Source organism: Nicotiana tabacum, chromosome 1 (genome assembly GCF_000715075.1).
Source record: "Nicotiana tabacum cultivar K326 chromosome 1, ASM71507v2, whole genome shotgun sequence".
Lineage (NCBI taxonomy): Eukaryota > Viridiplantae > Streptophyta > Magnoliopsida > Solanales > Solanaceae > Nicotiana > Nicotiana tabacum.
The window spans coordinates 171,997,928-172,070,016 of record NC_134080.1 but is presented as its reverse complement, the minus strand read 5'-3'; the positions used below and the strand labels follow the sequence as shown (position 1 = coordinate 172,070,016).

The following is a 72,089-nucleotide window of genomic DNA, read 5'->3' as shown; positions in this document are numbered from 1 at the left end:
CAAGACTGTCAAGTAAAGAATCAAAGGTCTTCCTGGTTCTGGCGGAACCAGCACAGGTGGGTTTGACAAGTATCCTTTTATCTTATCAAATGCTTCTTGACACTCATCAGTCCACTTGACCGCAGCATCCTTCTTTAGCAATTTGAAAATAGGCTCACAAGTTGTCGTGAGCTGAGCAATAAACCTGCTGATGTAGTTCAACCTCCCTAACAGACTCATCACTTCAGTCTTGTTCCTCGGAGGTGGCAATTCTTGGATTGCTTTGATCTTTGATGGGTCCAATTCGATGCCTCGCCGGCTGACTATGAATCCCAACAACTTTCCGGATGGAACACCAAATGCACACTTGGCAGGGTTTAGCTTGAGGTTGTACCTGCGAAGTCTCAAGAAGAATTTCCTTAAATCTCTAACGTGGTCAGCCTGATGCTTTGATTTTATGATTACATCATCCACGTACACCTCAATATCCTTATGTATCATATCATGAAACACTGTAGTCATTGCTCTCATGTAAGTTGCCCCGGCATTCTTCAAACCAAATGTCATTATCCGGTAGCAATAAGTTCCCCACGACATGATGAATGCCGTCTTTTCTGCATCTTCTTCATCCATTAGAATCTGATGATACTCGGCATAGCAATCCACAAAAGATCTTATCTCATTCTTGGAACAATTATCGATCAAAATATGGATATTGGGTAATGGGAAGTTATCCTTCGGACTTGCTTTGTTGAGATTGCGGTAATCGATGCATACTCTGATCTTGTCGTCTTTCTTTGGCACAGACACGACATTAGCCAACCAAACAGGATATCGAGTTACCCGAATGACCTTTGCATCCAACTGTTTGGTGATTTCTTCTTTAATTTTCACACTCATATCAGTTTTGAATTTCCTCAACTTTTGCTTGACGGGAGGAACCACTAGATTAGTGGGCAATTTGTGGACCACTAAATCAGTGCTCAAACCCGGCATGTCGTCATATGACCATGCAAAAACATCTTTGAATTCGATGAGTGCTTTAATTAACTCTTCCCGGATCTTTGGCTCGGGGTGGACACTTATTTTAGTCTCTTGGATATTATCTATGTCTCCTAAATTGACGGCTTCTGTATCATTCAGGTTGTGTTTGGGTTTTTCTTCGAAGTGAATTAACTCCTTACTAATCTCTTCGAAGGCCTCATCCTCATCGTATTCCGATTTGTAATCACAATCTACTTCTTGAACTATTATTTCGGAATCAGATTGATTTTTAAGACTGGGCTGAGGATTCCTTATGCATGCCATATCACTAGAGCCAACGTAAAAAGAAATGTACAGAAAAGAAAAGAAAAACTATCAGGAATGATAAAGAAAGGGAAACTGCATTTCATTGAATGATGAAAGATAACAAGGTTTGCACATTTCAAATAAACTGAAAGATAAAAATCTGGATTATAACCCTGGAATAACCCAAACAAACTGAAGGAAAATCAAAATAAACTACCAAGACTCTTTTCGAATGGGGAGAGGAGTGGCTTTCCAATTATTTAGTTTGTTTCTGGCCCAACGAATTGAATTTCTGCGTTGCTAGGACCATTACCCCTTTACACCATGTTCACACCGTCAAACAACTTTTCAAATCTTTCAATTAACTCCTCGTCAGGATTAATCATAGAATTAGGAATTGTTGTTACTGGGCGACTTCTGGTACCGGACTTGACAAAAGATTTGGAAAGACGTGGGACTGGCTTTGGAAGGACCCATGCCTTCTGTTTTAGCTTTCTGGCCTTTCTTATGTCTGCGGCAGTGGGCTTGAATCCCAAACTAAATGTTCCCAAGTTTTCGAGAAGAGACACCGGCTGTATGATGCCTTGCAAAGATGAGCCCAAACCTTTACCGAGTATAAAACCATTCTTCAACATCTCATAGGCTACCATGACTGATACGGCAGTTATCTTTGGATTTGGAATGTATTTCCCTTCCGGAACTTTCTCTACCAACATTGCGTCAGAAACCTGGTAGACCTATGGTCCCTGGTCATCTTCCACCTCAAGGACTGGTACAATGGCATTGCTGCGAGCACATAAACTGTCTTCCCCATGCAAAACTATTTCTTGTCTATCCCATTCAAATTTTAATACCTGGTGTAGTGTTGATGGGACTGCTTTAGCGGCGTGGATCCAGGGTCGACCCAATAGTAAGTTATAGGAAACAACTATATCCAGCACCTGAAACTCCATTGTGAACTCGACTGGCCCTATCGTCAGCGCCAGCACTATGTCCCCAACTGAATCTATACCTCCCCCGTCAAATCCCTGCACGCAAATACTGTTCTTATGGATCCTCTCATCTTCTATTTTCAACTTGCTTAGAGTGGAGAGAGGACATATGTTTGCGCTTGATCCGTTGTCAACCAATACCCGGGTCACCACAGAGTTCTCACATTTTAATGTGAGGTAAAGAGCTTTGTTGCGCTCAGTACCTTCTACAGGCAATTCATCATCGGAAAATGTGACTTTGTTTACTTCGAAGATTTTGTTGGCTATTTTTTCCAAGTGGTTCACGGAGATCTTATCGGGAACGTGCGCCTCATTCAAGTTCTTCATTAAGGCTTGATGATGCTCGTCCGAATGGATCAATAATGACAATAGGGAAATTTGAGTAGGCGTCTTTCTTAATTGTTCCACGATAGAGTAGTCTTGTAGCTTCATCTTCCTCAAGAATTCTTCTGCTTCTTCTTCAGTTACGGCTTTCTTTACTAGCGCTGGATTATTTTTAGCTCTTCCTAACTCCTCGGGAGTAAAACACCTTCCCGAGCGAGTCAAACCCTGGACTTCACAGATTTCTTCTTTGACTTCCTTCCCTTTGTACATCACCGTTACCCGTTCGTAATTCCATGGAATAGCCTTGCTGTTGATTATTGGTAACTGGGTTACTGGCTTGATAATAACCTGATCTGCGCAGGCTCCTTCCACGATTATGATGGGTTTGTTGGCCGCTCCCGGTATAATCACCTTCACCCCTTCCTGTTTCGTTGCAACTTTGCTTAAAGACCCCTTCTCAACTGCCACAGATGGCTCAACACTCTTTTGCTCTGCTTGAGTACCAACTTCTCATCTGCTGATTGTTCAATTGTCTTGACTCCACTAGACCAAATCATCATGAAGGTCTGTGATGGCTTCTTGGATTCTCCCTCCGCATGCACTATTTCTATCATATTTGCCTCCTGGTAGGTTGGCATTGGATTCTTGTTAATATTGGGTGCCTCGGGAGCTTGAACTTCAATTCTATTGGTATCAATAAGCTCCTGTATCGCATTTTGCAAGTGCTAGCACCTTTCCGTATCATGACCCGGAGTACCAAAACAATACTCACAGCTGACAGTATAGTCAAGATTCTTTGGAGGAGGATTTGGCAGTTTGGACTGTATCGGCCTTAGCATATCTAGCTGTTTTAGCCTGTGGAACAGACTAGTGTATGATTCTCCCAATGGAGTAAAGGTTTTTTTTTCTGCAACCTTTCACCCTTGAGTGCTTGACTCGGCCTGAAACTTGGTCCGGGAGTGTTTTGGTAGGCTCGTGGATGTGGATAAGTATTTGGTAGGACAGGAGCCCGCCATTGAGTGTGGGCAGGAGGTTGGTTGTATGCTTGTGCATGGTGGACGGAAAAATGAGGTTCTGGTGGGGGATAGTAGTGTTGGGGTGGATTGTGGTGATAAGTTTGTTGGTGGGGTCGAGGTTGATTGTAGTGGTAAGGTGAACCTCTGGATCCGGACCAAGTTCCTGAATCAACCATTGCTGCTTCCTCTCTCTTCTTTTTCCCAATCCCTCCTATGCCGCCCTGAATAGCCTGAGTAGTCACTTTGATAGCCGAATAGCTCATGATTTTATTCGACTTGAGGCCTTCTTCTACCATTGCCCCCATCTTTACTACTTCGTTGAATGACTTTCCCACAGCTGAGACCAAATGGCCATAGTAAGTAGGTTCCAAAGCCTGTAGGAAGTAATCTACCATCTCACTTTCCTTCATTGGGGGATCTACTCTTGCTGCTTGCTCCCTCCATCTGAAACCATATTCTCTGAAGATTTCACTGTGCTTCTTCTCAAGTTTAGTCAAGGACAGTCGATCTTGAATGATCTCAAGATTGTATTGGAAGTGGAAAGCAAATGCTTGCGCCAGATCATCCCATGTGTACCATCTCCCATGCTTGGCGGGTATACCATTCCAATGTTGATCCACTCAAACTCTAACTGAAGTAAGCCATTAACAATTCATATTTTCCTCCAACTCCCCTCATCTTGCTGCAAAAACCCCTCAAGTGGGCTACTAGATCGTCGGGCCCGTTGTATAGATCGAACTTGGGCATCTTGAAACCTTCCGGTAATTGCACATTCGGGAACAAACATAGGTCCTTGTAGGCCACGCTGACTTGCCCTCCCAACCCCCGCATGTCTCTAAATGATTGTTCTAAGCTTTTAACTTTCCTGAACATCTCCTCATGTTCGGTATTTTTGACTGGTTTATCAGCTTCTATCTGGAGGTCAAAGCGAGGAGTATATGAATGGGTTTCTGGAGCTATGAAAGTGGGCTCCGAGGGGTAGTATTGGTTGTCCTGGGCCTGGAACATAGGCTCGCTAGGAGATTTGTGGAGTGTAGCTGGTTGAGGTACTACGAGGACAGGAGTTAATGGTGGAGGAGGGTATAGAATTGGTTTAGGGGGTGGAGATTGTGGTGTGTGAGAAGTTGTGCCCCGGTAGTGCTGGTAAATGGGAAAACTCGGGGATAGATCGGTGGCAGGATGATCCTGAGTTTGAGCCGGTGGTGGAGTGAAAACAGGGTTAGCAGGGTAAGTTGGGGGGTGATTGTCCTCTAGACCAGGCCTGATACATCTCGGCCATCTGTTGCTTAAGTTTGAGTATCTCCTCTTTCATTTTACCGACGTCCAACTCCTCTACCTCAACACTTGTGTCGGCATCCGGGATAGACATGATTTCTGGTATTGGTCCTTTTGATCTGGTTTGGTAATGATAATGTGCCAGTATACTCTAGATAAACTAACTGCTTGAATTCTCTGGAAAACAACAAACTTGTTAGTTTTTAGAGTTTAACACATATGCAATTACATGTTGGGATGCAATGCACCTAGGCAATTAACCATTTTCTATCATGTATTTGCTTGGTTGCTTGTGTCATCCCAACTTTTCCTGACCTTTCCCTTTTATTGTCACTCACGCCTATCTTTTCTTTCCCTCCCCCTTTATTCATTTTATTCTTTTCTTTTGGTTGTGGTCGAATCCTATGGAGATTGCCTATGTATCATGACCCCGCATGAATCAGACCGAGCGTAGTTCTGGCGGAAACAATTATTATTATTTTTAACAAATGAAACAGTACAAAGACAGAAATGACATTACATTTGGACAACACTTTAAGAAAATGATTTAAAATACTCAACATGGACTTAAACTAAAACATGACTATTATATGAAAAGTTCCAACAGCTATGACTACGCTTCACTCCACAATCTTTTGCTTTTAATCACTGGAATATCTGCTCACGGTGAGGCTTGACCCGGTTGACCTCCTAGTGTACGGTACATCCTCTCTAACTCCATTGCAAGATGACGGGCAAAAGTAGGTGCATGCTCTAGAAACCTCTCATAATCCATCCCTTGGCAGTTCACATAACTTTGAGAGGTGTAAACAGCCAAATCATGGATTTGTGCTCTGAAGTCCTGGAGATTCTGGTCTTGGTTTTGTAACTGCTATTGGCGAGTGGTGGCTATATCTATTATGTGGCCTTCGCGATCTAAAGCCGACTCCAATTGAGCCCGAAGTCTGGCCTGATCGAGTCTTGCCTGTGCTCTCTCCCTATCAATATCTGCGTGCTAATGTTCTCTATTGTACCTTCTCATTTCTTCCAACTATGCATGGAGTTGAGCTTCTGAATCTATCCAATGGTCCTTCTCTCTCTTGAATTGAGCCATTTCTTCTTCACATATCATTACTTGGCGTTCCTTACTAGATTTGGCCTCCTCATTTAACTGTATGATTTTTTCTTTAGCTTTGTCTAACGCCTTTTCAGTCTTTGTCAAGATGGAGTCATAATCTCTCATTTTTTCCATCAGATTGGCAATGATTTTCTGATCTTTCCAACTTCTCACTGGCGCTTCAGAGGCTTTCTTCATCTGTTGAAACTGAGCGCAGAGAGTTTTATTCCCGCTAATCAGACTCTTCTTTTCACCTTCTGCTTCTTGTGCTTGTAAGTCTTTCTCCAAATTGAGGTTCCTCAGGCTTTCTTCTAAGGCATGAATAGTTGCTTTGTACCCCTTTTCCTTTTCACCCCAAGCCAACCGTTCTTGGATTTTGTCATCAAAGGCTTGAACATGCGGTCTTTTTATGGGCCTTCTAGGATCAGGTTCTGGTGCATCATCCACACGGGATCTTTTCTCAAACCACCTAGCATAACCCGGATTTATCTCACCTTTCGCAGGATTTGGAACTTGGGTATCATCTTTCAAGTATCGACAACCATTCCAAATCCGCTGGATTAAAGCCTCAGGGAGAGTGGCTTCGGGGTGTAGCTCAATCACTTGCACACTCAAATCTTCATCATCAGGCACCACTTGGTATCTCCCTAGCTGTCTTAGAAGTTTCTGTGGCGCATACGGCTGGATGCTTCTTAAACCCAAGAGCAGCAAATAACTCTTTAAGGCTGACATGTGTATCACCTCTCTTACCGGGATCCATCCCAAAGTCCACTCAATTTGACTTGCCATTAAAGATCTTAAATGGGATATCCAGGCTTCCACCCCTTCTGGAGATTTATAATCTTTTATTCTTTCTTCATAACTCTCGATGAAATTGTCCTTGCTTGGACCATACTGCATGAACTTGGGGTGATGTCGGAGATGCTCAATCAACCACATTTGCAACAAAATATTGCAACCTTCGAAGAACTTTGCCCCGGATTTACACAAAGTCAACGCCCGATAAATGTCTAAGAGAATGATCGAGGCAAGAGTGTGATGTTCTTTGGTAGTGAGGACTTGTACGACTCTGGCTATGCGAATATCAATCGTCCGCTCTTTGTTTGGGAAGACCATGATTCCTAGAAAAGCTACCATGAAAGCGAAGCGTTGGTAAATCTACCAGGTGTCCTTGTTTTGTTTGTTAGTAAGGCCTTTTTCATGAATTTCAAATCCATCCGGCTTTCCGAACCTTGAATATAGGAAGTTGAAAGAACAATACCCTTCGACAACGTTGCTTTTTCTGATTTGATTACTGATATTCAGAAGATCAAAGAATCGGTGTACTGAGGGAGCCTTTAGGAATATAAGATTCTGGTTTCTCTCAAATCTTCGTCAAAACCGGAATATCCAGCTATTTCTTCTAATGTGGGAGTAAGCTCGAAATCAGAAAAGCGAAAGACATTGTGAACAGGGTCCCAAAAAGTCACTAGTGTCGTAATCAAATCATTGCGCGGTTTAACTTCCATAATATCTGTGAGAGCTACCAAAAATACTTAATGACCCATTTTTGACCATCTCCTCCTAACTCACGCCACCACATCTGAAGCCGAAATAGAAACTCATCTGCATTTGTGAACGGTGGGTTTTGGACGATGCTCATTTTGTACCTGGGAGTGATTTTAATTTTTTTTTTTTAAAAACAAAATCAAGACTCATTTTGAAAAAAATCATTAATATAAAAAAAACACTTCGATGAAGAAGCTTTAAAGGCTGTGTTTGCTAACCGGCAAATTTTTTTTTTTTTAAACGACCAAAGGTGGTTGTTCTTGCAAAAACAGCCTTCCGGCGCCCTTTTGGGGACATTCGACATATTTTGGACAAGAATGACATCACCTCACTTAAGACAACACAATGACATTTATGTACCCACATTTTTATTATTTATTATCTATTTATTTTTTATTTATTTTGTTTTAAATAGTTGGGCCCGATATGGGTTGCCTACGTATCTCACATCCGGCGAGAATCAAACTTACGTAGTTCGTAATAATAAAACACAACATTTCCTTTTCTTTTCAAAATTTCGACAGAATTTCAACATATTTTGGAAATTATTTTTCGAAAACAGCCAATTTTCTTTCTCGGCTCTCACATTGATTTTCCTTTTCTAACTTTTCCCTATAAGATAGTCAACATGCAAATCCGAAACAAATGAATGCACAAGTAGCAAGTAGGATGCATCAGGATGGTCTTTTCATTTAGGGTACACCTGTCCTAGACAGACCCAACCCCTGTGTTGAGTCTCCAAAGTCAAATGCACATGATGCAAACAAACGTTCCTACTAGGGATCCGGCATGAAGCTGAGTTATTCTAAGTGTAAAACCTGGGGTATACTATTCTAGACCTGGCTTACCCAAGCGGACAGCTTGATCCGAAGTGGGGGCAACGTACCGGGAGCACGAAAGTCTACCCGGCCTAGTTACTTGGCCCAACCTCATTCTACTTGGTATGACTTCTAACAGAAAAGTGGACCACGCGCACGTGTGCACCATAAATTCAGAAGACTCAGAAAGAAGAAGGGTTTCGTAACAGTTTATATATACAGTTCAGATAATATTAAAGCGGTAAAAAGCAACATTTAGCACATTAAGTCCAAACATGTGAATAAACCAGATAATAAAAAAAGCCAAATATAACAATTATTCTAAGCTCAAATTCTTGAACCCTGAACCAGAAATTCTGGGTTCGTTCCCCAGCAGAGTCGCCAGAGCTGTCACACCTCCTTTTTTTACTACACCCCCGAGAAGGAGTATAAGTGAAGTTTTTCCAATTAAAGGACAATCGAAGCAGGATTATTTACATTAAATTCAGAGTCGCCACTTGAGATAATTTATGGTGTCTCAAGTCACCGGTTAGAATCCCGAATCGAGGAAAATATTGACTCTGTATTACAGTTCGCTAGCCAGAAATCCAGGTAAGGAATTCTGTTAACCCGGGAGAAGGTGTTAGGCACTCCCGAATTCCGTGGTTCTAGCACGGCCGCTTAACAAATTATACTTGGCTTAAATTTTTTTTTTTTACGTGTTTAGAAACTACATGCATTTTACCTTTACCGCTTTTAATTACGTGATTTACTCATACTTAAAGAATTATCGAGTTACGCATACGTATTCTTGCATGGTTTGGCGTGTCAAGAGTCATGTCACGCGCATGTGTACACAATTCACAACGATTGTTTTATTAAGATCATACCTAAAAGCATACTATCAATTTGATTTTGATGTAACTATGTGAAAGCAAGATTTTCATGGATCAACAGTGAGCTTTCCTCATTCTCGCATTTTAGGATTAAAATTTCAAAAAATTAACTACTTGCATTCTTAATAACTATGTTAACAGAAAACAAAAATATTACCACGCAAAGCAACAAATTTTGCTAATATAGAAAACTGAGCAAAACAAAAAAAAATGAAACTTTATAGTCTTTTGATATTAAGACAAAACTCCAAACAAGCTGCCTAAAATACTTTATGAATTATAAATCTTAAGCACATAATCTTTCTCTAGTACATAATTTTTCTTCTCCCTTTTTTTTTAAAAAACATAAAATATTCCTACCAAATTAACACTTAAAAAATTCCAACTTTCATGGCTAGGTAGTTAAAAATTATAAACGTTTATTCAGAGAATAAAAAAAACTTTTCTTTATGTAAAAAAAACTTTTCTACTATAATCTTATAAAAAAAATTTATTATAGTTTATGGTCTATTCACAAGAATGATTAAAAAAAAATTTAACCGATTTATGACTTAGGGATACTATATAATTATTTCGTCCACGATTAATGATGCTCTATTATTATGAAAGTTTAGCCAAAGTTACGCGAACGTATACTCTGATTTTTTTTTAGAATTGTGATCATGTCACGCGAACGTGTCCACAACTATGATAATCTATTAAACGCGCCTAAAGCAAATTACGATAATTGGTTATTTGTTGTATTTAAATCATAAGAAATTAGTAGAGGGCTATGCATTTGTAATTTTGTTTGGAACAATATGTCTCGATTTGTTCTAACTTCTATACTTAATTAGGAGAGCCATAACTTTTTAGGTTAAGTGTGGAACACCTCAATTTATTAATGAGCATGACTAATTGATTAAAAGACGTAAAAGGATTTTTACCTATGTAGTTTCATGATCCAGCGCCAACGTTTGAGGCACATTACATCATTCAAGAAAATTTGAGTTTGAACCAATTCTGGTAATCCTTGACACAAATGCAAAGCATACTTTAATGTTAACGTATCTTCTAAAGTGAATATGCAGTTCCTAGTAAAAATTATTTCAACAAAACGCAACAAACGATCTCCCTATCTTGCCAAAATAGAACATTCCATGCCCAAATAACAATAGACCTATCATCAATCGTTACTGAAATTGAAATACTGAATGAATCTGCCCTACAATGTTATTATCTTTCACACAAATAACCTAGCTATCAAACACATCCAATTCTTACTTCAATTTCCATTAGAATACCTAGAAGAACCTCGAAACACATGTATATGTTTGGCAATATGGTTTTAACAAGAAATTTTCACTCTATACTCAGTTGAAAGCCCTTTTGAAATGCAAGAAACTCATACACAAACAGAAGCAGAACTAAATGACAGTTTGTCATCATTAGATCAACACATATTACACTAAGTCCAAATAAATACTCCTGAATCAACTACATTCAGACAAGGTCCAAATCCCTCACTTAAAACAAATGTAATATCAAGGAAAGGAGTATGCAAAATAAGCTAGACTAGGCAAACATGAAATAAATAAAGAAAGATGGCAGAATCAAGCAGTAAACAACACTAATGTTTAATCATTTTAACTTCAACTCAGTTTACAGATCTTTACACAGAGACTCAGTCAGGCATCATTTTCAGTCACAGTTCAAAAGAGTGCCTGGAATTTGAAAGAAACAACACAGGAAATAAGGAGGCAGCAGCAGAACAGTAGCAAGAAGCAGTATTTTAGCAGCAGAGACAACCAAGAAAATCAGCTTTAACCCAAAAATGAAATGCAATACTCAACACAGCACGGCCAGAACTTCAAACCAAGATTTTACAAACTACAATTCCCTCTATTCTAAACCCAGATGAATCAGAAAGTGTTTCATAAATCGAAAACTTCAAAAATCCAAGAAAAACTCAATGGAATAGTAGCAGTTTTTTTTAGTAGTTTCAGTTTTTCCTCACTTCTGACTCTATCTCTTCATCTCTCTTTTTTGTATCTATTCTCAGAATGTTTTCCTTTTTTCTATCTCCTCTCCTCTCCGAATCTTTCTATCAATGTCCTCCCTTTCTTTTGTATCCCCCTCTTTTATATGCATTCAATTAATGCAATCCTCCTTCTAGTGTCCCCTCTCTTACCTTAGTTTATCTAAATTAATCAGTTAGTGCAGCTTCCATTACCAATCTCCTTTTCTATTTTTTAATCCCCACTTAACTTAGTGCTTTTAATTTAATTCAGTAGTGCAATTTCTACCCACCACTATTAGAAGTTTCTTAATTAGTGACCCCTTGTATAAATCAGTCAATTATTATACACACAACCAAATTATTGAACTAATCCCAGTTATTCTGCTAAGTGATTAAACGAGATACCATTTCAAAGTTTTCTGATATCCTAATTATACAAAACACATACACAAAACCAATCTAAATAAATAAACAGTGAACAGAAATAGTTTATACCAGAGTACTGATCGAATTTTTATTGAACAGGAAAAGAAAAAGAGATGAGGAAGACGAATATCAGAATAAAACTAATGTAAATAAACAAAGACTAAGAGAGAACTCACCGGACAGGCTCAAACTTGGGTTTGGCTTTGATACTGTGACTCACCCCAAACTGATGCTAATCATTTGTTCTTTATCAAGAACAAATGAACAACATCGGTTTTGTAGTGAGTCGACCTTCTAATCACAAAAACTAGAGGCTTGGATCGATGCATGTTATCAGGCTCAACGGAAACTGATTTTGAACTTTTAGGTTTGAACTTAGATTTAAAATTCGACGAGTTCTAGTCAGATTCGAAGGAAACCATTGATTGATTTGGTATGAGGGAGTTATGGGGGTTGTGTGGTGTTAATTTGGGAGTGATTGGGGTAACCTAGGGTTTGGGGTTCATACTTCGATCGAAGATTCGACGAGTTTGGTTGTGATTCGAAGGAAACAGTTTGGGGATTTGGGATGGGAGATGAAGGAGAATCGATGGTGTTAATTTGGGGCTATTTGGGCCACCGGAACAGCCGTGAGGCGATTTCCGGTGGGCGGACGAGGGCGGTGTGCGGTGGTGCATGTTCTTGGTCTCTGAAGAGACGAGTGGGGGGGTGTTTGGTATATTAAATTAGTCAGTTAATTTGGGTCGTTGGATGACGGGAATCCAACGGCTCCGATTAACTTTCTGATGAAATGGGGTCGTTTTGTGTAGTAACTGGGTGGTCCGGGTATGGGAATGGGTTGGGTTGTGTGGAAGGTTTGGGACCGTCCGATCAAATGAAATTGACGACCCTGATCAAAACGTGTCCAAACGACGTCGTTTGGTTCTGGTAGGGGTGGACCAGGTAGGGAATGGGTTGGGCTGGCCTGGGGATCAGGTCTGGCTGGGTAATTGTTTGGGCTTGGGGATCTTTTGGCCCAGATTTGATCTCCTCTATTTTATTAACTCTTTTTTCTTTTCTTTTTTTCTTTTTCTTTCAAAAATTTTAAACTAAAATCCTAATTAAATTATAAAACACCAAATTAACTAAAAATGCTAATTAAATCTAACTAATAATTATCACAAATAATTAAATGCCAAATTAAAAGAAAATCACACAATTTGACTAAAATTACAAAAAATATGTTATTATTTTTTGAATTTTCATTTTTGTAAAACACCTAATTATTAATTAATTCCAAAAAATGTAAAAATCAAATATTAAATGCAAATGCTATATTTTTGTATTTTTAATGCATTAATAAAATTAAACATGCACACAAATATATGCAAACAATCAGGAAAATCACACAATAATTCCTAAAATAATACATAATTAAAGACAAGACCTAATTTTGGGATTTATTTTGGAGTAATTCGTATGAGGTAAAAATTACGTGCTCACACTAGGAAGGATCCTCATGGCGGCTCCACCAAATTTTGAAGAAGGTCAATCCATATACCGAACCCCCAAGTTTAATGGACAATGCTATTGGTGGTGGAAAGCTAGAATGCACGATATTATCATGGCTGAGGATTGTGAGCTATGGGATATCATTTGCGATGGTCCTTATGTTCCAACCAAGGTACTAGAGGAATTTTCATTTTCAATGGCAAAAACAAGCAAAGAGTACACTAAAGCAGACAAGAAAGTTGTGAAGAAGAATTTCCATTTCCTTCGTGCATTATCACTCATATCATGGCACGACATCACCCTCCATGCTTTTACATTCATAATATCGGCACGGCATCACCCTTCGTGCATTAACACTCACTCACAAATATCACGCACGGCATCACCCTTCGTGCTTTCCACTCATCCTTACCCAAGCAACAATCACAAGTAATTCAGGCAAGGGAATCAATAAAAATCACAATAGAATCTCGGCAAGGGAACAATGGTATAACTATAATATTTCGGCAAGGGAAACAATATCATAAGCAATAACATTCCGACAAGAAAAACAATATCATAAGAAATAACATCCCGGCAAGGGAAATAATATCGTAAACCTCTCCTCCTTTCCACAATCACTTTACATCATAAATCTCAACTTGAGCCAATGCTCTACAATGTTCAGTTACCAAGAATACTTCCATAAGCCTTGTTCCACACTGATAATCATCATATTAAACATGGACAATACATAACGGAGTCATGACAATCATAGTATAAGACTCACGGGAATGCTTGACACCAACGTATAGATACTCGTCACCACACCTATACGTCGTACTCAACAATTAACACATAGCAAATAAGACTACAACTCATATTCCCTCAAGCTAAGGTTAGGTCAAACATTTACCTCAATGCCACGAGCACAATCAAGTCTCAACTACCACTTTACCTCTTGATTCCACCACCAACCCCCTTGAATCTAGTCACAATTTACTTAACGATATCAATAAATGCTAAATAAACCAATTCTAATGCATGAAAATAGGTTTTCTAATGGTTTCCCAAAAAAGTCAAAAATCGACCCAGGGCCCGCTTGGTCAAAATCTGAGGTTCGAACCAAAACCCGATCACCCATTCACCCACGAACTCAAATATATAATTTGTTTTGAAATCGGACCTCAAATCGAGGTCCAAATCCCCAAAATTTAAAAATCCTAAGTTCTACTTAAAAACACTCAATTTTCCCATGAAAACCCTTGATTTTGGATTGAAATCATGTAAAAAGATGTTATAGATTGAAAAAAAATGAGTTAGAAATGATTTACTAATGATTTGGAGAAGAACTTTTCTTTGGAAAATCGCCCAAGAGAGCTTAGGGTTTGAGAGAGTTTGAAAAATGAAGAAATTTCGTCTAAGTTATAATTTGCACAGGTGCAGATATCGCATTTGCAATGTCAGGTTCACAAATGCGAACTCGCAAATGCGGCCCAGGCTTCGCAAATGCGAAGGTAGGCCTCCCTGCTTTCTTCGCAAATGTGAACTACCGTTCGCAATTGCGATTCTTTCTGAAGTCGCATTTGCGACATTGAGCTTCGCAAATGCGAAGGTCTCCCTACCCAGCCCATCGTCGTAATTGTGATAATTCTTCGCAAATGTGAGCTCGCATTTGCGAAGCCTGCAGACCTGCAACACACCAGCAGTTTTCCTAAGTCCAATTTCACTCCGTGGCATATCCAAAACTCACCCGAGCCCTCGGGACCCCAGACCAAACATGCACGCAAGTTCAAAACATTATACGGACTTGCTCGTGCGATCAAATCATCAAAATAACATCAACAACTATGAATTCAACCTCAATTTCATAAAATTACTTAAGAACATCAAAATTTTCATTTTATCAAATAAAGGTCCGATTTATACCAAACGAACTCTGATTCTTACCAAACTTCACAGATTCAACTTAATTATTATATAAGACCTGTAGCGGGCTCCGGAACCAAAATACGGGCCTGCTACCATCAAATTCAAACATCTTTAAATTTCCAAAAACTTTTATAATTTCAGTTAAACAATTTCTTTCAAAAATTCATTTCTCGGGCTTGGGACCTCAGAACTCGATTCCGGGCATACGCCCAAGTCCGATATTTTCCAACGGACCCTAGAGACCATCGGATTACGGGTCCGGGTCCGTTTACCAAGAATGTTGACCAAAGTCAACTTTAATCAATTTTTAAAGGCCAGTTTCCTTATTTTACTTAGATTTCACATAAAAGCTTTCCAGAAATACGCCCAAATTGCGCACACAAATCGAGGTGAGATAAAAAAAAGGTTTTTAAGGACTCGAAACACAAAATTTACTTTCAAAACGAGTGATGACCTTTTGGGTCTATCACATTGATATTGGTCAATGATGAGAACCTCGCTGTTAATGGTTACGAAGCACGAAATTTCACTTGACCAGCATAACATAATTCAAGGGCTGGGTATCAATATGATTCTGTAAATAACAAGAAATGCATTGTGCTTTCTCAAATGATATGTTCCATGTCTACGTTTTTTCAAATAAGATGTGTAGTTTGACCTTTTATATTGACAGTCGTGTCACTTGGAAACAAAAGGTTGCTGACTTGATAAATGGCTTTCCAGAAACAATTTTAGAAGGCAAGTAAGTTAGCTGAATAGATTCTATTGTGAATGCTTTTGTCTAATCGCATCCATTTCCAACATGGCAAAATTAAACGCCATATATATATATATATATATATATATATATATATATATATATATATATATATATATATATAATTCTTTTCCGAGTATGTAATAATTTTTTGGTATATGTTACAAAAGAAACTTGCAAGTAAACTATATAAAGTTTTACTCGAAAAAGTCATGTTTTATTTTGATTTGTAAAGTTGATTGTTGATGAAATTTGACTTTTTCAAGATATACTATGTCTCAACCAGAAGCACCATGGAGAATTTATGAGTTCAATCTAAGTGAATATAATATCAAATTATTAACTTTCAACTACATCTTCCGGATGACCAATCAGGTACTGTATGTCAAACAGCTAAAATTTATAGCAATTGTTTAAAAACAAATACATCTATATTTTACACTAATTATGTGTTACATGACTCGATATACACGCGCCGAGAAACTAGTTTAACCATAACTATTAACGGAGGATATAAACCATTTCGTATAGTTGAGCAAATTTGGAAATTTTCCCTTAAATGAAAAAGAACGAGAACCTCATTACGAGGAAAATAGTAGCAGAGAAAGGAGCTCAACGGTATACAGAAAGATTGTATGGTGGAATTCCAGAAGTTAACCATGAGTTAAGGTGCAAGGGTATTCAATTTTGTATCCAAGCATCAGCAGCCAATACATAATTGCCTCTGAAACGTCTTTATATTAAACAAAACACTCAAGCAGTTGAGTGATCAACATGAAAGAAGAACCACGAACGGTTGAGCCGAGAATAAATTGGCAAAATCTCGAGGCTGAATCTGTTTCTCCCTTTCAATGTAGGATAAACCTCCTATCTAATAAAAAAAAGAACTGTAAAATGAAAATGAAAAGGGTTGCGAATGAAATTTCTTGGTATGCTCTAAATAGAGTATTACACCATTTGATCTAACAAGTGAGAGTGCTAGAGCTAATATGGTTTTTCAACTCCACAAATGTCCTCTGCATTATCAGAAATACTGTTGACAAAGTAGTCTTTTAGAAGCAAGACAAATAAGCAACTCCGTTTTAATGTCATGCTCGGTAACACAAAGGAAAGCATCATAATTAGGCTGCTGGCCTAAAGATGGGTTTGTCTAGCTACTGAACAAAGGGCAAACTACAGCACATGTTCTGGTTTTATTTCAATGGCGGGACATTGGTAATTAGACTTGTAAGCCACAACACAACAGAACATATGATCCAACAAACCACACAAAAGACCAAGACACCAGCCAAAATGGTGGCTAATGGAGGGCCTGATGCATCACTGCTTTTGTCTGATCCTCCTGAAGAATTGCTGTTTGATGCTGATATAGGTAGTAGTCTCTGCCTTAGCTGCACACACACAGCATTGTTGAATCTGAACAACAAAACAGAGAACCAAAAACTTGTAACATCCTTTGACAACAGAACAGCTAAGTACAATGAAAATGATATCATAAACCACGGAAGTTGTGCTCAGGAGACATCAGTTGTCATCTATGTTGCTCGGACTCTCCAAAAATACTGTTGCATCCGTGTCGGATCCTTCAAAAATGCACTACTTCTGGAGGATCTAACATGCACCCGGCTGCATATTTGAAGAGTTCGAGCAACATAGGTAACCTCTACTTTAAAAAGCCTGTACTTTTTGTCCTTGTTGTAGAGCTCCATACACCCATTAAACAAGAAAGTGAGTCAATATACGTTGTACATACAGATTTGGAAAACATATACTGAAAAAAAGCGGGACCTCTATTTTCAAGCATCCAATTCAATAATAAAATCTGCAGAAGTTTTCCAAGCCCTGGATAGTAAAAACAGCTATAGACCTTTTAAGGCATGGCAAAGTAATGCAAGTTTTCTAATGTTTGGATGTCAAAAAGTGGCAACTTCATTCACCACAATAACATGATTGGAAATCAGAATTACTTCATGTCAAAGTAAGCTTCTCCAGAAACCATACAATGTCATTAATTTAAGTACCTTTTGACAATTTCTCTTTGTTCCGTCCAGAGGTGGTTTTACATCAAACGATTTTGTGGTGAAGGAGAGAGAACGCCTTTGAGATCGATTTTAGCAGATTTATAAATCCTAGCATATTCTCAAACCTTACAACTGAACTGAACAACAGGATTCAAAAGCCTTCACTACTATGCAGTCCATTTCTAATGGTGCACATAGTATTTATTACTTCCTCTATTCCAATTTATGTGATGCACTTTCCTTTTTAGTCCGTCCCAGAAAGAACGATACCTTTTTATATGTAAAAACAGTTTGATTTCAAACTTCTCATTTTAGTTTTAATGAGATTATTTATAGCCACACAAATATCTATGGCTTTTTTTGGACCAGAAGTTTCAAAAGCTTTTCTTTCTTAAACTTCGTACCCAGTCAAACTACATAACATAAAATGGAATGGAGGAAGTACCATTGATTGTTGAATTATAGTTATACAGGGAGGATAAACAAGGAAAACTTCTATAAACAAAGCAAAAACATTCAGTAGGAAGCCAAAGAGTCGTGCAAATGATCTGAGTTCAAACATTAGCACCCTAGTAATCGAGGAAGCTGGAACGAAGATTAACGGAGTCTAGGTTTCAATCCCTGAAAAGATAGAAAAGTTAATTAATTTCTCTTCATTTGTCTAAGCCTTGATGGGCAAATTTATCTAGTACCGTGGTGGGAGGACGCAAGCACCCGATGAAATAACTAAATTGCGCGTAAACTGGTTCTGGCACCACCTGTATTAAAAAATTTCACACACACTCACTTCACTTCCCTTCACTTCCCTCCATACGCACACTCTCACCCACTTGGTCATTTAACTAGCTGCAGAAGGTATTGTATGTCACCAATGAACAACCCATTAATTCTAAAATTACTACAAATTTTAGACCAAAAGAACAAGTAAAAGAAATAATATTGAGTCTAAAAGAGTGTAAAATTGAAGCATTTGTACCTGGAATTGAAGTGGGCAGGGAAAGCACCGTGGCTAGGACTGAGGAAGGTAACGAAGGAAGATTGAGGCCTGTGTAGGGGACGCTGAAACCCTAGAACGGCTTGGAATGGACGAGCAGAACAATGGACGGACGCCATTTCTGTGTGCCAGACGTTTGCTTGTCTCTACTAATAGTTAGATTTTGTGAATTATGAATGAATAATGACAAATCTGAAATTAGTGAATGCAAATAAATGATGGTGACAAGGTACAGAGAATTTGTGATGGACCCTTTATGAATTATTCGACAAAAGATTCTATTGGGTTTTTTATAAAATAAAATAAAATAAAAAGTATTTCTATTGCTTTATTTTTTACTTTTAGGTCTTTTATTTCCAATTTGTGTCTAATAATCACAACCGATTTGTACCGTGTAAGACCCATTAAAGAGAAAATAGAAAACTTATTTTCAAGGTTCGAACTAAAATCTCTGGTTAAGTATGAGGGAATCACGTTCATCTCAACACAATTCTTGTTGATTATTGATTTATTTTGTCTCCCTTTTCCTTTTCTCTTGGCTTTTTTTCGATAATTAAATGGAAATAAAAATAATAATAATAAGAGCTGGCTCATCTCATTACTTTGATTATCTAGAATTAGATTTAATTGCTTGGTAGGATTAGTAGTTTAGTATCATCACCTTAAATGGTTAAAAGTTGTAGTTTTATGGAGTACTTTTTCTAGTATTATGTTTTTTGTAACAGGAAAAAAATTGCTTTTAGCTTGCCGAATAATTGTTTATATTACTGAGAAGTTTACTCTGAGTAAAACTGTAGTATAGAATCTCTAATAACTTTCAGATGGAGTAATGCGAATATTTATAATAACAAATGGAGAATTAAGAGTACTTATTTGGGACTTGTTATTGTTAAAACAAACATTTTGCTAGTCGATCCAACTTGTTCTTTGACATGTGCTATTGTCTATGACTCTATGTCAAAGCTAATTGTGTATGGCCCGGTCAAGGAGATAAACAGATTTGCAAAAAAGGAACTTGCTTTTTGTATGTAAATCATAAAAAAGAATGGGTTATTGAAAATAGGAATATGGGGAAAGGGAATAAAACACAATCTCCTTTTTAGAAGTATCAGCTTATGTCACATAAGTTAAGTTAATACTTCCTCTGTTTCAAAAATATTAAACATTATTTCCTTATTAGTTTGTTCCAAAAAAATTGACACCTTTTAATATTTCTTGTAGCCACACAAATGCTATAACAAATTTCAAATCACAAGTTTCAAAAGTTTTACAATTACACAAATGCTATGGCTTATTTAAGACCACACATCTTAAAAGTCTTTTTATTTTTTGTTAAAGTTTGTGCTAAGTTAAACTAAGACAATCTTTTTGAAACGGAGGAAGTAAATTGTATGGGAGAAGGCCCTTTGGCAAACTTCTAAAATCTATTTATTTTTGTCCCTGCAGGAACCCTTTTGCAGAAGCTCCTAAACGCCCAAACTAAAGCTAATAGCTTTACTGTTGAACACCTAGATTAGTTACCAATAACTGGCAGCTCTGAAGAGTATAGAAAGTTTAATTTATAAAGAAAGAAAGTACTGTTATTGCTAAAATACTTAACGCAGTCAAAGATTTGAACAATAAAAATAGTAGCCTTCACAAAACTTAATTTGGAATTAGCTCCAATCTAGCTGTTATAATCCATCTAGAACTGAACACAGATCAGTTTTCCGGTTACTGACTACAGAAGAAATGATCCAAACAATTCAATAAGACCTGCTTGGAGCTGAAAAAGGTTAGAAGCATATTAGATGTAGTATCTATTGCTGCTGCTATTTGAAGGTGCAAAGCATCCGCAAAGATGGACCTTCTTTCTCTTTTCACTATTTCTCTTCCCAATATGGATGAAGTTCTTCAATACAATACCTGCGTTGCTCCTGGAAAATCTGCTTCTGGCTATGCTATTCTTTTCATCATCCAGTTTCAGTAACATGTAGTGAAGTTTTTGAACCTCCAATTGTAGTCGTTCAACCTTCTCAGACCCCTTTCTCGCCTGCTCTGAAACTCTTTTGCGCTTGATATTCATGACCTCTTTTGATTCTGCTGAAGTACTTCCTGTAAGAAGTGTGCTTTCTTCTGCATTCTTCAGTAAATGGGCGTTCAAATTGACCAGCTGAACAACCGTTAGCTCAGTTTCTTGTAACTGTTCTTTTGCTGCTTCAAAGTCAATATTTTTGGCTTTTCTAGCCTTTCTGTTAGTATACAATTTCCTTCTCATGTTATCAACAGTCATCTGAAGACTCGTCAATTTCTCAGCATCAGAAGCAAGTCGCTCCTGAATCTGCTTGGTTGTTTCATGACTTGCGTTAGAGGAGTTCATTGATGACTCTAACTTATCAACACCCAACTCCTTTTCCATTTCTGCATCTGCGGTTGGATGATTGCTCCTCCAATCCAAATCACTAAATTGATTGTACCCTATAGTCCGCTCTGTTGGATAATTTGCCGGTTTCTTCAAGTCCTTTACACTTTGTTTGGGGCTGCATCCCTCTGTGGTTTCCCATAGCTCAAGCATCTGATCAACTGCTCTGTGTGCCTCAGAAGAACTTCTTCTAGCTCTTTGTGGTGAGTCATCAGAGACATGACATGATCAAGTGGTATATCTTTCATTCGGTATCCTGTTTCGGCCGTCAAAGGATTTGGGTTTCATCTTTTGCCTATTATGACCATCACCATGCTCATTCCTCGGACTCCTCCTTTCTGCATGTTCATGTTTCTCTAGATCAGAACTACGCCGAGATTTTAATGCCTCAATTTCACTTCCAGCACTGTCTCGACCACACCTATTGTATGAAGATACCTCCAAAATAGGCTTGTTCCTCTCTTCCACTACTTTTTCAACAGCTTTAATCCTGATCCTCAGCTCCCGCAAATCTAGGATGTCTTTTGTCATGACATGTTGATCTTCTATCAGCTTTCCACCGCTACTTCCATCAGGATGAACCACAACATCAACACACTGCAAATATATGCAGGAAGAAGAAATTTCAACAGGAAAATTGCAGCTGATCACAAACTCTCCAGGATAAAATGATTTTCATATATTCCCTATGTACTTCTAAATAAAAGTCCATAGAATATTCTTACAAGTCAACTGGGCAACACGAAACCAATGTTTTTTTCCCCTGATAATAGTTGTGCCAGGGCAAACTTGAGCACACCTCGACTAATCTTTACCGGGTACGTGCTATCTCCCACCAACACAGGAACCAGACAACTCTGTCCATCAAGGCTTAGGCAAACAACAACAACAACTAACCCAGTGCAATCCCACACAGTGGGGTCTGGAGAAGGTAGTGTGTACGCAGACCTTATCCCTACCTTATAAAGGAAGAGAGGTTGTTTCCGATAAGCCCATCAAGGCTTAAGCAAATGGAAAGAAATCCTTTTTGTCTCTGCTGGGATTTGAACCCTAGTCCTCTAAGGTTTGCACCCACTTCATACACCACTAGGCCACATCCTTTTCTGTTACAAACCCAATGTTAAAATTAACATTGTTGAGCTAGATCTTCTTCAACAATCTAGACGCAAGTCATGAGTCTAAGTCAAGCAAACAAGTCAGTCTATCCCTAAGAAACGAGATATCATACACAGGAAATTGCTCTGAAAGAATGAAGCCTCAATAGGATGAATTTCAAAGAGAAAATACTGACTAAGAATAGTATTCAAAGTATAACAAACATATGTTAAGAATAGTTCCAGGAGATTTTCATCCAAACCTCGACTTCACAGAGCAATCAAACCACTGATGTTTTAAAGAAAAGGTCATGTTAAAACCCAAAAGGCTTGAGTTACATTCAGGCCCAACAACAGAAATATCATCAGTTGCAGTAAGTATGAGAATAAAAGAAACATGTACATCAGTTAGTAGTAGAAACTACATTACCTTTGATTCCTGAGAGCCAGCTTGCTCAAGCCTCGTGTGGAGGAGCGCATTATGCTCAAGCGATACTACATCATCCCTCAAAGAGGCTATTGCAGGAGCATATGCATGTAATTGCAACTTCAGTTCTCCCATTTCTCTCTCCATTTTATTGATTTTTCCTTTCACCTGCTCCATCTCCAAGCTTTTGGAAGCATTTTCACCTTCGACTCTCCCGCAAAACTTAGTTAACTCATCCATCTTGGTTTCCGGTAACACTTCTCGAATGGAGGAAATCTGGAAATCAAAATAAACTGTTTCTGCTTCTGCCTCCCATAAGCCAAACTCATAGTCTTTCTCCTGGAGCTCCGAATTTAGGCAGTCTTCTCCGACTCGTTGCTCTTCAATTTCTTCATGCAATTTATTTAATTCGCCCACCAAATTCATGTTCGCTTCTAGAAGGCATTCAATTTCCTTGTTCTGAGTTGTATTCTCTCTCGATATTTCAATTATCTTCTTTTCTAGATTTTCATTCATCTTCGAGGATTCTAGACAGTCAGCCTTTAGTGCATCTAGAGCCCTACACAATTCTGAGTTCAAACTTTCAGATGCTTTAAGCTTCTCTCCTGCTTTCGAAAGCCCGGCTTCTTGCTTGCCAAGAAGTTCTTTTCCAGTTGATATTTCCAGCTTCAAATGATCATTAGATCCCTTGACCTCATGAAGCTCATTTTCTAACCTTTGAACTGATTTCTTCAGAAGTAGGTTATCAGTTTCCTTCATTTCCAGCTTCTTGTTAAGTACATCCATCTCCTTCTCAAAGTCAAGGATAACACAATAAAGTTTGCGCATGTCTTCATAAATGGACTTTAGCTCATCTGTTTTTTCAGTACCATAACTCTTCAAAATCGTAGAGAAATTACCAAGAGTTAGTGTCTCAAGTAGCAAACCATCATTTTCCTGCTCCACTACCCCTTTCTCCTCCTTGATCTCTGAGAGATTTGTCAACAATGTTTCATTCTCATGGAGCACTTGAGAGTATTTATTTTGTAATTCAAGGTAAGCTGTCTGCAACTCATCATGCTTGACACAGAGAGTCCGAACCTCCACCTCAAGTATGGCAGTTAGTTGACTACTGCTGCTCATTTCTGACTGCAATTTCTTGTTCATCTCTACTAGGTCATGATTGTCTTTTTGCACTCTTACCAGCTTCTCTTCCATGATATTAAGCTCCTCCTCCACAGATTTCTTCATCGACTCCACTTCCAGGCCCTTTGATTTCAGCTCCGCAAATAGAGTTAAAAGAACTGAGTTTTCGACCAACAACTGCTGCTTATCATCCTCATACATTCTGAGGGAACATTTCAGATCCTCAACACTGCCCAAGATATGATGCAGGAAAGTTTGTTCATTTTCCACCTTATCTTCAGACACAAGGTGAGAGTCATTTTCAAAGACCCTGAAAACTTGATATATCACCATTCTCAACCTTACAATTTCATCTACCAAAATCTCTGCTTCAACCTGCTGTTCAAGGCTCTCATTCTCTACCTCTAAAATCAATTTGTCAGCCAATTTCAATGACTCAATATGTTTCTGACACTCAATCAAGAGAGAATAATTCTTTTCTTCCATATCTTGTAAAAACTTCTGCAGGATGAAAATTTCAAACTGAGATTTTAAAGCTCTGTTAAATTCTTCTTCAAATTCTTTCTTCCTCCACTTACTCTCTCCCTGCAGGTGATGGATATGGTTTTACATGTAAATTAACCGGGTCTCACTCTGATGAGTAATGTTGGTCCTTTCTTGTTTCTCCATTTCAACAGAAACTCCAAGTTCTTCAACTTGTAGCTGTTTTACTAGTTTCTCCTTCTCTAGGCAAGCATACCTTTCTTCGAAAACCATAAATGTTGTCCCCAGTCGCCGTTCAACTTTTTTCAACTGAACAGCTAGGTTACCTCTTTCAGCAAGAATATTGGACTTCTCATTCATCATAAATTGGCATATCTCTTCTAAACCCTTGGCCTTTTCCCTTAGACCTTCAAGTTCAGCTTTTGCACCAAAACAAGAGTTCTCGAGAACATCATTTTTCTCTAGGAGTTTCTGCATGTTCTCACTTAAAATTTGCAACTGAGAGAGCAAAGCAGCTTTTTCAGTGACAAGAGTAGATTTCTCTCCATTGAGAATTTGACAAGACTCTTGCAGTGCTCTCACCTTTTCCTGCGATCCCTGCAATTCATCATTCTCATCTGAGAGGGAACTCTGTAAAGTAGCCGTCTTCTTCAAAAGTTCATCCATGTCTTCCAACTTCTTGTGGAGGACTTCTTTCTCGCTTCTGATCTTCTCACAGATTATCCTGAGCTTGGAGTTCTCTTCATGCAAGCTCTTTATTGAAGAGTTGATACATTTAGGGTTTATACCTGTGGCCTTCACTTGCTCTACTAAAGCCTGATAGCTACTGTTTAGGTCCTTGGTTTCCTCTTTCAAAAATGAAATCTCTTGCTGAAGGTTGTTACTTAGTTCAACTTGTTGAGCAACCTCCTCTTCAAGTTTCTCCTTCATCTTCTTCAAGCTAAGGATTTCATTTTCCAGATTGTTTATCGAATTGGCTGAGGATAATTTCAGTTCATTCAGGCTCTTATTTTCATCCTTCAATCGCTTAAGTTCACCTTCCAAACTATTTTTGCATGTTTCCATGTCCTTCAACAGCTCAAGACAATTTTTGAGTTCCACGGTCAGAGGTCTCTGGTCTTCTTGTGATTGACAGTGCAAATTCTGCAGAGTCTGAAGGGTGGCTTCAATTTGTGCATGTCTTAAGTGCTCATTTCGCATATCAACTTGAATTTTCTCCAACTCTATCTGCTTCTTAGAGAGTTCTTGATCTTTCGTTGCGATCTTCGTTGCCAAATTATCTGCCTCTCGGCACAATGAATGATTTAACATCTCCAGCACAACACACTTGTCCTCGGCATTTTTAAGCTTTGCAGCTCCTATTGAAAGCTCACCATTAAGGCGTTTTACATCCTCTTGGGCACAAGATAGTTCATTCTTAAGTTTGGATATTTTACCCAGACAGTGTTTATAGTCACAGACAGCAGCTTCTTTGTTCTCACTTAGCTCCATCAGAACAAATGTCAGTTTCTTGATCTCAGCTTCAGCTCCATCAGCTCTCTCCTTAAGCGTTCTGGATTCTTCCTGAGCCACCAATAGATTTTTCTCAAAGTCAGATATGTTTACCATGCATAGCTTATATTGATCATGGACAGCATCCTTTTCAAACTCAAACTTAGAGATCTCATTCCTAAGATTCTGAGCTTCGGTTTCTGCTTTAATTGCATGCTTATTTAGTTCTTTTGTCCCTTCAAGTGCTTGACTAACCTTAACTTCCAACTTAGATATCCTTCCCAGATACTCCTTATGTTTGCTCAAACTAGCATCCCGTTCAACCTCTAATTTGATAAGGGATTCCTTCATCTTTTGAACTTCATTTTCAGCTCTGCTAGCTCGTTCACTGAACTTCGTGGAATCCTTCTGTGCACTATTGAGCTCCCTCTCTGCAGCAGATAACTGTTCCAGGCATTGCTGATACTGAATGAAGGTAGTTTCTTTTTCTGCTTGCATACCAGCTAGGGCTTCCTTCAAGTTTCGAACTTCAGCTTCAGCTTCACTGACACGCTCCGACTGAATGAGGATTTTGGCCTTGAGATTCTCATTCTCATCAGACAATTCGGGTACTTGATTATGCGAACGTTTTTCCTTTTCTTCTGTGTTTCTGTTCAATCCTTTGCTCAATTTTCCTTCGAGGAACTTTGAGTTTTTTAACATTTCTTCTCCAGCCCCAAGCATCTCAAGCAACTGCTTTAAACCCCACTCACGTGTTCCCTTATCAGAATCACCAGTATAAGTCCCAATCTTCTGTGCAGCATGTATACTAGATGGTGTTAAACCCATCACATACTGTTGCAAGTTATCTGTGTCAGAGGATGCATGAATCGGGCACCACTGTCGTGGAGTATGTGGCTCTGTATACAGTGTGGAAGATCTCATAGGTGAATCTTCATCCAGTAGAAAAGGCACTTGGTCAGGAAATGCCTCTGACATGGTTTTATGGGCCTGCCTTAGCTCGCCTGTTACATGATCATATCTTTCAGCTAGTGCCCTGTACAACTCCTCAACCAGCTTCATTAGCTCAGGCCTCTTTTTGTAATACATTTCAGCCCTTCTTGCAAATGAATCGGCATCTTCTTCAATGAGCTTGATCATTGACTTTACTTTAGCATCCATTTCTGTTGAAATAAGATGCGAAACAAGTTAAGTTCCTCAATGAGATTTTACAAACAAGTGCATCACAAGAAACTTATGCATAATTTTCCAAGTACCACATATAGAAGACAATACAATGATATATTCAACGTAGCAGGACTTATCGTGACATCAAACTCACGAGCTATACGATGAAGCTTGGGAAAAAGTGATAGAGCATAGACTTAGGGACACTACAAAAGCGAGCGGAAATCATTTTTCGATTTATACCTGGTACATTTACAATGGAGGCTATATTCTTGCAATGAAAATTTACACGGAGAGGAAAAAGGACCTACAAATGGTGTTCATTGACCTAGAGAAATCATATTATAGGTTGCTAAGAGAAGTCCTTTGGTGGTATTGGAAAAGAAAGGAATTCATATTAAATATATAGAATGCAATAAAGGATTTATCAAGGAGCTGTCACTAGTGTAAGAGCAGTGGTAAGAGATAAAAAGGAGTTCCCTTTTACTGTACTTTTACATCAGAGATCCGCATTGAGGCCGCACTCGTTTACCTTAGTTATAGATCAGCTAACTAACAATATACAAGATAAGGTCTCATGCTGTCTGCTAATTGCAGACGATATTGTGTTAATTGATGAAACTAATAAGGGTGTCAAACAAAACCTTGAACTATGGAGAAGCATTGTAAAGAAAATGTTGTAGATGCATAGAAGCGAGAGTGAATATAGACACTGCAAGTTTAGACAACACAAAAAGGGTGAGGTTGGATTAAATTAGACGGGATTGTGGTCCCTAATACACAAGTCAGTTATTCAGAGTAGATCTTTCAGGAGAACTGTGATAGATGCAGATATTACACATACAATCATAATAGGATGGTTAAATGGAAAAGTACTAATTGTGTGTTATGCGTTGAGAGGATATTTACCAAAGTGAAAGGCATGTTCTATAAAATGGTTGTAAGACCAGAAACGTTATATGGGAGTGACTGTTGGGCCAGTAGGTCCAACATATCCACAAGATGAGTGTCGTAGAAATGCGGATGTTAATATGGATGTGCGGAATTCATACAAGATTGGACAAAATTAGAAATGATCACAGTCGACAAAATTCGCAAGTAGCACGCATATATAAAAATCAATTTAATTATCCGGGTTCCAGTTCTGCAAAAAGGGACAGCAACAAATCTGAGACGCCTAGCAGATTATCTGCCCTTTTATCAGATTGTATGTAATGCAGAGAGGAACAACTGCTCCAGATATGAGTATCGGCTTGGTTGTAGCTTGTAACCAATTTATCTGCTAGTCTAAAGTAAAGATCCATCTTTACAAGATAATGGAATAACAGATCTATGCATATTCAAGCACAGGACCACCTGATAGGCAACACACCAGATTCCACCCTCATACCTCATGCTGGTAATCCACTCACAGGCACAAATTGCATACAGACATTTAATACACTTTCCTTAAAAAGAACACATAAATATCTAGGTTCTAGCAACTTCTTATGCATACACGCATGAATGAAGACTCAAGGCAAGCCTTCCATCACTGATATTTTATCACTTCCAATTATAAGATCAAAATATATGTTTTCAAAAACTCATAGATGTACAGAGGGAGACAAGGAGAAGAGATAGTGCTTTTCTCAATTCATTTGCACAGAATAGGTTATAATAACTCTCCATAGCCATGATTATCATGCAAAATTCTATTTTTGCATCGATTGGTCTTCATACACACCACAGAACATATCTTGTCAGTGCAAAGCGGCATACCAAGTTTTCGTAAGACCAGAAGAAAACCATCGTTTCATTAATTCAAACAAAAGCTTAACATCAAAATAACAAGTAACAAATTCAAACAATCAAATGGCATGAAGTTTGCTTCTCCTGAGGAAGACATAACATGGAAATGTATTCAGAATGAAGTTATTTCTGCAAGGCCAAGAGAAGCGCCTTGCAGTAAGATTTTCTTGAAGGCATTTTGAGTTTTTTGGAATATGGCTATCCCACCACCAAGAGTACAAGCGCCTCGTGTCAGAATGTAGCAAGGTCGCCATGACTCCAGCAAAGAACAAAAGGGCAATAGGTTTTGTCCTTGTAACATCCTGATCTTTATACCAGTAAAAGAAATTATGAATCCACGCCAGTGTCAGAACTTTATATTGCTCAATTATCAAGGTCTAGCAGCTTCAGTTCTCTCGCCTAGCCAACAGAACAGCTGAAGAAAACAATTTTGAATTAATAAAGGATCAAGACCTGAAACTATGACAACATGGATAAAGACATCAATATAGCATTGCACCATACCTGCTCTGCTTCTGTGCCAGGTATGGACCACCAAAGACACTGTAATTCTTTATTAATTCAGAAGGTTTCAAAGCTAAGAAGCTTCTATCTTGAAAACGCCAAATACATGCAAGTCTTTATCAATTTGGCCCCAGAATAAGAATGTGTCTAGATAGAAATGGAAAGCACATCATAATATCATAATTGACAGAAGTATCACAATCAGAACAAGAAAGAGAAACTTCTAAACAAACTGTGCGGTACATCACAAATCAGGCAACTTCTAAACCAAACAGTTCAAGGCCTCACACAGGCGTTGCCACCTTTGTCCAAGGGGTGTCACCGGAACTATATGTTGAATCCCCTCGGCTTCTTCCTGTGTTTACTTATTTGTATTTTGACTCCCTAAGTGAAAATATCTGGCTCCTCCACTACACTTGTCAATTGGTAAAATGAGAGTGGAGAACACCAAATGATGTTTAACCATCAAGATTTATAAACCCCACAACAGAAAGTCAAAGAGTTTGTGCAAATGGACGTGAATAAATGTACAAAAGATCAATCTTTATATAATTTGGGTCAAACAACTAATCTATTTGAAATGTTGTCAGCACGATTTCAAACATATCAAGCAGTTCCCATTAAGCAAAATCACCAATTAAAATGGACATGACTAAGACAAATGAGACGCAAGAAAAAAAACTCAAAAAAAAAGGACCTTTAGAACAATTAAAAGAAAGAATGAGAAGAAGCTTACAAAAATACTGAAAGGTGATAAGAGCAGAGTGATGAGCAGCCATGAAAGTGAAACTTCATTTCCTTGCAGGCCAGCATTTCTCATTCACTCTCCTTTGCCCCCATCTGCATCCGCATTTTGGTCAATGTGACTAAAACTGTTAAAGTGGAGACAAATGTGAATTACTTCTATTAAATGCAGCTTTGAATGGGCATCAGTCTTCACTATACATTATACAATACAATGGGCATGATATAAAGTACGTATATTTCGGGATACACACGCTGTTTGTTGAGTTTTTGAAAGAAGAAAATGTTTGTTTGAACTGTTTTTGTCTAAAAAGTTTTATTTTCAAAAAATAATAATTAAAGGCCAACCTTTTAAATCTTTCAAAAACTCTAACAAACAAACACCAAATTATCTAATTTACAAATCATAAATTAGTGGAGCATACATTAGTTATAATTATAATTAAGTTTAAAGTTTTTATGTAGAGACATATCAGGCAATCAAATGCACATTTAGAATTTGAATTATGGGGTCGGATTCAAAATTTTATCACACGTGTACTTCAACAAATTAAGGTGGATTTGTTTTTGATTTTGCAAAAATGGAAATTTTAAACTCGATTTGTTTGTGGTTTTTGGAGAAAAATATTGTTTGAACCTTTGCAAACTTTTGTTTATTCAAATTTTCAAGTATTTCAAAAACTTAAACCAAGTAAACTGATGTCCTAAAGTAGAGTAAGAATACCAAAAAAACGTGTCAGGTAATTATGGGCACTGTGAACTTAGAAAGCGCTTAGATAGGAAAAGTAATAATTCGATTTATGAGATTCCTTAAAAGGATTATATTCACATTCGCTAGATGTTATTGATGCTTTATAGCATTGGGGAAATTTTATTTTGTGTCTCATACAACTGACACTAATTATATAAGGCAATTTTTTTGTCTCACAATTTTGTGAACCCAGATTTTTGTAGACCCAGAAGTGTAAGATTGGGGTCCACAAATTTGCGAGACAAAAAGGAGTCTTATACAACTAGTGTAAGTTGTATGAGACACAAAATAAAACTTCTCCGGGATCTCAAAATGTTCTTTCTTGGGTCTTATAGATACTTTATCCATCGACCTTGTCCCCAAATCTCTCTTGCACCTATGTTAAATACGGGAATAATATAACATACCAAAACTTTTAAAGGTGTGTCAATTACACACCACTTCGGTGTTTGACCACATCTGCTTAAAGATTGCTATTACACGCGCCAATCAGCGTCTGATACGTGTCATAAATCGTTAAAAAAACTGAAAAAAACCTCTGCCCCCACCCCACTCCTCATCTTCCCAAAGAAAAAAATACAGCAAAAAAAACCCCAGCCCCTCCTCATCTCCCTAACCCCATCATCCTCTCCAACACCACCATACTACCACCAACCCTTCCACTACAAGCACCTTCTTCCCCAACTATAGATTCAACTCTTTGCCCAATTTTTAATAAGTTTTAACAACATCCATCACAAATCCTTACAGAAATTTCAAAATCAAGCTCAAACCCAAAGCTTCAAATTTGTTAACAGTGTTTTTTGAATTTTATCAAAACTAACCACCTGAGTAAATTTTTTGTGACGACCCAAAGGGTCATCACCTGTGTTCTTATCCATTCTGTGCTTTCGAGGCTTGAAAACCTCATTTAGAGCCGTTTCGATTTGCGTGCGCAGTCCGGGCGTGTAGCCGGAAAGCTTAAATATTAAATTCTGTGAAAAATGCTAAGTTTTGAGTTTAAAATGAATAAATTTGACTTCAGTCAATATTTTAGGTAAACGGATCCGGACCCGTGATTTGACGGTCCCGGAGGGTCCGTAGGAAAATATGGGACTTGGGCGTATGCCCAGAATCGAATTCCGAGGTCCCAAGCCCGAGAAATGAAATTTTGAGTAAAATTGTTTTTCTGAAATTGTTAAGGAATTTTGAAATAAAATTTGATTAGAACGTGTTGATATCGGGCCCGTATTTTGGTTCCGGCGCCCGGTACAGTTCTTATATGTGATTTAAGATCTTTATGTAAAGTTTGGTTAAAATCGGACGTCGTTTGACGTGTTTCGGACTTGAAATCCTAAATTTGAAACTTGATGAAGTTTTTGGAAAAAAACTCTTGATTTTGAGGTTTGATTCGTTGTTATTGATGTTATTTTGGCAATTTGATCGCACGGATAAGTTTGTATGATGTTGTTGAGTTAGTGCATGTGGTTGGTTAGGATCCCTAGGGCTCGGGAGTGCTTTGGAGGTATTTCGGAGTGGTTTTAGACTTATGAAAGTTGCAGGTTTCCAGTTCTGGTATGGTCTTCTTCGCGTTCACGGGAGAACCCTCGCGAACGCGATGAGTAAATTTGCTGAAGGAAAAGTCCTTCTACGCGAACGTGAGGCAATGGGGGTTTATACCTTCACGAACGCGGACCTGGCCACGCGAACGCGAAGGCCAAGTGGCCTGGGCAGGGGTGGGTAATTACCCTACTCGAACGCGACCCATTGGACGCGAACGCGAGGGCTCGAGGGGATCCTTCTCCGCGAACGCGAGCCCATTTACGCGAACACGAAGGTTTAACCAGCCTGACCCATCGCGAATGCGAAGGGTCTGTCGCGAGCGCGAAGGGCAATTTTGCCCAGTTATTTTAAAACTCCAAACAGAACCATTACGGGATTTTCACAAAACTTCACAAACTCTTTCTTCTCCAAAATTCTAGGGCGATTTTTGAAGCATTTCTTCACCATAATCTCTTGGGTAAGTAATCTTTAACTCGTTTTCTTCCATTTTCATCAACATCTATGGAATTTCTAGGCCTAAAACATGTAATTAAGGGTAGAAATTAGGGAATTGGGTAGAGTTAGGGATTTTGGATTTTTTCTTGATTTTTACCTCGTTTTGGGGTCGAATTTGAAAACAAATTATATATTCGGGCTCGTGGGTGAATGGGTGATTTGATTTTGGTCCAAACCTCGTGTTTTGACCAAGCGGGCCCGGGGTCAATTTTTGGGGCCTTGGGAAGAATGCTTGGAAAGCTATAATTAGGCATTGGGTTCACATTGTTTAGCATTTATTGATGTATTGAAGTCATTATTGTATAGATACAATCGATTTGGAGCCGAATTCGAGAGGAAAAGCGGTAATTGAGGATTGATTTGACCGTGGAAGTTTGAGGTAAGGGATTAGGAGTTGGGTCTTATTTGCTACGTGCTAATTGTCGAGTATGACGTATATGCATGGTGATGAGCATCTATACGTTGGTGTCGACCGTGAGTCTTAAATTTTAATGTTATTTTGTTCTTAAATGGCACTTCAGATGCTTTAATTAATGATCTCCTATATCGAGTAAAGATTGATTTTATACTCATAGATTTTAGTCATGATTGAGTATTGTCATTAATTGAGCAAAGTACAAAATGAGTTAGGATTTGGTTATAGTTGATTCTCCCTTGTCGGGATGACTATTTCGATATTGTTGGTCCCTTGTCGGGAAATTATTATATTGCTTTTGTTCCCTTGCCGGGAAGTTATTATATTATTTATGTTCCCTTGCCGGGATTTCTTGTGATTGTATAATGAAATGTAAAAGGGAGCGGGTGGTACGCCTACCACAAGATATAATAAATAGGAGCGGGTGGTACACCTACCACGAGTTATAATAAAATGGGAGTGGCTGGTACACCTACCACAAGATATACTGAAATGGGAGCGGGTGGTACGCCTACCGCAAGATATACTGAAATGGGAGCAGGTGGTACGCCTACCATAAGATATATTGAAATGGGAACGGGTGGTATGCCTACCACAAGATATGAGAAATGGGATCGGGTTGCACTCCTGCAACAAGATGAAACTGAAAGTGAAAGTTGCCTTATTTCTCTTTATCCGTGTTAGAAGTTAAATTGTAGTTTCCTTACTATTCTTTGATATTCTGTTTTATCTGCTATCCCCAGAGTATGTTTTCTCTTTCCCAGCTTTGATTGCTTATTACCTGTTTACTTTTTCCGCCATATAGTATATAACTGCACAGGTTTATCTGGAGTATGGTCCTAGACTCGTCACTACCTCGCTGGGGTTAGGCCAGACACTTACCAGCACATGGGGTCAGTTGTGCTGATACTACACTCTGTGCTCTTTTGCACAGATCCAGGTCTTGGACAACAGCAGTAGCACGGGAGCCAGCCTTCAGTCCAGTGAGACACCGAGGTAGCCTTGCAGGCATCCGCAGGCCCGACGTCTCCTCTATCTTTTATTTTAGTCTGTTATCTCATGTTTCCGAGATAAACAACTTATATTTTTCTTTCAAACGGTTGTATTTAGTACTCTTAGGAGTTCATGAGTAATGTGACACCAATTCTTGGGTAGAGGCATATGTTGATTTCCACATTTTTGTTCAGTTTCTTTAATTTAAGTCTTCCGCATATTTATTTAATTCCGTTGTTTTCATGATATTACTGATAATTGTTAAAAGAAGTAATTTGTTAATGAAGTAAGCAGTTAAGGATTGGCTTGCCTGGCTCACATCAGTTGGTGCCATCATGACTCCCGAGGGTGGGAAATCCGGGTCGTGACAAGTTGGTATCAAAGCTCTAGGTTACATAGGTATCACAACTCACAGACAAGCTCAGTAGAGTTTGAGGGATCGGTACGGAGACGTCTGTATTTATCCCCAGAGGCTACAGAGTTAGGAAAATCTCACATTTGTTCTTTCTTGTCGTGCAGATTTGTTCCTCAAATGCTAATTGGATTTTTACTCTGTTCTTTCGTAGATGGCAAGAACACGCACTTCCTCATCTACCGCTCAGTAGCCCGAGCCCCCAGCAGCGGCTCCTACTAGGGGCAGAGGGCGAGGTCGAGGCCGTGCAAGAGGCTGAGGTAGGGGCAAAGCTCAGCCCCGAGCAGCAGCACCAGTGGCGGAGCTTCAGGTTGATTTTGAGGAGGAGGTTCCGGCCCCAACAGTTTTGGTGGGCCCAACTCAGGTCCCAGAGGGGTTCATTGCCACCCCAATTTTTCAGGACGCTCTGGTCCGATTGGTGGGCCTCATGGAAAGTGTCACCCGAGCAGGTTTGCTTCCTGTAGCACCAGCCACTTCTCAGGCTGGAGGAGGGTCTCAGACTCCTGCTATGTGCACTTCGGAGCAAGTAGCTCCTCAGATTTACTCTAGCGGTTTAGCCAGTTGGAGCAGTTCAGCCAGGTGTAGTAGCCCAGACCGGTGATGGAGCGGCTATGTCTGCCGATGCTTTGTGGAGGCTGTATAGGTTCACCAAGCTCTTCACTACTACTTTCAGTGGTGCTTCTTCTGAGGATCCCCAGGATTTTCTATACAGTTGCCCCGAGGTTCTCAGGAACATGGGTATTGTTGAGACCAATGGGGTTGATTTTGCTACATTTCGCTTGTCTGGATCCGCCAAGACTTGGTGGAGGGATTATTGCTTAGCTAGACCAGCTGGTTCGCTAGCCTTGACTTGGGAGTAGTTTTCAGTGTTGTTTTTGGAGAAGTTTCTCCCCGTTACTAAGAGAGAGGCCTATTGGAGGCAGTTTGAGCGCCTCCAACAGGGTTCCATGACGGTCACCCAGTATGAGACCGGGTTCATCGATCTAGCTCGTCATGCTCTTGTCATACTTCCCATCGAGAGAGGGTGAGGAGGTTTATTGATAGTCTTATTCAGCTGATTCGTCTTCAGATGGCCAAGGAAACCGGGAGTGAGAACACTTTTCAGGAGGCGGCCAATATGTCCCACAAAGTTGAGATGGTTCTGTCGTAGGGAGGTGGTCATGGGTCGGATAAGAGGCCTCATCATTCAAGCAGATTTAGTGGTACCTCGTCTGGAGGTAGAGATTCATATGGCAGAGGCCACCCTCCTAGGCCCTTTCAGTCATGTTTTCAGGTTTCTCATGGTGCCTCAAGTAGCTGTGGTCCTCCGATGCAGTATTCTGATCAGCAGTCCTTCAGTGCACCACCAGCACCTATCAGTGCACCACCGCTTCAGAGTTTCCAGGGTCGTCAGCCCCAGCAGCCGAGGGCTTGTTTTACTTGTGGCGACACGAGGCACATTGCTAGGTATTGCCCTCGAGCTTCGAGCAATTCTCCGCATCAAGGTTCTCGTGCTATGGTTTAGGCCCTAGGTGTTCCACAGGACACCCAACCAGCTAGGGTTGGGGGTAGAGGTGCTAGAGGTGGAGGTAGAGGTCCTAGAGGTGGAGCTCAGGCCGCCAGAGGTGGAGGCCAGCCAGCAGCAGGCCGTCCTAGAGAGGTAGTTCAGGGTGGTGGGGCCCAACCCCGATGTCACGCCCTTCCAGCTAGGCCCGAGGCTGAGGCTGCAGATGCAGTCATTACAAGTACCATTCTGGTTTGTGATAGAGATGCCTCAGTGCTATTTGATCTAGGGTCTACGTTTTCGTATGTGTCATCTTATTTTGCACCGTACTTGGTCATGCCTAGTGATTCGTTGAGTATTCTTGTTTATGTGTCTACGCCAGTGGGTGATTCTATTGTGGTCGATCGAGTTCATCGTTCTTGTATTATGGTGATTGGGGGTCTTGAGACTCATGTTGATTTGTTGCTTTTAGACATGGTCAACTTCGATGTTATATTGGGGATGGACTGGTTATCACCTTACCACGCTATCTTGGACTATCATGCTAAGACTATGACCTTAGCTTTATTGGGTATGCCTCGTTTACAGTGGAGAGGGGCTCCTGGTCATTCTACCCGCAGTGTTATCTCGTATGTGAAGGCTCGGCGTATGGTCGAGAAAGGGTGTTTGGCCTATTTGGCGTATGTTCGCGATTCTAGTGTTGAGGTTCCCTCTATTGATTCTGTGCCTGTTGCTCGCGAGTTTCCTGAGGTATTCCCTTCAGACCTGTCGGGGATGCCACCCGATAGGGACATTGACTTCTGCATTGATTTGGCTCCAGGCACTCAGCCCATTTCTATTCCGCCGTATTGCATAGCCCCACTTGAGTTGAAAGAGTTGAAGGAGAAAATGCAAGACTTGCTTGAGAATGGTTTCATTAGACCCATCATTTCGCCTTGGGGTGCGCCGGTGTTGTTTGTAAAGAAAAAGGATGGGTCGATGAGAATGTGCATTGATTACCGGCAATTGAACAAGGTTACGATCAAGAATAAGTATCCACTACCGAGGATTGATGATTTGTTCGATCAGCTTCAGGGTGCCAAGGCATTTTCAAAGATTGACTTAAGATCTGGCTACCATCAGTTGAGGATTAGGGAATCCGATGTCCCTAAGACAGCATTTCGCACTCGGTACGGGCGTTATGAGTTCTTGGTTATGTCATTTAGGTTGACAAATGCCCCAGCAGCTTTCATGGATTTGATGAACCGGGTGTTCAGGCCTTATTTGGACTTGTTCGTGATAGTCTTCATTGATAATATTCTGATATATTCCCGTAGCCGGGAGGAGCACGAGCAGCATCTCACAGTGATTCTTCAGACTCTGAAGGATAGTCAGTTATATGCTAAGTTCTCAAAGTGTGAGTTCTGGTTGAGTTCAGTTGCATTCCTGGTCATGTTGTGTCAGCAGAGGGTATTCAGGTTGATCCGAAGAAGATTGAGGCAGTCAAGAACTGGCCCAGACCAACATCAGCTACAGAGATTCGGAGTTTCTTGGGATTGGAAGGCTACTACCGTCGGTTCGTGGAGGGGTTCTCATCTATCGAAGCCCCGATGACCAGGTTGAACCAGAAGGGTGCCCAGTTCAGATGGTCGAATGAGTGTGAGGCGAGCTTTCAGAAGCTCAAAACAGCTCTGACTACGGCACCGGTGTTAGTATTGCCCATAGGTTCAGGGCCTTACATAGTCTATTGTGATGCTTCTCGAATTGGGCTTGGTGCAGTATTGATGCAGGATGGAAAGGTCATTGCCTATGCTTCGAGGCAGTTGAAGATTCATGAGAAGAACTATCCAGTGCATGATTTAGAGTTGGCAGCCATTGTTCAAGCATTGAAGATTTAGAGGCATTATCTGTATGGCGTGACATGTGAGGTGTTAACTGACTACAAGAGTCTTCAGTATTTGTTCAAGCAAAAGGAGTTGAATTTGAGGCAGAGGAGGTGGTTGGAGTTGTTGAAAGATTATGACATCACTATCTTATATCACCCGGAAAAGGCCAATGTGGTGGCCGAAGCTTTGAGTAGGAAGTCAGCCAGTATGGCAGTCTTGCTTATATTCTAGTCGGTGAGAGGCCGCTTGCTTTGGATGTTCAGGCTTTGGCCAATCGATTTGTGAGGTTGGATATTTCTGAGCTTAGTCGAGTATTAGCTTGCACGGTCGCTCGTTCTTCGTTATTGGAGCGTATCCGTGACCGACAATTTAATGATCCCCATTTGTGTGTCCTTAAAGACATGGTGCAATGTGGAGGTGCCAAGCAGGTTACCTTAGATGCTGATGGAGTTTTGAGACTGCAGGGTCGAGTTTGTGTGCCTAATGTGGATGGGCTTCGAGAGTTGATTTTAGAGGAGGCCCATAGTTCCCGGTACTCTTTTCATCCGGGCGCCGCGAAGATGTATCAGGATTTGTGGCAGCATTATTGGTAGCGCAAAATGAAGAAGGATATTGTGGCATATGTGGCACGGTGTTTGAATTGTCATCAAGTTAAGTACGAGCATGAGAGGCCTGGTGGTTTATTTCAGAGGATTGAGCTTCCCGAGTGGAAGTGGGAGCAGATCACTATGGATTTCGTTGTTGGGCTTCCGCTGACTCGAAAGAAGTTCGACGCAGTTTGGGTCATTGTTGATAGGCTGACCAAGTCAGCGCATTTCATTCCTATGGCAGTCTCTTATTCGTCTGAGAGGATAGCGGAGATTTATATTCGGGAGATTGTTCGTCTTCATGGTGTGCCGATCTCTATCATTTCAGACCGAGGTACGTAGTTCACCTTGCATTTCTGGAGAGCCGTTCAGCGAGAGTTAGGCACCCTAGTTGAGTTGAGTACATCATTTCATCCTCAGACGGATGGGCAGTCCGAGTGGACCATTCAGATATTGGAGGATATGCTCCGGGCTTGTGTTATTGATTTTGGAGGTTCGTGGGATCAATTTTTGCCTTTAGCAGGGTTTGCCTACAACAACAGCTACCAGTCGAGTATCCAGATGGCTCCTTATGAGGCTTTATATGGTAGACGATGTCGATCTCCGGTTAGATGGTTTGAGCCGGGAGAGGCTCGGTTGTTGGGTACGGATCTGATTCAGGAGGCTTTGGACAAGGTCAGGATCGTTCAGGATAGGCTTCGTATAACTCAGTCCAGGCAAAAGAGCTATGCAGATCGTAAGGTTCAAGATGTGGCTTTTATGGTTGGTGAGCGGGTATTGCTCCGAGTGTCACCTATGGAGGGCGTGATGAGATTTGGGAAGAAGCGCAAGCTTAGCCCTAGGTTCATTGGTCCGTTTGAGATTCTTGATCGAGTGGGAGAGGTGACTTATAGACTTGCATTGCCGCCGAGCTTATCAGCCGTGCATCTAGTTTTTCATGTGTCCATGCTCCGGAAATATCACAGCGATCCAGCCCACGTGTTAGACTTCAGCACTGTCCAATTGGACAAGGACTTGTCTTATGAGGAGGAGCCGGTAGCTATTCTAGACCGACAGGTTCGTCAGTTGAGATCCAAGAGTTTCCCTTCTGTACGTGTTCAGTGGAGAGGTCAGCCTCCTGAGGCATCGACCTAGGAGTCCGAGTCCGATATGCAGAGGCGTTATCCTCACCTTTGTAAGCACGTGATTTTTACTTCACGGACAATCACTCCAAAAGAAAACAAAAAATAGTGACAAATGACCTTGCTGTACAATTTTTCGATTTTTCGTGACGTATGCTGTTAGTTATTTGTGGTTCTGTCCATTTTTCATTTAATCTTATCGAACAAAATACAGAATATGTATGTCATGGTAATTAAACCATAATTCGGTCATTAAAAGAAAATTCACAAAAAATATATATGCATCTTTTATTCTAGGTTGTGATTTAACCTACTTCAAATATTTTTATATGTGTGTGATAATTGTGTTAAGTGATTAAATTAATGGTGGTTTTAATTTCATTCATTTTTATTTTTCTTTAAAAATTAGAAAACAAAAAGAAAAGAGTGATGAAATTGGTTTGGGCCAAGAAATGAATCAAAATCAAGCCCAAAATCAGGACACAGGTCCAGTCCAAGCACAGGCAGCCCGAGTACGTCCCAAACGACGCCGTATTAGCGTCCCTGTGTTGAGCCGTTGATTTGATTCAAATGAACGGTCCCGATCGGGCCACTCATTTAACCCAAACGACGCCGTATTAGGCAATTGATCTGAGCCGTCCAACCCCTTGATCCAACGGATCCAGGCCTTCCCTTAGGCCCGTCAATATAAAGCCCAACTTGGTTACCCCGCCCCCTATCCAAAACACCCCCCGGCTTCATCGTCTCCCTGACCAACCCTAACACCCAAACCCTAGCCGCCACCCCACCCCTTCGCCTGAAAGCCGGCGGCAACGGTGCCGTTGGCCATGAGTCTAACACCCCTGAACCACCATGACCCCCCTCTCCAAATCCACACTCAGCTTACCTCGAATCTTCCCCGAACGTCTCAAATCTTCATTCGAAGATCCGAGACCAAACCTAGATCTATACCAAACCACCCCATATTCACCCTAGTCACTCCTCTAACGTCCCTCAGGCCTTAATCAGCTTTGGTTCCGGTCAAATGCAAGCAGAACTTGTCGAATCCCAAATCTGAGTTCAAGAACCCTAAAAAACCAAACCTGTTTCGTGTTGAGGTAAGTTCCCGGTGTAATCTTCTTTTCTTTCCTTTTGTTTGTGCATATGTTCGTATATTTGTTCTGAATCTTTTGATTATTTTCTGTCAGTTCTCCCCATCTTCAAAAGACCCTTTTTGTTTGGTCGATTTCTTTTCTTAAATGTTAAATGAGTGTTATAAGATGTTTGTTCGCTTCGACTGATGTTGTCGACCAGTTAAGTTTCATAAACTCCGTGTTAAATGCCCCGAGTGTTGAAATAAATTGGTGCCTTGTTTAGTCTGTGTTGTTTGTCGATTAATTGTTACGTATATTAGTTCGTATAGTCGATTTGAGTAACATCGTCAAATAATTAAGTGTCGTAAAGTTCCATCGTTGTTCGGAAAAATGCCTAAATCACTCATTTGTTCTGTTTTGAGTTCAGTCGATCAGCGATTAGTTAGTATACATTATAACTCGCAAAGTCGACTCGACACATGTTGTCTTTAGTTTCACAGCATCAAATAACAAACGACCTAACTCTTACTGGCTGGTTTTGTTAAATGCTTGTGTTGGACTAATTGTAGGTTGGTTTGTTAGCTGTGGGAGGGGGAATTCGAACTGGTAGACTGACAGATACAATAGAATGAAAGGGTGGGGCCAGACAACAATGATCAAGGGTCTGTGGGATAGTTTTGGTTGGGGGGAAGAAACTGACTAAGTGTTCAGGATTAAAGAAGCTGTCAAATGTCAATTAAAATAATATTAATGGGGAACAAAACACAAGAGTATGGGAATTAAATGAATACTTTAAACCCATAACTCTTGATTAGAGCAATAGGACAAAGCATGGGGGGCTGATTAAGTTTACCAAGAAAAATGCCTCTAGGCATGGGAAGCTAAGGGGTATGGGCAGATTGCAATTGGCAGGATCCAGGCAGCTTGACTGCACTGGGTTGTTGGCTTATAAATAAGCTGTTTCAGAACTTAAAAGGGGCTGGACTTTTAGTCTTCAGAAAAAAAAGAAACACAAAGAAATTTTCAGAATATTGTAACCAAACACTGTCTGAAAATTGCCTAAGAGTTTAAGTTGGTCGAGCTGTCTTTGCCAATTGTTGTTGGTTATTTGCCGAGCTGTTTGTGATCATTGGTTTGCTGTTGCTGTTACATTGAGTATTCTTGGTGTTTCTGCTGTTTTGCTACTCTGCGTCTAGGATTGTTTACTTAGTGCTCGACCACCTATTGGGTTTTCCTTGTTGTTGAGACTGCTGCTGTTTATTTGTGGGCTATTGGTGACATTGTTGCTGATTGTTTGCTGTTGATTGTTGACTGCTGCTTACCTGCTGTTGCTGTGTTGTTGCATACTACTCAGCTGATCATTCTCCCTCTTCTTTTGTTTTTCTATACCAGGTACACGACTAATACTGTCCATGTAACTTGAAAGTTGAGCATGAATACAAAAGAGAAGATTTGAAGACGTTTATGTCCACATGTAGTTGTTATATCGAGTATCATGTAGTGTGTAATGGTTTACATTCTTGCCTGGGTACCAGAGTTGGTCCTCTCATATAGTGAATGTAAATGTAGGATAATTTAATATCATATGGTGTGTAGGCTGACAGACAAGAGGATTGGCAGTATAATAGGCTACATCTTAGAAATTAGTTGTGTTTTGTGATTAGCATGTCCTTAAATGCATGTCAAAGTATAAAACTATCCATGTTAGTTAATTTCATTTCCCTTTTGATAAACTGCCTCATTATAATTGTCGAACCACGCCCTTATAACAAATAGCACAAGTCTGCATTCCCCAACCTCACGAAGGTTGAGCCCAAGTCGAAACAGGCTAAGCAGGCCTTCATCGGAAAATCAGTGGCCCAGGCCTGGCCAATCCCGCATAAGCTGGGTTTGGGCCCATGAGATCCGATCGCTTGCCCGTGGGGCGTGGCCTTGTTTCTGAATTTCTAAAAGCATTCTGAATCCTACTATAAATGACCTGCAAGCATATAATTAACTAGGACTATCTCTGCTTTCAATTAGTAGAGACAAACGCGACAAGAAACATAGTTGCTATAGGATATCCTTTAAAAATAAAGACGAGATGAGCCTCGACAAATAAAACGCACAAGTTGCGGGGCCCTCGTTAAATGTATATATCGAAGCATTCAGTTTCTAGGACGAGTCGTTTAGCAAATCTCACGGCCTTCCCAGAATAATAATACGCTAGTCGCTTTAGGCGCGTATTTAATAATGTTATCTCCTTAAACTCGGGTGCACATTTATGTGACCCAAATCCAAATCTCAACGAAATCAAAACGTGTCTCTAATCACGGGTACATTGATTGTGACGTGGTCTGAGATGCATTTCCATGACGTTGCAAATTCTTTTTAATAATGAGTGAGACGAGCCTCGACAAACAAAAATGCACAAGCTGCGGGGCCCTCTAAATGTATATATTAAAATACTTAGAATTCGAGGACAGGCCGTTTAGCGAATTTTACGGCCTTCCCCAAAAATAACCAGACGCTAGTTGCTTCAGGCGCGCCTTTAATAATTTATTTTCCTTAACTCGGGTGCACATTTATGTGACCCAAATCCAAATCTCAACCGAGTCGAGATATGTCAAACAACTACGGGTGCATTGATGTAACGTGGTTCGAGATATGTTTCCACGACGTTGCAATTCTCGTAAAATAATAACAATAAGTAAGAAAGCGGTAAAAAGATAAAATTTTGCACATAAGTTCATATTTGTATAAAATCAGATAATCAAGCCAAATATAATAGTTGAGCGACCGTGCTAGAACCACGGAACTCGGGAATTCCTAACACCTTCTCCCGGGTTAACAGAATTCCTTATCCGGATTTCTGGTACGCAGACTGTAATATGGAGTCATTCTTTTCCTCGATTCAGGATTAAAATTGGTGACTTGGGACACCCTAAATCTCCCAAGTGGCGACTCTGAAATAAATAAACCAATCTGAAAAAAACTCCCTTCACCCTTCGCGGGGCGGAAAAAGGAGGTGTGACAGCTCTGGCGACTCTGCTGGGGATAAAAGGACCCAGAACCACCGGTTCAGGATTAGAAATTCGAGCTTAGATAAATTGTTATATTTGGTTTTATCTGATTTTTACATGTTTGAGCCTAATGTGCTAAATGTTGCTTTTACTGCTTTGATATTATTTGAACTGTATATATAAACTGTGCCGAAACCTTCTCTTCTTACCTCCGGGGAGAAGCTCGGTGGTCGAGACTCCCTATTCTGTTAGTGTCAATGCCCAAGTAGAAAGAGGCTCGGATAAGTTACAAAGCCGGACGACCCCGCGGGTCCCCGGTACGTAGCCCCCTCCTCGACTCGAGTTGTCCGCTCGTGTAAGCCAGGTCTAGAACAAAGCCTAGTTTGAAGCTTAGTAAACCATAACTTCATGCCAGATCCCTAGTAGGAAAACGCTTATTTGCATCACGTTGCATTTGACTTAGGGGGCTCAACACAGGGGTTGGGCCCGTCCAGGAATAGCAACCTGAAACAAAACAAAAGGGAGACCATCATGTGGCATTTTGTCTGTTATCGCATTAATTTGCTTCAAATTTGCACGTTGACCGGCAGATGGTAACGGGAATTTTGAAATAAATAAATAGATAAACAAATAAATAATGTAATAAAAAAAATGAAAAAAGGGAATTTCAAAATTTCTCGCTTGAAAGGCAGTGTCCAAATGTTTTTGAAAACCGTGATAAACTTCTTACCCGAACTACATCGGTTTGATTCCCACCGGATGTGGGATACGTAGGCAACCCTTATCGGGTCCAACTCCCCAATTTTGTTTGCCAATAATTATATATATATACCCATGTATGTATACACACATATTATTTCTTTCAAAAAAAAAATCTTTTCTTTCTTGTCTAAAAAACACCTTAATAAATGTGCATAATGAGCACAAGTAGGAGTTCATCTGAGGCCATTATAAACAAAGTTCCTCTGGGCTTACGCATGTGGTGGAGCGACTTGGGAAGATCAGGGCAAGATACGGTCAAAAAATACTTGGGAAATTTGGTTGGGTTGCTGGACATCGATCCGCGAGGGGACGTTATCAGGGCTCTAATTTCATTTTGGGACTCGGCCCACAACGTATTTCACTTCTCAGATTTCGAACTCACCCCGACACTGGAGGAGTTGGCAGGGTACATTGGATGTCCTAACATCCCCATGAAAGAGCAATATCTCATTGCACCAAGGGCCGTAACCGTACACAAATTCCTGGATATCGTAAAGATCCGCATAACGGTACATAAACCAGAGTTATCAAAAGGGTTTTGCAGTTTTGCATTTCTGTACGATCGATACGGTCATCTTGGAGGGTTCAACAATCCCGAGAGTAAGATCTGCAGTGGGGAGAACCGGTTGGAATGGGAGAGGCACAGATGTATTGCGTTTATGATAGCCTTTCTGGGTTCTTTGGTATTCCCTAAAAGAGACGGAAAAATTAACATACAAATTGCTGGGGTCGTCAATACTTTGATTAGACAAGAAAATAGCACTCTGGCACCACTGATAATTGCGGAAATTTTCCGCGCGCTCACCTTTTGCAAAACCGGAGGAAATTTCTTTGAAGGATGTAATATACTGCTACAAATGTGGATGATAGAGCATCTATGTCATCGCCCTCAATATCTGAAGTATGGGTCATCACAAAAGACTTGTATAGAAGAGTTTCCCACCAGGATCGACGGGTTCAGATTGCCGGAAGGGGTCGCCGAATGGGTCACGCTACTGCGCTCTGTTTAAGCAAACCAGATAGAGTGGGCATTCGAGTGGCTACCCCTAGATGAGGTCATACACATGGCGGCCACCGAATCTTATTTGCTGTTGATGGGTCTCCAAAGTATCCAGCCTTACGCACCATGCAGGGTGTTGAGGCAGTTGGGACTATACCAAGTAATCCCGAAGGAAGAAGATCTTAGTAGCCGGGTGATTGAAATTGGACCTGGTGGGCAGTTCCCTGAAGCATTCATTCGGAGAATCTGGAATGAATGTCAAACCCTGAAGTTAGATACCTGTGTACGAGATCGGGCTAAGGGCGAAGTGTCTCCGAAATACCTCCCGTGGTACAGAAGAGAGCTTGAACATCAGAGACCAACTAAGAGAGCTCACATCCAAGGCTTTGAGGAATCTTCACAGGCAGAGTGGAGCTGGTTAAAAAGGGAAGAAGGCTACCGGGCTGAAATCGGGAGGCAAAAACAACAAGTCGAGAGGCTTGTATTTGAGAACAACGTGCAAGTCGCCTCGGAGTAGGGCGAAAAGAACAAGCTAGCCCAAGAGAACCAGATACTAAAGGCCCGCCTACGCCAAGCCAGCAAAAGTAACATTGACCGACAGAAACGTCGCTCCAACGAAAGGTTGATAGCAAGTTTGAAAAATCAGGTCGTCCAAAGCCAAGAAGAATTAGAACAATCAGAAGCCCGCATAGCAAGGATGAAGGTCAAATGGGCAAAATGCACAATGGCCCGGAAGCAGCGTCTGCAACAGGTCATAAGGGATTATGAACTGAGCATCGGGACATTAAGGGAAACGAATTCCACTCTTCAAGAGCGGATCTTCAAGCAAACACGAGATGCCCAAGCCGATAGAAGGCGCTGTTACGATGCAGTGACCAGAATGGAAAGGCAAATGGAGATGTTCCAGGATCAACTTGCCAACAATGCGCAAACACTAGGATTAAAGAACCAACAGATAAGGCAGTTGTTCGCGGAAAGGGACAACATTCGAGGAAGGATCGACGAGATTGGGCATTACATCTACATGAGATGCCTGGCATGCGAGCAAATGCCTCGGAAGACCCTCCTTGTTTCCATCATGGGATGCGTCCACCGAATCATGAATGAATTGAAAAGCCTGCAGAGAGACCTCACACCAAGGGCCGCGGAAAGGCCGAATGATGCCTCGCGGGCCCCTAAGTTAGAAAATTTATCTTTGGTCGAGTCTTGTTTATTTGGCTTTGTTGCTTTCCCATATGTTGTTTTCTTTTCTTTTAATCAAATAGGGTTAAAGAACTGTGGAGTCTGTACTATTGCTGTTCCTTGTTTGAAGTAATTTGTAATAGCAAAATTTTGAGAATGAATTTAATGATTCCAAAAGAATTTTGTGTTTCTTTACATTATGGCAGAACTACACCTGGTCTGATTCGCGCAGGGGACGTGATACGTAGGCCATCCCCATAAGATTCGACCGCTTTTAATAAAGAAAGAAAAGAAAATACAAAAAGATAAAATAAAATGCAGGGTTTCCCAAAGTACTTTAAAAAGGGGAAAAATGAGCAAGCCGGGATGACGCATGTTGTTTGAAGCAAAGCATGTAGAAACAGTTAACTGCCTAGGAGCATTGCATCCTCTATGTGTTGTGATCAAATCTGTTAAACTCTAACGCTAACAAAGTTTGTTGTTTCTTGAATCCAGACAGTTAGTTGTTAAAGAATTCTGGCAACACACCCTTACCAAACCAGATCCAAAGGACCGGTAGCAATAAGCATGACTACTTCAGAGAATAGTAACGAGGAAGAAAGGCCGATGAGCCAGTTGTTAAAAGAAGCGATGGAAAAGATTGAAAGGATGGGACTAGAGATGAATGCAATGCAGCTAGCTTTAGCCAAAGCACAAAAGAGCCCTGAGCCACTGGGGCACATGCCGGAATACCCTCACTCTGGCCCTTCAACAAGCCTCCTGAATCCCCGTTATCATCAGGAAAGAAGCCCACATGATTCCCAAGCTCCACCACCCCATCAATCTCTCCCAACACCAAATATTCCCACTTTTGTGGGACCCACAGCAGTCACCTTGCAAAGAACGACCAGTGAGCCATTGTTTCAAGCTCACGATACGCAATCCTATCCCCCTGAGCCTACATTCCATGCCCCCGAACCACAGGCCTACAATCCGCACTTGGAGGTACCGGCAAAGATTGAAAAGCCGGTTAAAGCCCCTGAACAGGATGAGGTATTAAGGAAGTTCAAAAGCCTGGAGCAGTCGTTCAGGAACCTGCACGGATTGGGCAACCAAGTCAGCGTGGCTTACAAAGATCTATGCCCTTTCCCCGACGTCCAACTCCCGACTGGGTTCAAGATGCCTAAGTTTGATTTATATGAAGGGCACGGGGATCCCATGGCACATTTGCGGGGATTCTGTAGAAAAATGAGAGGGGCAGGCGGCAAAGACGAGCTGCTGATAGCTTATTTCGGCCAAAGTCTGAGCGGATCTGCACTAGAATAGTATACCAGGCCGGATTCCAGTAGATGGTACACTTGGGATGATCTGGCGCAGGCTTTCGCGGGTCATTTCCAATACAATCTCGAGATAGTCCCTGACCGTCTCACATTGTTGAGGACCGGGAAGAAGCCCGGGGAAAGTTTTCGCGAATACGGGTTCCGTTGGAGAGAACAATCAGCTAGAGTGGATCCTCCCATGAGAGAGGGAGAGATGGTGGACTACTTCTTGCAAACATTGGATCCAACCTACTTTGGTCACTTGGTGACGACAGTTGGAAAATCCTTCAACGAGGTAGTGAAGATAGGGGTCATGATAGAAGAAGGTCTGAGGTCTGACAAAATCCTGAATTATTCGGCACTCAAGGCCACGACCCAGGCTATTCAAAGCGGCACGAGAGGTGCGCTGGGAAGAAGAAAGAAAGAAGAAATTGCCACAATCGAGGCAGGCAGTTGGTCTAGGGCTGGCAAGCCACACTACAACCAACCCAGACCTCACAGGCCAAACTACCCATACAACCCACCACAACATTTCTATCCGCCTCGAGAACCACATTGCTCCATACACCAGGCCCAGGCATACACTCAGCCTCCGGTTCGCCCGCAATGTCGCTCCCCGGCTCCCCAGAACACATATGCACCACCACAAAACACCTATCCTCCACCCAGGGCGTATAGAAACCCTCCAGTGGCAGGCTTTCGGGGAAATCCAGATGCTAGGAATGACAGGCTGCGGAAACACAGAACTTTCACGGAGTTGGGAGAAACCTACACCGCTTTGTTCCACAAATTGAGGCAGTTGGGTTTGGTTAGCCCTGTCCAGACTCGAGAACCAAATCCCCCACCCCAGCATTTGGATCGATCAATAAGCAGTGAATACTGCTCAGGGATGTTGGGGCATGATACCGAAAAGTGTTGGAAATTGAGGCATGCCATACAGGATCTTATTGACACCAATAAGATCGAGGTCCAGACACCGGAGGTCCCCAACATCAACCAGAACCCACTACTGGCACACCACGAGACTCACATGATTGAGTTGGTGTATGAGGGATGAGAGTTGAGAAAACCCTCACAGACAGTGATGATGATCCAGGCCGCCCCGAAAGAAGAATCAACCAGTGGAGGAACGAGGGTACAGTCGCAGGGAGAAGGCGTCAAGCCAGTAGTGATATTGGGCAAGAGCCCGCCCGCCATAACAAGCAAACCCGAGCCAAACAAGTGGGTAATATCAGGGACTCCGCCCACACCTGCAGTTGTGTTGAAGGGGGTATACAGAGAACTGGTCACCATAAAGCCTGTAGTCCAGCTGCCGATGATTGATAGCAAGGATGTACCTTGGAAATATGAAAAGGCGGTGGTGATGTACAAAGGAAAACAAGTGGAAGAGGTCAGCTGTGAAGCGCAAGGGCTGACTCGATCAGGACGGTGTTTCGCTCCGGTAGAGCTGAGAAGAACCAACCCAGCTGCAACCAAAATAACCCATGTCCGAAGAAGAGGCTGAGGAGTTCCTGAGGAAGATGAAAGTGCAGGACTACTCCGTGGTCGAACAGCTGAGGAAAACACCGGCCCTGATCTCACTGCTATCATTACTAATCCATTCCGAAGAGCATCGTCGGGCCTTGATAAAGATATTAAACGAAGCTCACGTGCCCAACGAAATTTCGGTAAACCACATGGAAACCATTGCCAACAAGATTTTCGAGGTGAACAGGGTAACATTCTCAGATGATGACCTACCGATGGAAGGTACAGAGCATAATAAAGCTCTCTACCTAACTGTCAAATGTGAAAACTCGGTAGTTACTCGGGTATTGGTGGATAACGGTTCAAATGCCAATATTTGTCCATTATCCACTCTGAATCAGTTAAAAATTGACCACGGAAGAATCCACAAGAATAGCATCTGTGTCCGAGGATTTGACGGAAATGGAATAGCTACTGTAGGGGATGTTGTACTTGAATTGACCATCAGTCCAGTCCTGTTCACCATGGAGCTCCAGGTGTTAGATGCCACAGTTTCTTACAACCTTTTGATAGGACGACCATGGATTCATGTAGCCAAGGCAGTGCCCTCCACCCTACATCAGATGGTGAAGTTCGAGTGGGATAGACAAGAGGTCGTACTGCACGGCGAGGACACGACATGCACCATGGGTGGCGCCATTGTACCCTTCATAGAGACTGATGATGACAAAGGTCCTTAGGTCTACCAGATTTTCGATACAGGGTCGGCGAACAAAATTGCTGAAGGAGAAATCATCCCGCACCATAGGGTAGCTGCCGCGACAGTCATGATGGTCTCGGAAATGCTGGGTAATGGATTTGTGCCGGGAAAGGGCTTGGGAGTCGAGCTTCAGGGGATTTTCCAACCTGTCTCCCTGCCTAAAAATCTGGAAACTTTCGGGTTGGGGTTCAAACCAACCGCGGCAGATAGGAAACAAAAGCGCGAAAAATGAAGAAGAGGGTTTGGTTTCTGCCCAAGCCGGTGCCACGTCTCTCAAGGTCTTTTGTCAGAGCAAGTGCCAAGGGGCCGCCAGTCCCAAAGATTCTAGGACCATTGATTGGTATGGATAGGGACCTGAATCAGAGTTTCGAGAGGCTATTCGCTGATGTTAGTACGGTAGAGGCTGGAGAAGGTTCCAGCAGAGCAGAGATACAGTTTGTGGGGCCTGAGTCCATAACCAACAATTGGACAGTTACTCCTCTTCCTGTCCGAGGGGAGTCTTGGTAGTAGGCTTTGATTTATGTTTTTGTTTGTTTTGTTTTGCTCGGATTATTCCAGGGTGTAATACAAATTTTACTTTTGTTTTGTAAAAGTGTGAACCCTTTTTATCCCGCAAGTTTAATAAAGTTCTCTTCTTTTGTCTCATTTTAATTTTGTCTTGTTCTTTTTTCTTTCTGAACAGTTCTCTTTTTACGGGTTCTAATGACATGGCATGCACAGCGGATCTTCGACCTAGTCTAAAAAATCAATCTGAATCCGACTCAATGATACAAGAGGTCGTTTGTGACGATGAATCTGAATATGACGAAGACAAACCTTCGAAGAGATAAACCAAGAACTGTGCCAATTTGAAGAAAAACCCAAACCTAACCTAAATGACACTGAGGCTGTAAATCTAGGAGACGCTGAAAACGTCCGAGAAACCAAAATTAGCATCCATGTTGAGCCGAATGTCAGGGAAGAATTGATCAAAACCCTCGTGGAATTCAAAGATGTTTTTGCATGGTCATATGATGATATGCCGGGATTAAGCACCAATTTAGTGGTTCATAAATTGCCCACTGACCCGGCATACCCTCCGGTCAAGAAAAAGCTCAGGAAATTTAAAACAGAAATGAGTGTAAAGATCAAAGAAGAGGTGATTAAGCAGTTGCAGGCGAAGGTCATTCGGGTCACTCGATATCCCGAGTGGTTTGCCAATGTGGTACCAGTTCCAAAGAAGGATGGGAAAATCCGGGTGTACGTCGACTACTGCAACCTCAACAAAGCAAGTCCCAAGGACAATTTTCCATTGCCCAACATCCATATCTTGATCGATAATTGCGCTGGGCGCGAGATCGGATCATTTGTTAATTGCTATGCGGGTTATCATCAGATCCTAATAGACGAGGAAGATGCGGAAAAGACAGCATTTATCATGCCATGGGGAACTTACTGCTATCGGGTAATGCCGTTCGGACTGAAGAATGCCGGGGCAACGTACATGCGAGCAATGACTGCTGTGTTTCACGACATGATACACAAAGAAATTGAGGTGTACGTAGATGATGTGATCATAAAATCTTGGCGGCAGGATGACCATGTAGCAGACCTAAGGAGATTCTTCCAAAGACTCCGAAGGTATGATATCAAGCTTAACCCGGCCAAATGCGCATTCGGGGTTCCATCAAGAAAGCTGTTAGGATTCATCGTCAGTCGACGGGGGATTGAGTTAGACCCATCCAAGATCGAATCTATCCGAGATTTGCCATCGCCAAAGAACAAAACAAAGGTAATGAGTCTGTTGGGTAGACTCAATTACATCAGCAGGTTCATCGCTCAACTCACGGCAACTTGTGAGCCCATATTTTGGTTGCTAAAAAAGGATGCTGCGGTAAGTTGGACGGCAGAGTGTCAAGAGGCTTTCGACCAAATCAAAGGTTATCTATCTAATCCACCCGTGTTGGTCCCGCCTAAGCCAGGGAAGCCCTTAATTCTTTATCTGACGGTCCTAGAAAATTCATTTGGTTGTGTACTGGGGCAACATGATGACACAGGAAGGAAGGAGCAGGCCATTTACTATCTCAGCAAGAAATTCACAGTATATGAGATCAATTACACTCAACTCGAGAAAACATGCTGCGCCCTAACTTGGGTGGCTCAGAAGTTGAAACACTACCTGTCCTCGTATACCACTTATCTCATATCCCGTTTGGACCCATTAAAGTATATCTTTCAGAAACCTATGCCCACAGGAAGGTTGGCAAAATGGCAGATTCTACTCACAGAGTTTGATATCGTCTATGTGACGAGGACAGCCATGAAAGCCCAAGCGCTGGCAGACCATTTGGCAGAGAATCCCGTTGATGAAAAATACGAGCCTTTTAAGAACGTATTTTCCTGACGAAGAAGTGATGCATACAAATGAGCTGGAGTTACCCGAGGAACCGGGTTGGAAGCTTTTCTTCGATGGAGCTGCAAACGCAAAAGGGGTTGGAATAGGAGCAGTACTCATTTCTGAAACAGGACGCCATTATCCTGTTACGGCTCAACTACGCTTCTATTGCACCAACAATATGGCCTTGTACGAAGCTTGCATTTTGTCTGCGGTTGGCTGCGGACATGGATGTCCAAGACGTTTTGGTCTTGGGAGACTCGGACCTCTTGGTACATCAGATTCAGGGCGAATGGGAAATGCGGGATCTGAAACACATACCATATCGACAATGCTTGCACGATCTGAGCAAGCGATTTCGATCGTTGAAATTCAAACATATCCCGAGAGTTCATAACGAGGTTGCAGATGCATTGGCCACCTTAGCATCAATGTTGCACCACCCTGACAAAATGTATGTTGACCCTCTACACATCCAGGTTCGTGACCAGCACGCTTATTGCAGCACGGTAGAAGAGGAAGTAGATGGTGAACCTTGGTTTCATGATATCAAGGAGTACCTCAAAATGGGGATATATCCGGAACAGGCCACTGGAGACCAAAAAAGAGCCCTTCGGCGTTTGTCAAATGGTTTCTTCCTCAGCGGAGGAGTACTGTACAAAAGAACCCCGGATTTGGGATTGTTAAGATGTATAGACGCCGGTCAAGCCACGACGGTCATGGTAGAGGTACATGCTGGAGTTTGCGGGCCACATATGAGCGGATATGTATTGGCAAGGAAGATCCTTCGAGCAGGATATTATTGGCTTACCATGGAGCATGACTGTATCTCTTTCGTGAGAAAATGCCACCAGTGTCAGATACACGGAGATCTGATTCACTCTCCGCCAACAGAGTTACATACGATGTCAGCACCCTGGCCGTTTGTGGCATGGGGCATAGATGTCATTGGACCTATCGAGCCGGCAGCATCCAACGGTCATAGGTTCATTCTAGTAACCATTGACTACTTCACCAAATGGGTTGAGGCTAAAACCTTCAAGTCGGTAACTAAAAAGGCGGTGGTTGATTTTGTGCACTCCCATATCATCTGCAGATTTGGGATCCCAAAAGTGATCATTACGGACAACGGTGCGAACCTTAACAGCAGTCTGATGAGAGAGGTATGCCAACAATTCAAGATTACACACCGCAATTCCAACCCATATCGCCCCAAGGCGAATGGAGCGGTCGAAGCAGCCAATAAAAACATCAAGAAGATACTGCGAAAGATGGTGGAAGGATCTAGACAATGGCACGAGAGATTACCCTTTGCTTTGTTGGGTTATCGCACTACCGTCTGGACTTCCATAGGTGCAACTCCTTATTTGTTGGTATACGGAAATGAGGCCGTGATACCAGCGGAGGTCGAAATTCCGTCCCTCCGGATTGTCGCTGAAGCCGAAATTGATGATGATGAATGGGTCAAAGCTCGACTAGAACAGTTGAGCTTGATAGACGAGAAAAGATTGGCAGCAGTGTGCCATGGTCAGCTATATCAGAAGAGAATGGCAAGGGCATACAATAAGAAGGTACGCCCCAGGAAGTTTGAAATAGGGCAGCAGGTATTGAAGAAGATCCTCCCACATCAGGTCGAGGCAAAAGGCAAGTTCGCCCCAAATTGGCAAGGGCCTTATAGCGTGACCAGAGTATTATACAACGATGCTTTGTGTTTGACGGATATCAAGGGAAGATGTGTTGACATGACTATCAATTCGGATGCAGTCAAGAGATATTATGCGTAATTTCTTTGATTATGACAATTATTGGTTCGTTTGTTTGTACTTGGTACTTATTGGATAATGAAATGACGGAGGCAATTCTTTCTTCTATCCAAACACCTTTTACCCTTGTTTCCCCCTTTTGAGCCTTAAGTTATTCTTTCATATCCCTCTTTTGGAATCACTAATGGAAAAATAAAATTGTAAAAGAAAATGAAAAAGAAGAAGATAAAATCACAAGAAAAACAAAATCGTGGGAACTACGTTTGACCTGATTCCTCAAAGAGGATACGTAGGCGCCTCACGGCTTAGTCATAGTGTGCATAATGTCCATAGCATGCATAATAGACTGCATAATGCACATAGCTCAACATAGAGTAAAAATAAAATCCCCCAAGCAAGAAAACTGGGGCAGAGGTTACGTTTTAAAATTTCAACAAAGGTTTGATTCCAAAAGTTGTAGCGGATCACCCATCAAAGTTATTTCATTTTTTTGATAGCCTTTCTTTTAGCCCCACACCAAAACCCACATCGACGTCCAAAAGACCTCCCGATCAATATCCAAGAGGTGCCAAGTCAGGCAAATAAAGTCGAGAATAATACACTGATCCCCGGCGAAGAAGAGGATCAGAAAAACTGGAAATGAATTGATAGTCCAAAGGAATCTCCAAAAGAGAGGATCATATCGACATCACTCCAATTCTCCGTTGAAGAAATAAAATGAGAGAGTCTTGGCGGTGAAAACCTTCGCGGGCACCACAAGGCGACGAAAGATGAGAGATATAAAACGAGAGAGTCTTATCGGTGAAAACCTTCACAGGCACCATAAGGCGCCGGGAGCTGAGAGAAAAGAGAGAGTCTCATTAGTGAAAACCCCTCAAGGGCACTATGAGGCGACAAGATAGATCAGCAAAAGGACCCAAGTTCGCAAAGAAATGGACACCCCTTTTATCCCCAGCAAGTAAGACCATCAGGCAAGATGATTGATACAAATAGACCGGGTCGGGAATCTATGGTGCACATTATGATCATAAGGACCAGTCATATCATCCAGATAAGTTTTTGGTTCAGAAAGAATTTTCTCCTTTTCTACCTTTTTCGTTTTCTTTCTAAAAAATTGTTTTGAAAAGGATCTTTCAAAGTTTACTACCAGAGACTGAAGGGGTCCAAAAGCAAAATACGAAAGGGATAGGCCAAAAACCGAGAATAAGACAAAAGGCGTCGGTCGCAAAACCAAAGGACGAATTGCATCGAAAGAAGGATGGCGTAAAGAGAGCGGAAAATGACGAGTGAAGGACTCGTGGACCAAGTTCCTAAAAGGTCTCCCCGCAGAACGTCAATAAATCACGGACCCAAGTCCAAAGTGGTCGGACTTCACATGAAAGGGAAATTGATCCGATGCAAGATAACCCTAACAGTCCCAAAGGTTATCCCCAGGCAATAAAGTTCTATGCCTTGCAATTCCGGGAGGAAGTAAATTCTTAAAGGAGTGGTTTCGGGAGGGGAGAAGACTCCCACAGTTGGTTCTGTAAAGAGAAAAGCAAAAAGGGGGATAAATGGAAGACCATCCCCATCAGACGGGTCACCCCCAGCAAACAACTTTGCCCACCAACCAGCTGTGGGGGGGGGGGGGCACAAAGCCAGAAAAGAGAAAGAGAGAAAAATCACCTCCCAGCGGAAAGACACCGCTGCCCACCATGATTAAAACTAACTAAATCCTTTTGTCTGCTGTAGGAAAATAAAGGTTGATGATGGAAGCAAGACGCGATGCCAGGGAAATCACCAAAACCGGGGCAGAAACTTTTCTGTCGTTGTAGAAAATTTTCTCGGAAGAACGAGGAAACAAATTCAATACATTCATGTTCTAGGTCGCCAACCAGTAAAATGCGGGAATACTTTATGTTCTAGGTCGCCCACCAGTAAAATACGGGAATACATTCATGTTCTAGGTCGGCCACCAGTAAAATGCGGGAATACATTCATGTTCTAGGTCGCCAACCAGTAAAATGCGGGAATACTTTCTGTTCTAGGTCACCCACCAGTAAAATGCGGGAATACTTTCTGTTCTAGGTCGCCCACCAGTAAAATGCGGGAATACATTCATGTTCTAGGTCGCCCACCAGTAAAATGCGGGAATACTTTCTGTTCTAGGTCGCCCACCAGTAAAATGCGGGAATACTTTCTGTTCTAGGTCGCCCACCAGTAAAATGCGGGAATACTTTCTGTTCTAGGTCGCCCACCAGTAAAATGCGGGAATACTTTCTGTTCTAGGTCGCCCACCAGTAAAATGCGGGAATACTTTCTGTTCTAGGTCGCCCACCAGTAAAATGCGGGAATACATTCATGTTCTAGGTCGCCCACCAGTAAAATGCGGGAATACTTTCTGTTCTAGGTCGCCCACCAGTAAAATGCGGGAATACATTCATGTTCTAGGTCGCCCACCAGTAAAATGCAGGAATACTTTATGTTCTAGGCCGCCCACCAGTAAAATGCGGGAATACTTTCTGTTCTAGGTCGTCCACTAGTAAAATGCGGGAATACATTCTGTTCTAGGTCACCCACCAGTAAAATAGGGGAATACTTTCTGTTCTAGGTCGCCCACCAGTAAAATGCGGGAATACTTTATGTTCTAGGACGCCCACCAGTAAAATGCGGGAATACATTCTGTTCTAGGTCGCCCACCAGTAAAATGCGGGAATACTTTCTGTTCTAGGTCGCCCACCAGTAAAATGCGGGAATACATTCATGTTCTAGGTCACCCACCAGTAAAATGCGGGAATGCATTCATGTTCTAGGTCGCCCACCAGTAAAATACGGGAATACTTTCTGTTCTAGGTCGCCCACCAGTAAAATGCGGGAATACATTCATGTTCTAGGTCGCCCACCAGTAAAATGCGGGAATACTTTCTGTTCTAGGTCGCCTACCAGTAAAATGCGGGAATACATTCATGTTCTAGGTCGCCCACCAGTAAAATGCGGGAATACATTCATGTTCTAAGTCGCCCACCAGTAAAATGCGAGAATACTTTCTGTTCTAGGTCGCCCACCAGTAAAATGCGGGAATACATTCTGTTCTAGGTCGCCCACCAGTAAAATGCGGTAATACTTTCTGTTCTAGGTCGCCCACCAGTAAAATGCGGGAATGCTTTATGTTCTAGGTCGCCCACCAGTATAATGCGGGAATACGTTTAGTCTTATATGGTAGATTTTGAAATCATTAACCCCATCGGAAGGCGGAAGGTTACAACAGGAATCCCCATCAGGAAACAATAAAACCCCCCAGCACAGGGAAGCATAAGGTTGCAAACTCAAGTGCATGCGTCAGAAGGAAGAAAGGACGCGTTTTGAAAGAAGCGGCTTGCGAACATTAGACCATGCCCAACATAACAAGTCTGATGAAGAGGGCCGTACCACCAAAGGAACCATTGAAAAGCTTAATGAAGAAGGCCATGTCCCCAGCGGACCGAGCAAAATGATGAAAACTGGTACTCAGAGGAGCAAAGGGCCAGTACCATCCCTCAAGTTCACAAAATAAAAGCATCGGAGGAAAACACAAGCCGACAAGAAAGCAAGGCGACAAGAACAAGTTGAATATAGATGAGATCTTATGATCCACAGTCTAGCCTAGCTTCTTGTTTTTCCTTTTAGAACAATGTAACAAGGAGATCGGTAAGCGGTAACATCCTACAGTAGCATGTAAGCAGCACACAACAACGGCGAACACTACAGTCACACGGTAGTCCCAGCTACCAAAATTTCCCGAACTACATTGACCTGATTCCTGTTCAGGCCAGGATATGTAGGAAACCTCTGAAGTAAAGGTTCGATCAAATCTTTTTCAAAAAAATGCTTCACATGGAGTACTCGGACGAGCAAAAATCGCTCGCTTTATCTTTGCGCAAAAACCCTTCGTGTCTTCGGGCAAAGAGGGGCAGCTGTAAGCACGTGATTTTTGCTTCACGGACAATCACTCCAAAAGAAAACAAAAAATAGTGACAAATGACCTCGCTGTACAATTTTTCGATTTTTCGTGACGTATGCTGTTAGTCATTTGTGGCTCTGTCCATTTTTCATTTAATCTTATCGAACAAAATACAGAATATGTATGTCATGGTAATTAAATCATAATTCGGTCATTAAAAGAAAATTCACAAAAAATATATATGCATCTTTTATTCTAGGTTGTGATTTAACCTACTTCAAATATTTTTATATGTGTGTGATAATTGTGTTAAGTGATTAAATTAATGGTGGTTTTAATTTCATTTATTTTTATTTATTTTTATTTTTCTTTAAAAATTAGAAAACAAAAAGAAAAGAGTGATGAAATTGGTTTGGGCCAAGAAATGAATCAAAATCAAGCCCAAAACCAGGACACAGGTCCAGTCCAAGCACAGGCTGCCCGGGTACGTCCCAAACGACGCCGTATCAGCGTCCCTGTGTTGAGCCGTTGATTTGATTCAAATGAACTGTCCCGATCGGGCCACTCATTTAACCCAAACGACGCCGTATTAGCCAATTGATCTGAGCCGTCCAACCCCTTGATCCAACGGATCCAGGCCTTCCCTTAGGCCCATCAAATTTAACCCGATCCAATCCCCTACCCGGTCTCAACCCACCATCAGCCCCCGAACGACGTCGTCTCTCTTCAATGAGTAGATCCTGGCCCTTGATCTCACATGATCCGACGGCCAGGATCTAAACCTCAAAATCATATATAAAGCCCAACTTGGTTACCCCGCCCCCTATCCAAAACACCCCCCGGCTTCATCGTCTCCCTGACCAACCCTAACACCCAAACCCTAGCCGCCACCCCACCCCTTCGCCTGAAAGCCGGCGGCAACGGTGCCGTTGGCCATGAGTCTAACACCCCTGAACCACCATGACCCCCCTCTCCAAATCCGCACTCAGCTTACCTCGAATCTTCCCCGAACGTCTCGAATCTTCATTCGAAGATCCGAGACCAAACCTAGATCTACACCAAACCACCCCATATTCACCCTAGTCAATACCCTAACGTCCCTCAGGCCTTAATCAGCTTTGGTTCCGGTCAAATGCAAGCAGAACTTGTCGAATCCCAAATCTGAGTTCAAGAACCCTAAAAAACCAAACCTGTTTCGTGTTGAGGTAAGTTCCCGGTGTAATCTTCTTTTCTTTCCTTTTGTTTGTGCATATGTTCATATATTTGTTCTGAATCTTTTGATTATTTTCTGTCAGTTCTCCCCATCTTTTGGTCGACTTCAAAAGATGTTTGTTCGCTTCGGCTGATGTTGTCGACCAGTTAAGTTTCATAAACTCCATGTTAAATGCCCCGAGTGTTGAAATAAATTGGTGCCTTGTTTAGTCTGTGTTATTTGTCGATTAATTGTTACGTATATTAGTTCGTATAGTCGATTTGAGTAACGTCGTCAAATAATTAAGTGTCGTAAAGTTCCATCGTTGTTCGGAAAAATGCCTGAATCACTCATTTGTTCTGTTTTGAGTTCAGTCGATCAGCGATTAGTTAGTATACATTATAAATCGCAAAGTCGACTCGACACATGTTGTCGTTAGTTTCACAGCATCAAATAACAAACGACCTAACTCTTACTGGCTGGTTTTGTTAAATGCTTGTGTTGGACTGATTGTAGGTTGGTTTGTTAGCTGTGGGAGGGGGAATTCGAACTGGTAGACTGACAGATACAATAGAATGAAAGGGTGGGGCCAGACAACAATGATCAAGGGTCTGTGGGATAGTTTTGGTTGGGGGGAAGAAACTGACTAAGTGTTCAGGATTAAAGAAGCTGTCAAATGTCAATTAAAATAATATTAATGGGGAACAAAACACAAGAGTATGGGAATTAAATGAATACTTTAAACCCATAACTCTTGATTAGAGCAATAGGACAAAGCATGGGGGGCTGATTAAGTTTACCAAGAAAAATGCCTCTAGGCATGGGAAGCTAAGGGGTATGGGCAGATTGCAATTGGCAGGATCCAGGCAGCTTGACTGCACTGGGTTGTTGGCTTATAAATAAGCTGTTTCAGAACTTAAAAGGGGCTGGACTTTTAGTCTTCAGAAAAAAAAGAAACACAAAGAAATTTTCAGAATATTGTAACCAAACACTGTCTGAAAATTGCCTAAGAGTTTAAGTTGGTCGAGCTGTCTTTGCCAATTGTTGTTGGTTATTTGCCGAGCTGTTTGTGGTCATTGGTTTGCTGTTGCTGTTACATTGAGTATTCTGGGTGTTTCTGCTATTTTGCTACTCTGCGTCTGGGATTGTTTACTTAGTGCTCGACCACCTATTGGGTTTTCCTTGTTGTTGAGACTGCTGCTGTTTATTTGTGGGCTATTGGTGACATTGTTGCTGATTGTTTGCTGTTGATTTTTGACTGCTGCTTACCTGCTGTTGCTGTGTTGTTGCATACTACTCAGCTGATCATTCTCTTTTTTCTTTTGTTTTTCTATACCAGGTACACGACTAATACTGTCCATGTAACTTGAAAGTTGAGCATGAATACAAAAGAGAAGATTTGAAGACGTTTATGTCCACATGTAGTTGTTATATCGAGTATCATGTAGTGTGTAATGGTTTACATTCTTGCCTGGGTACCGAAGTTGGTCCTCTCATATAGTGAATGTAAATGTAGGATAATTTAATATCATATGGTGTGTAGGTTGACAGACAAGAGGATTGGCAGTATAATAGGCTACATCTTAGAAATTAGTTGTGTTTTGTGATTAGCATGTCCTTAAATGCATGTCAAAGTATAAAACTATCCATGTTAGTTAATTTCATTTTTGATAAACTGCCTCATTATAATTGTCGAACCACACCCTTATAACAAATAGCACAAGTCTGCATTCCCCAACCTCACGAAGGTTGAGCCCAAGTCGAAACGGGCTAAGCAGGCCTTCATCGGAAAATCAGTGGCCCAGGCCTGGCCAATCCCGCATAAGCTGGGTTTGGGCCCATGAGATCCGATCGCTTGCCCGTGGGGCGCGACCTTGTTTCTGAATTTCTAAAAGCATTCTGAATCCTACTATAAATGACCTGCAAGCATATAATTAACTAGGACTATCTCTGCTTTCAATTAGTAGAGACAAACGCGACAAGAAACGTAGTTGCTATAGGATATCCTTTAAAAATAAAGACGAGATGAGCCTCGACAAATAAAACGCACAAGTTGCGGGGCCCTCGTTAAATGTATATATCGAAGCATTCAGTTTCCAGGACGAGTCGTTTAGCAAATCTCACGGCCTTCCCAGAATAATAATACGCTAGTCGCTTTAGGCGCGTATTTAATAATGTTATCTCCTTAAACTCGGGTGCACATTTATGTGACCCAAATCCAAATCTCAACGAAATCAAAACGTGTCTCTAATCACGGGTACATTGATTGTGACGTGGTCTGAGATGCATTTCCATGACGTTGCAAATTCTTTTTAATAATGAGTGAGACGAGCCTCGACAAACAAAAATGCACAAGCTGCGGGGCCCTCTAAATGTATATATTAAAATACTTAGAATTCGAGGACAGGCCGTTTAGTGAATTTTACGGCCTTCCCCAAAAATAACCAGATGCTAGTTGCTTCAGGCGCGCCTTTAATAATTTATTTTCCTTAACTCGGGTGCACATTTATGTGACCCAAATCCAAATCTCAATCGAGTCGAGATATGTCAAACAACTACGGGTGCATTTATGTAACGTGGTTCGAGATATGTTTCCACGACGTTGCAATTCTCGTAAAATAATAACAATAAGTAAGAAAGCGGTAAAAAGATAAAATTTTGCACATAAGTTCATATTTGTATAAAATCAGATAATCAAGCCAAATATAACAGTTGAGCGAACGTGCTAGAACCACGGAACTCGGGAATGCCTAACACCTTCTCCCGGGTTAACAGAATTCCTTATCCGGATTTCTGGTACGCAGACTGTAATATGGAGTCATTCTTTTCCTCGATTCAGGATTAAAATTGGTGACTTGGGACACCCTAAATCTCCCAAGTGGCGACTCTGAAATAAATAAACCAATCCCGTTCTGATTGTCCTTTAATTGGAAAAAAACTCCCTTCACCCTTCGCGGGGCGGAAAAAGGAGGTGTGACAACCTTTTCCCTGACTCAGGTACTTCCTTCTTCTGTCCGTTCGAGGACGAACGATTATTTTAGAGGTGGAGAATGTGACGACCCAAATGGTCATCACCTGTGTTCTTATCCATTCTGTGCTTCCAAGGCCTTGAAAACCTTACTTAGAGTCGCCTCGATTTGCGTGTGCAGTCCGAGCGCGTAGCCGGAGAGCTTAAATATGAAATTATGTGAAAAATGCTAAGTTTTGAGTTTAAAATGAATAAATTTGACTTCGGTCAATATTTTGTCTAAACGGACCCGGACCCGTGATTTGACGGTCCCGGAGGGTCCGTAGGAAAATATGGGACTTGGACGTATGCCCGGAATCGAATTCCAAGGTCCCAAGCCCGAGAAATGAATTTTTGAGTAAAATTGTTTTTCTGAAATTGTTAAGGAATTTTGAAATGAAATTTGATGAGAACATGTTGATGTCGGGCCCGTATTTTGGTTCCGGCGTCCGGTACAGGTCTTATATGTAATTTAAGATGTTTCTGTAAAGTTTGGTTAAAATCGGACGTCGTTTGACGTGTTTCGGACTTGAAATCCTAAATTTGAAACTTGATGAAGTTTTTGGAAAAAAACTCTAGATTTTGAGGTTTGATTCGTTGTTATTGATGTTATTTTGGCGATTTGATCGCACAGATAAGTTTGTATGATGTTGTTGAGTTAGTGCATGTGGTTGGTTAGGAGCCCCGAGGGCTCGGGAGTGTTTCGGAGGTATTTCGGAGTGATTTTAGACTTATGAAACTTGCAGGTTTCCAGTAATGGTATGGTCTTTTTCGCGTTCGCGGGAGAACCCTCGCGAACGTGATGAGTAAATTTGCTGAAGGGAAAATCCTTCTATGCGAACGCGAGGCAATGGGGGTTTATACCTTCGTGAACACAGACCTGGCCCCGCTTACGCGAAGGCCAAGTGGCCTGGTGTCACTACCCAAACCGAAGGGACGCGACGGGCACCCGGTGCCTTACTCAACCGAGTACCAACATAACATATCTTTCTTATCATGTTATCATGAGTAAATGAGCTAAAAAACTCGTCCTGAGATAACAAGAATAAAACATAAGGGAATAGTCAACATATGAAGACCCAACATGATATACAAACTAATATATGTGACATACGGGCCTATAAGGCCGACATGACCATTAGTAAACTCAAAACATAGGCCGACAAGGCCATACAATTATCCATACACCTGACATATGTCTACAAGCCTCTAAGAGTACATAAAATCATAAAGGTCGGGACAGGGCCCCGCCATATCAATCAATACATATCCAAAGCATACTAACCAAATAGGCAACTCCGGAGCAAGTGGAGTGCACCAACACCTTTGCTGAGCTGATAGCCTACTAGGAGGACTGTCAACCTATCAATCGAGACCTGCGGGCATGAAATGCAGCGTCCCCAGGTAAAAGGGACGTCAGTACGAATAAAGTACCGAGTATGTTAGGTAGGAAAGCATAAACAAGAACAGTAATGTAAAGAGAGAGATAGAGGAGATACAACCTGTAACATCAGAGTGCCTCTGGGGGTTACTGATATGAAATGCATAATACATATATATACATAAAACATTTTAAAACATTCGCCTCTGTGGGCATCATCATCATATCGTACCCGGCCTCAAAGAGGACTCGGTAAAAGCGTACCCGACCATCATAAGGTTCGATAGAATCGTACCCGGCCACGTGGAGCTCGGTAAACCCAACTGATCAGTGGTTGCACAATAGGTGCCGTACCCGGCCGACTATAGAGCGGCTCGGTAGAGTAAAATAGATACTATATATAATGTATGCTAGACTCATGGAATCACATTCTAAACCTTTTGGAGTGACTTAAGAACGCTATGGACATCCATACCCTCAATATGAACCTTAGTAGGATTCAAGGATCATACACGCTTGCTTAGAATAATTTTATAAGGAAAGAACAACATGGACAACCTTAGTTGCTAGGAGTAGATCCGTAATGAAGTAGCGTATTCATTTCACTTTAGATCATGCCAAAAGAAAGAAGAAAGTGCCTTAACATACCTTAAACCCGTTGAGTCCTTAATCACTTCCAAGCAACTCTTCAAACAAGTCAACACAATCTATCATAGTATAAGGAGATTCAAAATCAGTGCTGAGCAAAGGCTAAGTCTATAACTTAAGCTAGTAGCTCGTTTACGTAAATTTGGGCAGCATCTCCCTTGTAACAAGGGCCTCCTCCAATACCATATACCAACAACAATTACCATAGCAATCCATCAATACATAATTATCAATATCAAGACACCATATAATAACAAGAAGTCACAACTACATTACGACGAGTGGCAAGCTCCGATTGGAATCCGTATACCCCTTATCAATCCTTATAGACTTCTTACTTCAACATAAAAGTATCATTAACATGATAATGAAGTCATTAATCAATGATTCCAGCGTTAAATCATATATTTATAACAACGAAAATAATCCACAACTTCAACTATCCTCAATTAGCAACTTTATTCACTAGTTCATGTCTAGCCCATCCATTTAACTTAATCAACATCAAGATAACCTTAGGCACAAGCAAGATCACAATATACATACCTTATACAGTAACTTCAAGTCAAAATCCAAGTTATATTCAGTTTACAACAACCCTTAATAGCAATACAACACCATAGAAGTGACTTAAGCTAATCCAAGTATTATCTTGTAGTTTATCATCCTAACAACTTAACCAACATACAAGCAAGATTAAGCACAATTAGTAGGCTGTTATACTCACCTTAGACAGCAGCAGAAACTTGGAATTTCATCCAAATACAGCCCACAACAATCCTCAATGACAACACAACCTCAAAGAGGTGTTGTTCTTCACTAGAACTAAGTTTTGATGTGAAAATATGGTGTAATCACTTTGGAATCACTTCAAAACCTTGTGGTATATGTTTAGGAGGGTTAGGAGAAGTTTGGAGACGAAGTTTAGTTGAAAAATGAGCAAAAATAGGCGTCCAAATCGTTTATAAATTGAAGTAGGTCAACCACCGCCTAAGTGGGTCCCATTGGGAGCTGCTTGCGCGGTCTCGCGAAAACGCGAATATCTCTCTACTCCGATGTCGTATTGACGAACGGTTTAATGAGTTAGAAACTAGACTCATAGACCCTCAATTTGGTATGTATAACACCCCATGATTCCAATTATATTTGGAGAAATTCTCAGATACATTTGACCTAAATTTCAGCAAATTTATGAATGTAACTTGTGATGACCTTTGCCAACTCTTGTTCCACAACTTGCTTGCCTTCAAAATGTAGAAAATGAATATCATACGACTAAAATAACTCATAGAATAACCTCCTTATCATGTTAATAACCCTAGTCTCACCCCAAAGTACATGTTATAACATTCGAAACTTGTCGACTTTCGACGAAACTTATTTTCTTCAATTGGTTTAGCTTCTAAGATTTCCAACCCTCTTGGTACTCGTTATTCATGATCTTAAATATTTGTAACCTCCAAGGTAACATGATTAACTTACTTTATTTGCTTCCAAATAGAATCTCATTTCCGAGCTTACATCAATGACTTACGATGTACTCTCACGTATGAAAACGTGGGGTGTAACACCTGGCCAGGGGGTGGGGTAATTACCCTACTCAAACGCAACCCATTGGACGCGAACGCGAGGGCTAGAGGGGATCCTTCTCTGCGAATGCGAAGGGTCTGTCAAAATGCGAAGATTAATTTTGCCCAGTTATTTTAAAACTCCAAAACAGAACCATTACGGGATTTTCACAAAACTTCACAAACTCTTTCTTCTCCAAAATTCTAGGGCGATTTTTGAAGTATTTCTTCACCATAATCTCTTGGGTAAGTAATCTTTAACTCGTTTTCTTCCATTTTCATCAACATCTATTGAATTTCTAGGCCTAAAACATGTAATTAAGGGTAGAAATTAGGGAATTGGGTAGAGTTAGGGCTTTTTAATTTTTCTTGATTTAGACCTCATTTTGGGGTCGAATTTGAAAACAAATTATACAGGCTCATGGGTGAATGGGTGATTTGATTTTGGTCCAAACCTCGTGTTTTGACCAAGCGGGCCCGGGGTCGATTTTTGGGATTTTGGGAAGAATGCTTGGAAGCTATAATTAGGCATTGGGTTCGCTTTGTTTAGCATTTATTGATGTATTGAAGTCATTATTGTATAGATACAATCGATTTGGAGCCGAATTCAAGAGGAAAAGCGGTAATTGAGGATTGATTTGACCGTGGAAATTTGAGGTAAGTGTTTGGTCTAACCTTAGATTGAGGGATTAGGAGTTGAGTTATTTTTGCTACGTGCTAATTGTTAAGTACGACGTATAGGCATGGTGACGAGTATCTATACGTTGGTGTCGAGCATGACTATGAGTCTTAAATTTTAATGTTGTTTTGCTCTTAGATGGCACTTCGGATGCTTTAATTAATGATCTCCTATATCGAGTAAAGATTGATTTTATTTTCTTAGATTTTTGTCATGATTGAGTATTGTCATTAATTGAGCAGAGTACAAAATGAGTTAGGATTTGGTTATAGTTGATTCTCCCTTGTCGGGATGATTATTTCGATATTGTTGTTCCCTTGCCGGGAAATTATTATATTGCTTTTGTTCCCTTGTTGGGAAGTTATTATATTAATTATGTTCCCTTGCCGGGATTTCTTGTGATTATGTGATGAAATGGGAGAGGGTGGTACGCCTACCATAAGATATAATAAAATGGGAGGGGGTGGTATGCCTACCACAAGATATAATGAAATTGGAGCGGGTGGTATGCCTACCACGAGATATGATGAAATGGGAGCGGGTGGTACGCCTACCACAAGATGTACTAAAATGGGAGCGGGTGGTACGCCTACCTCAAGATATACTGAAATAGGAGCGGGTGGTACGCCTACCACAAGATATACTCAAATGGGAGTGGGTGGTACGCCTACCACAAGATATGAGAAATGGGATCGGGTTGCACGCCTGCAACAAGATGAAACTGAAAGTGAAAGTTGCCTTATTTCTCTTTATCCGTGTTAGAAGTTAAATTGTAGTTTCCTTTCTATTCTTTGATATTCTGTTTTATCTGCTACCCCAGAGCATGTTTTCCCTTTCCCAGCTTTGTTTCTTATTACCTGTTTACTTTTCTGCCATATAGTATATAACTGCACAGGTTTATCTAGAGTCTGGTCCTAGCCTCGTCACTACCTCGCCGGGGTTAGGCCAGACACTTACCAGCACATGGGGTCGGTTAAGCTGATACTACACTCTGTGCTCTTTTGCACAGATCCGGGTCTTGGACAGCAGCAGTAGCATGGGAGCTAGCCTTCAGTCCAGTGAGACACCGAGGTAGCCTTGCAGGTGTCCGCAGGCCCGACGTTTCCTCTATATTTTATTTTAGTCTGTTATCTCATGTTTCCGAGATAAACAACTTACATTTTTCTTTCAAACGGTTGTATTTAGTACTCTTAGGAGTTCATGAGTAATGTGACACCAATTCTTGGGTAGAGGCATATGTTGATTTCCACATTTTTGTTCAGTTTCTTTAATTTAAGTCTTCCGCATATTTATTTAATTTCGTTGTTTTCATGATATTACTGATAATTGTTAAAAGAAGTAATTTGTTAATGAAGTAAGCAGTTAAGGATTGGCTTGCCTAGCTCACATCAGTTGGCGCCATCACGATTCCCGAGGGTGAAAAATCCTGGTTGTGACAATTGGTATTCAACAATAATCACGAATTCAAACTAATTTTCTAGGTCATGGAATACCAAAATCAACAAGACCTGATTAATTTTCAAGCTTTTTCTAAAGGTCAATAATGGTGATTTTTACAAGACCCAATAGCTCCTCTTTTCTTCTTCCTTTTCTTTTTCTTCTTAGTCATGGGGGTTGAAGAGACGAAATATGAGAGGGTATACAAAATTAGGATGGAGGTTGGGGAAGAAGACGAAATGGGAGGAGGAATCGCTGTGGTGTGGGTTGGGGAAGAAGGGGAAGAAGACATGGGTTATATTTTGTTTTCTTTAATTTGTAAGAAAATAGTTAAAAAGGGGAAAAATAAAATAAAAAACTTAATTTCAGATGAATTTTGTAGTTTTCACGCGCCTCTTTTATGTGTAATACACGCGTGTGACACATGGCAAAAAAGGTGTATAATTGACACACTTTTAAAAGCTTTGGTGTGTTATACTATTCCCGTATTTAACAGGTGTGTAAGAGGGATTTGAGTACAAGGTCGATGGGTAAAGTATGTATTTTGCCCTAATATTTTATATTACGTTCTTTCCTTCTTTCTCATAAAACTGTGAGAACTTTCATTTATGTCTACTTTCATTATGATTTAAATGAGCAATTTAAACTAGATCCAATTTAGAAGTAGGATATTTCACTTTTTATTTTTGACTTTATTAAAAGGTTAAGATTCTTCTAACTTTCATATGTTTCAAGTGAAAATTATTGATGAGGAAATCCAGATAAAGAAAATTAATTAATTAACTAATTTAATTAAAAACTCTACACATTCCTTATTTTTCATTGGACAATCATGTATTTTCAAATCATAATTGGACTTTAAAGAAAATACATTATTACAGAATAATAATATATTCCTAGCACAATATTACATCGCAGATTTTAAATATCGAACCAAAAGTTTTTGAAAATTCTGAATAAGTTAAGTGATTTTTGAATGTTTAGCTTTGAGTTTATGATATTGTAACGATCCGACCGGTTATTTTGTGTATTTGAGCCCCGATTCCCTATTTTTTTATATGCTTATTTGTTGTTTTGTGAATTAAAGGGATGATTAGCTTGGTTCCGAGGAGGTTTGGGAGTGGATTGGAGCACTTAGTTCTGTTGTTAGAAGCTTAAGTTGTAAGAGTTGACCAAGGTCTATCTTTTGTTGAACGACCTCGGATCGGTGATTTGATGGTTCCAATAGATTCGTATGGCAATTTAAGACTTAAGCGTATGTTTGGATTTGGTTTTAAAGTTTCCGAAAGTTGGCAATTTGCAGATTTGGAGAGTTCCTAAGTTTGACCGGGAGTTGACTTTGTTGATATCTAATTCAGATTGTTGTTCCAAAATTTGAAATAGGTTCGTTTTGTTATTTGAACCTTGTGTGCAAAGTTTGGATGTAATTCAGATTGGTTAGGCTTGAATCGGATGCTTCGTTGGAAATTTAGAAGTTCTTGAACTTAAGAGAAGTTCAACTCGAGATTTGATCCTTGATTCATTGATGTGGTATTACCGTAGGTATTTGGAGACCTTGGATAGGTCCGAGGAGTATTTATGGACTTGTTGGTGTGATTGGGGGAGTCCTGGGAGACTCAGGTATGTTTCGGATTGATTCAGGTCTAGATTGGTGAAAACTGACATTGCTGGTTGTTAGGGATCTGGTGCAATCGCACTTGTGGAGCTGAATACACATAATTTTTTGTTCCCAGAAGCAAGTTTGGTAGTGGCCCAGGTGGATCGCATCTGCGTTGAAGTTGCACAGATGTGGGGCTGCTTGTGTGAAGGTGTGTGCGCAGTAGCGCTTCCGTAGATGCAGGTGAGCTCCATAGAACTGATGGGTCGGTTGGTTTAGTGGATCTTGTATCTGAATGGTTTTGTTGCAAATGTGGCATCGCAGAAGTGACTTGTTTGTTCGTAGATGCGAAAATTGTTGGGCAGACTTAAATTTCGGGATTTTTAACTTATTCTCCCAAATTTTGAACCTAAACTTGGAGAGAGACGATTTTGTCTTGGAGATTTTTGCATAAGGCTTTGGGGTAAGTGATTTCTACACTTTTTTGTTAGTATTTAATCTACTAAAATTAATGACACTCAAAAATATAAAATTTGAGAAATATCTGGGGGGTTTTCCTACAACTTAAGAGACTAAAAATTATGGTTTTGGGCTATAATTTGGACTTAGTTTTGGAATATAAATATGTATTTGGACTGGTGGGGTTATAGGTAGTTGAGATCTACCCTTGACTCGGATTTTGTCCATGTGAATCCATATTGACTTATGTTGACTTTTTGGGAATTGATTAAAGATTAAATATTTATTGTTGGTGATTGATTCATATGGCTTTGTTTGATGTTTTTGAGTTGTTTTTTACTAGATTTGAGCCGGTCAGATGTGGGTTATAAGGAAACGGCTATTTTAGAAGGTTAAATTGGCCTTGTCAAGGTAAGTATCTTACCTAATCTTGTGTAATGGGATAATCATAGGATCATACTTTAGTTGTCTAATTGTAATGTATGTAAAGTGACGTATATGCGAGGTGACGGGCTTATATGCGAGTGCTATGTGCGAAAATGATCGGATTCAGCTTTAGGCTTCTAGTATGCCTTAATTTGATTGTGTGCTCTATATGATACATGTGTAATCCTTTGTATGATTACGTGAGCTTATCCTTTCATGCTAGAGATCATGTTTAGGATTATGATCTATTAATTAGCCAAGATGGGCATTTGTGAAATTATTATTATACTAATTTTGTCACGACTCACATCTTTATTATTATTATTATTATTATTATTATTATTATTATTATTATTATTATTATTATTATTATTATTATTATTATTATTATTATTATTATTATTGTTATTATTATTATTATCCTTGTGCACCTTATTGATGAAATGTGGGCATATGTTTCTTTTGTGATAAATTGGTATCTTAGTTTTTATGGTTATGGCACGTATGGACATATTGAGCGGATTGATTTGGTGTAGGCACGAGGTCTCTTTCGTTCGAATATTATGGTGTTGATGATATTGTGGAATAAGGTCTCTTCTATGCGAATATTATGATGTTGATGATATTGTGACACGAGATCTTTGTTGTGCAGTTATGATGATATTATTACTGTTTTGCACGAGTATATTAAATTGTGCATTGAATCCATTTCCCTAGGGTCGCCCTCTCATATTTCTCTCTTGATGGCGTACACGTAGATTGTGGTAAATTAACTAAAGTTAGTGGATTCTGAAACAGAATCTGATAATGGTGAGTTGAGTGTAAGGGTGGAATCTTGTCCATACAAGTGAATTATTTATGCCTTGTTATGAATTTTATATGCTTCTATGTTAAATTTCAACATGCTACTACTCTATGCCTTTGTTATTGGTGATGATTCGATTGTCAAGATTGATTTACCTATATTGAGTTAATATCTATTGATTTGATAAGTTGATGATATTGCATTTTGATATATTCTTGTTGTAAGTTACTATGTATAATACATAGGTTCTTTGATTAGTGAGTATTACATGACTTGAACATTATCACTACTTCACCGAGGTTAGTATACGTTGTACCGTACACATACTACTCTTTTGTATATTTTTATGCAGATCCGGACATTGGCAGCATCAGTTCACGGGAGTGAGCACATTTGTTGATCGAGAGGATTCACGGTAGTGTTGCATGACTATCGCAAACCCTTGGAGTCCCTTTACCTTATTTTATACTGTAATTTATACGTTCCGACAGTATTGTGCTATTTCGATATATTATTGTATTCGATTTATAGAGATCATGACTTTGTACTATCTAATTTTGGGAGTTTTGTTATTATGTATCACTGTA

At 40.8% G+C, this 72,089-nt stretch overlaps 1 long non-coding RNA gene and 1 pseudogene across 1 annotated transcript; both read right to left on the bottom strand.

Annotated features, from left to right (window-relative positions):
* Positions 1-16,693: 16,693 nt before the first annotated feature.
* LOC107819980 (uncharacterized) lies at positions 16,694-19,076 on the bottom strand. The gene is made up of 2 exons (XR_012710242.1): positions 18,795-19,076; positions 16,694-17,213 (listed from the first exon to the last, which is right to left on the bottom strand). It is a non-coding gene; the product is annotated as an uncharacterized LOC107819980 (long non-coding RNA).
* A 1,309-nt stretch (positions 19,077-20,385) lies between these two features.
* Positions 20,386-30,282, bottom strand: LOC107819761 (protein NETWORKED 1A-like; annotated as a pseudogene).
* Positions 30,283-72,089: the final 41,807 nt, after the last annotated feature.